Source organism: Terrapene carolina, unplaced genomic scaffold (assembly GCF_002925995.2).
Source record: "Terrapene carolina triunguis isolate 2854851 unplaced genomic scaffold, T_m_triunguis-2.0 Scaffold66, whole genome shotgun sequence".
NCBI classification, from domain to species: Eukaryota; Metazoa; Chordata; order Testudines; family Emydidae; genus Terrapene; species Terrapene triunguis.
Window position 1 is genome coordinate 53,597,019 of NW_020664417.1, and position 72,089 is coordinate 53,669,107.

Genomic DNA, 72,089 nt, shown 5'->3' on the forward strand with positions numbered 1-72,089 from the left:
CTCTCTCTATCAGTGTTATAGAGGGTGGACAATTTATGAGTTTACCCTGTATAAGGTTTATACAGAGTAAAATGGATTTATTTGGGGTTTGGATCCCATTGGGAGCCAGGTGTCTGGGTGCTGGAGACAGGAGTACTTACTGAGCTGTTTTCAGTTAAGTCTGCAGCTTCAGGGGCATGGTTCAGACCCTGGGTCTGTGTTGCAGCAGGCTAGTGTGTCTGGATCAACAAGACTGGGTTCTGGAGTCCCAAGCCATCAGAGAAAACGGGCTCAGAGGTAGTTTCAGAACATTAGTTTCAGAACAGTCCCAAGGGAGTCTCTGTGACTGAACCCGTCACACCCCTACTCACAGGTTTGAGAATATTATCCCAACTTGTTCAAAGCATATGAAGGCAGTTCTTGGGGGTGTTCAGATCCAGGATTTTGGTTCAGCACATTATAAGGTTAGGTGTCAGCAGTAAGTTTTGCAAATGAAATTCTGAACCACCAGGCAGCAAGAGTATTTGACTCCAGCCCTTTAATATTAGAAAAATACTAACATGATTGGAAAATAATGTTGGTAAATATTACAAGTTTTCTTAGATGCAATGGAAACTAATCTCAGCTGAGTTTGAGATTTTAGGCCCCAAGCCCCAGAGAGACTTAAGTGCTTAATTCTAAATTCCATTAACTTCAGAGAGACTACTCGGGTGCTTAACCTAAAGTCTGTGTAGTATCAGTGCTTGATATTTCAACATGAATTGCAATAACTAAAAATTAATAATGTTGCACCAGATTCTGGTATAAATATTGAGTGACTCCATTGACCTTGGTGGAGTTACTCCAGTTTCCTCTTGGTTAAGAGCAGAATTTGGTCATTTGTGTTATCTCTTTCAGAAGAGTACCTATCATAGTTTGAGTTGTATGGAAAATCATGGATACCATGTACAGATTCAAAATACTTCCCAACAAAGCATTTGGACATGAAGGACAATTTCTTGTCACTTACCTCCAAAATTTGTGAAGGCTCTCAGCTGCTTCAGAAGAATTCACTGTCTGAGGTGGTGCTGTGAACAAAACAAAACAGAGGAAAATATAGTGTGATCGTACTGATTTTTGTGTGATGCTTCCATCTTGTGGCCAATGAGAGAAGCTTCTCTTTTAGCATGGATTAAGAAATGCCTTAAAGATGAGGGATTTTTGTAAAGTTACACTACTGAACCAAATATGATATACTTGTGCTAGTGACTAAAATTAATAATAAATTTAAGAAGTTATTAGAACATTGAGAGTTTGTAAGCAGAGCAGTGTAGAAGAGTGGATTCACCACTGGAGTGCCCCATTGAGGCTGGGTATGGTGTAGTAGCTCTTTTCCCTACCAGTATAGGGTGACCAGATGTCCCGATTTTATAGGGACAGTCCCAATTTTTGGGTCTTTCTTATATAGGCTCCTATTACCCCCCACCCCCCGTCCCAATTTTTCACATTTGCTGTCTGGTCACCCTATGCCAGTACCCCCTGGCAACAGTCACTCCAGTCCTGTGGTGGTCTCTCTTCCAATGACTCAGCTCTCCAGCCAGGTCATACTTTAGTTCCACCCCTATTGGGGTAACAGAGTCCGACAAATATACACTCCAATGTCCTTACAACAGGCTTGACTCTGGGCCCCAAGGTCCTCACACCCTTTTGGCTCAGGGCTGCAAGTGTCCTTATCCCTTTATATCTGGGGGGTGCCAGGAAGGGGCTTCACACACTACCTTTTTCCAGCAGTGGATGAGGGAACCCATTACTGCTCTCTACTCTGGGTTCCAGTCCAGGGATCCTGTAGCAAGCAGGCAAGGTCTGTCTAGTCAAACCAAGCTTTGTGCTGCCTCTCTGGGCTTCTTTCCACTGTAGCCTTTTACTAGGCTGTCTCCACACTACCTCTCTAGGTTCACACTTCTTTTAGAGCTCCCAAGGTTCTCCCAAATCCCCCAGTAAATCTCAAACCCCAAAGGTACAACTTAACCCAGATTCAACCTTCTTCAAGCAAGACCTGTCACTATCCCTTTGGCTCACTCCCTGGAATGCCTCATCCTGCCCTCAGGGCTCACCACCTGTGGCTGCTCTATATCACTCCTGACAGACTTGCCCACCCCTGAGAGGATTTCAGGGCCAACTCTCCCACTAGCCTTCCTCCTTTATCCTGCCGGCTGCTCCACTCTCAAGTACTAAGACAGGGACTACACAGTTCATTCTTTGCAGCACCCTTCTGGTCCACACTTTGTGTTTAAACTAATCACCCAGTTCCTCTCCCACCTGGGACTCATCTTTAATTAAACCCAGCTGGCCAGCTCACTCTCCAGGTGCATTCAAGTAGCATAATTGGCCTCACAGAGACACATTAACCCCTTTAGAGCCTGTGTGGAGTACACATACCATCCAACAATTTTCCTTTAAAACTTGTTTTTGGGGTGGGGGGGAGTGGAAAATTATATTTTGAACTAAATGAAAATTTTCACTTTCCTTGAAATGTTTAATTTTTTTGTCAGAAAACCAAAAGTGTTTGTTTCAGTTTTTGGCAATATTTTGGGGTTTCAAATTTGTGGGTGTTTTCTCCCCAATAAAAAGCCAGATTTCTGTTGAAGAAACCCTCCATTTTCCAACTCCACATGGGGAAGAAGGATTTCTGGTGGAGCCCATTCAGGGGTTGGATCCCTGTAAGTTGTGACAGCCAGCTGTATCCACATGTGGAAGGAGTTGGGAACAGAGATAAAATAATCTGGTGGGGGTGGGAGTTGAGATAGGGCCAATGAATCTGCAGCCAATGACTCCCACAGAGGCAGGAGGTACATCAACATCAGGGATAACTGCAGCTTCCGGGCTCTGTTTCCAGTTGCCAACTCCAGGAGCCATCCAGTTCCCCAAAGGGCCTTTATTGTTCAAAAAGCATACACAAGCCAAGCAGCTTTTTTCATTTTTGCCCTGATGCAGTGGGTTGATGTTGCATCTGGCTAGGGCAGCTCAGCACACAGCTTCCATAGGCAAACAATTTCACCAGCATAAGGCCATTAGAAGGGTCATCTCACCCATCCTGTCACCAGGGTGCCAGGTCTCAGCTTCCCTCAGTCTCTCTGGCAGGTTGGACGAGTTAAGTGCTTTGGTCCTCTGGCTAGAGCTGGTGGGATAAACTTTGGTACCATGTTCCATCGGAATATGTGGTTCTGTCAAAAATCAAAATGCTGTGAAAAATCAGATTGTGCCAGAATTTTGTTCAAAAAAAGTTCCAACAATGTAAAAGCCTCCTGTTTGACATTATCAGAACAAATGGTTTCAATTCTGCATTTTTGAAGTGATATTTTTGTATCAATGTTTTTCTTGTGTATTATATTTTATATAGCATAATATCATACAACATTTTAAAAACTGAAATCAAAATGAAATATTGGATTTTAGTGGAACAATATGTTTTGAATGAACCAAAAAGAAATTTGGGACTTTTCAGAATTTTTAAGTGTCTGGTTTTAAGTGTGAATGAAGTCAAATTTTAAAATCTCAAAATCATTCACGAAACAGAACTTCCTTCCTCCACGCACAGTTCCACTTCTGGCCCACCCTAGCAGGGCAAATAAAAGTCCAGCTACATAGTAACAAACCTTTTTGCCTTCCTGTGCCATCACCCACTGCATATGGCACATATGACCATCAAGTCCTTCAACAGATTGCAGGGGGTTCCTTCTTTCCATATAGCAGGGGCTGACCACAGTACCCGTTGCTGAACTCAGAGCCAGTAGACCTTTTCCTTCTCAAGATGTACAATTCCTTTAATGCTCCCTAGGCTAAGTCCTTGCTCCTGGATCACAAGGGAATTTCATTACCACCTCCAGGTGGCACGATAGGGGAACCCTTGCCCTTAGATCCTATACTAAAAAAGAGCAGCCTGACCTCAGGTCTAACCTGTCCCACTTCCCAGTTCCCATAAGCACCTCATACTTCTGCTCGGTTCCTATCTCTCTCAGGCAGTGCTCCATCAAACTCTGCCTCAGTTGGTTGGGTTCATTCCCTGGCTCTATCTCCACAGGATACCAAAGCTGGTCACTCAGAAGTCTCTTCAGCAAGCTTCTGTCCTTCCACAGGTTTCTCTCCCCGCAGGGACCCACCATGTAGCATTCCCCAGTCACTGGAGAGTCATCCAGCATACTGCTGTGCCTGCCATCTCTCTTCCTTACTGAAAATAGGTCGCCTCCTATGTCCCAGCAAACCTAGTTCTCAGTCACCTAATGCCAAACTTTTTTTGAACTATTTAGGTCCGAAAGATGCAAATCAGCCCCAAGTAGGATTTTCAAAGGTCCCTAGGTTCCTTACTGCCTCTGGAATCATTAGGCACCTAAATACCTTTTAAAATCTGGCCAAAATCCCTGTCCCATGATTTAGGAGGAAAACCAGACACAGGTAGAAGTGGGCTTGACCTCCCCTTAAAGACCCAGTTCACCCTGTGTCAGCTGATAAAATATGACCAGCAGAAATGAATGGCAAAATTTCCACTCAAATTATGTAGATTCTGACCCTATATTTCAAAGTGAGCATAGAGGGCTTTGCACAGTGTTAGAAGGCATGTGTCAAAGACCAAAGAACTTTATCCCCCTCAGAAGCCCAATGAACCCTTAATAATATACTGCTCTGTATGGATTTTTGTTATGAATCAAATGTATACTTCTATATAAGAAGTCTGACTTGTGCATGTATAGTAGACAATATCCACGTAGGTATGAGTTTTCTCTTGTCTTTTGTTGGGTACAGTTTGAATGTTCAAGTATTTAAAGAAGATGTTGAGCGTACTCCTCCTGCAGGGCCTCAGAGGTAGATTGCATGCACCTGGAATGCCACTATGCACAAGTTCCTGCTTATCTTGCTTTGAAGAGTTGCGGTCACATCATGTTGTGACCAGAACGTGAGGTTGCTGCAGCTGGGCAGTCCTTGCACGTCAGCGTCTTTGTTATGCAAGTGTTCTGAGCACATTTTCAGGTTGGCATGAGGAGGAATGATGGAGCTTGAATTGGCCTGCAGCAGACTGAACACGAAGATGATCTCACCACACCAGTGGTGAGGCAGAGAAAAGACTGACAGCTGGAAAAGCTACATTTAAAGGTATTTCTTTGGGCGCTTACTGGACAGAGAGGAGAGCGATGAGTTCTGGCTAGCCCGAGTGGGGACAGTCTCTGGGTGGCCAGGGCTGGATAGTTCAAGTTTGTCTAGGTGAAAAGAAAGTCAAAGAGACTGTGGTGAAAGAAAAATCAGGGAAACTATGTGTGCTAGGAGCAAGAGTCTCAAAAAGGAGAAAGTGGTGCTGAGCTAAAGAAGGAAGGAATGTCTGTTGATGGGGAATGACTGGGAGACGGTGTATTTGGGGCTCCAAATTTTGGTGGATCTGGGTTATAGTTAGCTGTAGCCCACCCCCACATGCTGCAGAGGGGAATTATTAAGTCAATGATATAGTAAAGTAGCACTTCTCATAACAGGTTAGAGCTTTAATAAATAAATATCAATGACCACATACTAACCAGAGCAGGGAACAAGCTTGTATCCCACAACATGGAATATTATCTCATATCTCTGATACATTTATCATTATGTATTTAAACACCAAACTGAAGAGAGTACCATGATTAATCGCAGTTAACTCATGTGATTGATTTTTTTAATTGCAATTAACAAAAAAATTAATCATAATTAATCACAGTTTTAATCACACTGTTAAACAATAGAATCCCAATTGAAATGTATTAAATATTTTTGCATTCTTTTACATTTTCAAATATATTGACTTCAATTACAACACAGAATACAAAGTGTACTGTGCTTATTTTTATTACAAATATTTGCTTTGTAAAAATGATAAACAAAAGAAATAGTAGTTTTCAATTCACCTCATACAAGTACAGTAGTACAATCTCTTTATTGTGAAAGTGCAACTTACAAATGTAGATTTCTTTTGTTACATAACTGCACTCAAAAACAAAACAGTGTAAAACTTCAGAGCCTACAAGTCCACTCAGTCCTACTTCTTGTGCAGCCAATCGCTAAGAGAAACAAGTTTGTTTACATTTATGGGAAATAATGCTGCCCGCTTCTTATTTACAATGTCACTTGAAAGTGAGAACAGGCGTTCACATGGCACTTTGTAGCCGGCACTGTAAGGTATTTACGTGCCAGATATGCTAAACATTTGTCTGCCCCTTCATTTCTTCGACCACCATTCCAGAGGACATGCTTCCATGCTGACGACACTCGTTAAAAAAATGCATTAATTAAATTTGTGACTGAACTCCTTGGGGGATAATTGTATGCCTCCTGCTCTGTTTTACCCCATATATTTCATGTTATAGCAGTCTCGTATGATGACCTGGCACATGTTGTTCATTTTTAAGAACATTTTCACTGCAGATTTGACAAAATGCAAAGAAGGTACCAATGTGAGATTTCTAAAGATAGCTACAGCACTCGACCCAAAGTTTAAGAATCTGAAGTGTCTTCCAAAATCTGAGAGGGACGAGGTGTGGCGCATGCTTTCAGAAGTCTTAAAAGAGCAACACTCCAATGTGGAAACTGCAGAACCTGAACCACCAAAAAACAAAATCCATCTTCTGCTGGTGGCATCTGACTCAGATAATGATAATGAACATGCGTTGGTCCACACTGCTTTGAGTCGCTATCGAGCATGGACGCATTTCCTCTGGAATGATGGTTGAAGCATGATGGGACATATGAATCTGGCACGTAAATATCTTGCAATGCCGGCTATGACAGTACCATGAGAACGCCTGTTCTCACTTTCGGGTGACATTGTAAACAAGAAGTAGGCAGCATTATCTCCTGTAAATATAAACGAACTTGTTTGTCTGAGCGATTGTGTGAACAAGAAATAGGACTGAGTGAACTGTAGGCTCTAAAGTTTTACATTGTTTTATTTCTGAATGCAGGGGTTTTTGTACATAATTCTACATTTGTAATTTCAACTTTCATGAAAAAGAGATTGAACTACAGTACTTGTAATGGGGGAATTTAAAAATACTATTTCTTTTTTTTACAGTGCAAATATTTGTAATCAAAAATAAATTGAGCACTGTACATTGTGTTCTGTGTTGTAATTAAAATCAATATATTTGAAAATGTAGAAAACATCCAAAATATTTAAATAAATGGTATTCTATTATTGTTTAACAGCACGATTAATCGTGATTAATTTTTTTAATCGCTTGACAGCCCTAATAATTACTGAAGGAAAAGTCTATGGTACAACAATCAAATCACAATGCTTATGAGTGTCTGAAGTTGATTTATGCTGCGAAGTGTGGTCTGATTTTAAGCTTTAATTTTACGGGCTAGTGGCAACAGATATGTGTACTGTGCTTATTAAATCTAGAGCAAATAGTCTCTTATACTTATTTCTTTTTGGCAGTTGAGATGATTTTACTCTGATTAAGCATCAGTTTATACTCTTTAAAGCATAAATCCCTGCTACAAACTGAGAGCCTGACCGTGCAAAGCTTTACTCAAGTGAGTCATGAAACTCACATAAGGAAGTATTCAGGCTATGGCGCAGATCCCTTTCTGCCAACCGACTTACTGTGCAGTTCTAGCCAACTTTTACTGAAGTTCAAGAGGGAAGAAAATTCTGGTTTTTAATGTGTATTTGCTAAATTTCCAGAAAGGTGAAAATAGAACTGGAGGGGTAGCAGCAAAGACATAAATTGCAGGATGAATACATAGTGAACCCGTCTTCTTCACAGTTGGGCCCAAGCAGCATTCTGTTTAAGACAAGCCCCCTTGTGGCAAAAGCAAAGTAAGTGAGGCCCACTGCTGCTTGTACCATCAATTTAGGCCCTAGGGGATGCCTGAAACATTTTCGGGGATGTCTATGCACTGTTTGTAGCTAAATAAAGTGTTCTCTTGCTCTATGAGAATCTGATTCAATAGATAGTTGATATGGTACTCAGAGTTCATCTAATATGGGCAGAAGCAACAAACAGGAGGTTGCTAGTCTGAATTCCTGTAACTGATATTTTTCCACACCTGGGCCCTAGCTAGCTTCCATTGAAATCTATGGCAAACTGCAACAGACTTTACTGAAAGAAGGAGCAAATCTGACAGCTGTAATGCTGGAGTCTGGAGATTCCTCTCAAGAAACGCACACAATTATATCAGTTGTACTAAATTACGTTGTGTGGGACTATAGGCCCATGCGAGGCATTTGTTTGGTTCTAAATGAAACTGAACTTGAGACAAGCTCAAAAAGTTAGTCATCTTCAGAGAAAGTGCCAATACAGCCTTCTAAATGTAGTATCATCTAAACCCCCGTATTCATCAAGAATGCTAGTGGGAAACCTCCACCTTGCAGTTTTCAGTACTATATTTTTGTTGGTTTTTAAACTTGAGGTAAAATCTTTTCCTGTGTTGTGCAGCTGCCCTTGTGGAGAGAAGAGGAGAGCACAGGAAGCATCTTACCTTCTTCAGCAGCACACTCACAGATGAGCAGGCCAGGATCCCAATCTAGCATTCGCTTGGGACCTAAACTGGATGAGCAGCTACCATACTGGCCAGTGCTCCACAGCACCGCTTGGTGGAGATGTTTTACCAGCTTGGAAGAACAGCTTGGCCTCCACCTTTTTATCTGCATTCTGTAGTTGGCAGGCAGGTGCTGGAATAGAGCACCTGCCACATTTTAAAGGGGGAGCACTGCGTACTTCAAATGTCATGTGACACTCAAGCCCCTTGCCCTACACTCACCTGTGGGGCTCAAAATACTTTTTGTCCCTGCTGTTTCATGGCATGCAGAAAACTCAATTAAGGAAATGTCATTGACAAACTGAGCAAGTCTGATTCATTATCAAGTGATCATCTTTAAATAAGTGAGTATAGACCCCTACATAGCCTTAAATTATATATAATTTATTGAAATATAGAGATCTTAATTTACAGGATTTAAGACAAAATACGAACAGGGGCATATGTAATACATGTTGTACCTTCGGTCACGCATATCAGTTAGCCCTTCTTCAAACACTTCACAACACCACCACTTTGGAAACACTTACTTTTTTTTTATTATTCTAAAATATAATTTTTGGACATTCAAAAGTGCAACAGTTAACGTGCCTGTGGATTATATCACAGTTAAAAAAATATAAAGAAAGGCAGTGATACAGCTTGTCATAAATGTTTTGGCAGTATCCTAGAAGTCTATATAAAAATACATATATACATATTGATGTATAACATCACCATATCTTATGTCCTTCATCATATAATAGGACCATTTTGTACAAGTTGCACCCCAAATTTTAAGGATTTGATTGGCCATTCAAAATAAGAAATTGTGTTTCATAGGAAAGTTTTGATTGTCATTATACAGAAGGAACTGGGAATTTCTCTTCTGGTGGCTTCTCAAAATTAAGCCATAAAAGAAAAAAAATCTGCAATGCTGAAAACATAAAACAAAACAACTCCCCATTATACTACAATCCAAATAATTTTTTCCAGGCGAGTATCTCTGGCCCCAATCCTGCAATGAGCTGTGGTTGGACAGACCCCTTCACCGGCACTGAGCTCCGCTTTCTTCAATGGGGTTCTGCACAACAGGCTTCCATCTACATGCAACTCATCGCAGGACTGAGGGGCTTAAGATTGCAATGGGACTAGATAGCCAATAAATGTTTTGGTGCCGATTTAAAGCATAGGTCCAGTCCCAAGATGTGTTGTGAGATTCAGCATGAAACCAACAAGAGGAAGGGAGACAATATAAGAATGTTACGTGACCTATCTTTTGGTATCACTGAACCTACATGGCCTGATTTTCAAACACGATGAAACATGGGTCATATACAAAAATGCTTGCCTAATTTGAACATGAAGTTATGTGACAGTACACACAAATTTGTGGTCTCAATTGGCCAGTCCTTAATTTGTAATGAAAGAGGTGCTGGGGCTCCAGCAATTAGGTACCGGGGCTCAAGCATTGTTTTTTAACTTTCATAACTGACATAGCAAGCCCAGAGGTGCCCGTGCTCAGCCCTGGCACAAAATAAGAAGTGCAAATGACCCTTCAGCTATCTAATAGGCCATTTGTGTTTCATAGATTCAAAGAGTTTAAGGCAAGATGGGAAAATTAGGTCATCTAGTTTGACTTCCGGTATGTCCCAGGCTCTTAAATTTCATCCAGTTACCCCTGTGTTGAGCCCACTCACTTGTGTTTGACTAAAAAATAGTTTGAGTTTACTGCAAGCATATCTTCCAGAAAGACATCCAGACTTGATCTGAAGCCATCAAGAGCTTGAGAATCTATCACTTCCCTTCGTAGTTTTTTCCAGTGGTTAATCACCCTCCTTGGTAAAAATTTGTGCCTTACTTCCAATTTGAATTTATCTGGCTTTTGTTTGCAAATGCCTCATTTGCATTCATAACTGCATGCATGCATAGTTTGGCATGTAGCCTTAGCTATGTGAAATGCTGAAATTCAAACCTACACTGATTTATCTGTAATAATGGCAGTACTACATTTGGGACCAAATTTTGCTCTCCTCTGCTCACCCACAACTCTCCGTAATAAGTAAAGTCAAGAGGAGGTGCACAGCATTTCTGAGGGCTTAACTGGTCCTTCAAGTTTAGTTTTAATTTGTTATTCAGAATCCAATCACTTTGTTCTGTTTAGTCACTCACTGGTGGTCCCACTTCCACATGTAATAGGAAAAAAATTCCCACACAAGCTTTGAGTTTGGATCTCATTTGTGTTGATTGTGTCATCTCCGGTACTGAGCACTTTCTGTGAGGTGCTCAGTGCACTCAACTCCTACTGAGTTTAAAAGCTGAGCACCAAACAGGATTTGGCCCATAATTGGCATGTATCTTATTTTCATCTGTAAGACTTCCAAAGCATCACGTATCAATAACACATCATATAGTGACAGCAGCAATCATAGCACATTCTACAGACATATGATGTCAACAAACAAGTATTGCAGAACCAAGAGTGGATTAAATTTTTGTACTCCCTCTTTTCTAAGTAAAGGAGTCAGACCAAAATAACCAACACACTTGAAAGCAATGACTTGTCTTAGTTACGGTTGGTAAAGATAACAGAGCCAGCTTCCTCTGCGTCTATAGAAACCTGAAAACTAAGATAATAACATGTGTTGCAAAATGATGACTGCAAATTTAATCTGGAGTCTCAGGCTAAGAAACAAGGCTACCTTGTTTGCTTCCAGAACAGTTCAAATATCAAATCAGTTATTCACATTTGACCCCAAAATAAGCTCTCTTTTGAACAGATGCGCAAATTATTATTTAAACACTAACAATGATGTTGCTATTGATTAGTCATACTTCCCTTTTACAGTAACTTGGGAAACAATGTGTAAATTAATGAAAGGTTTAAAAATAGCTTTAAATGTAAAAAACCTCAGTAAATCAAAGGGTGATTAATTGTTTTTAGAACATCTTATTAGGAAAGCCACTCATCCGATGCTGGAAAACTAACTCTTCACGTTTTAGAAGACACAAAATTCTTTTCTACATGTGAAACTAGTTTTAGCTCACCAGAGCCATTATCATATTGTATACAGTCAAATACAACAATTGTTTCATATAAACATTTTGAATCTTAAATCTCTTTACCTATTTAAAGTTTTTAAAAACTGTGCTTTTGCTGAAGGACAATGAGTTATAAACTATACAGTTAGTGTTACTGACAGTACTAGTCGTATTATTAAAACAGCTATCTTCTATAAAGACTCACTAGGCTTCTAACACCTATTATAGAAGGCTTTTTAATTAATTAATTATTATTATTATTCCCTTTTATTTGCATTAACTGTAAAAAGTAAAATGTTATGTAGTTCCAGTACCTTTAAGTTTCAAAAGTGGTTTTTGCGTGTACTTCATTCACATGATAGTTCAGCAGCAGCTGATATTGAGATTAAGTGGCAAAGTACACAGAAATCTTGAGTGATCTCTTCTAAGTCCACAGAATATATTCAATGCACACCTCAAAAGATCCTTGAGCAGACAGTTATTTACATAATTACAATGATGACGTTTTGCTGCAGTGGAAATTCTATCCATCAGAGTCATGAATGCCCTTGAAACACAAAACTGGTCTGTTTATGGCCTTTGTCCTTCCACCTATTCAAACTGCAAAAACCACTGAGATGCTACTGAAGTACTACAAAAAGCAACACTGAAAAGCTGACTTCAGCATGTCTCACTCTTTCATATTCAGGATGACCTCTGTGCGCTGGAAACAAATCTCTGCTTTCCTTACATCCTTTGCATTGAAATAAAGTGGTTTTCTCTACAGAGTAAAAAGTCCTTAGATCACATGGCGAGCTTCTCTTGTGACATAGTTCAAAGATGTCCATTAATTCCATGTGAATTACAGGAAGCTGTCTTCAACCAGGTCTGAGGAATCTATTCCAATGTCATCCATCATGTCAATGTCCTCAATGGTCTCATCCTCTCGCTTGATAAAGGTAGAGCTGCTTGAACCAGTCTCAATGGCACTTTCTTCAGATGTCTGGGAACTGTAAGAGGCAAAGAAACTAGGAGCTATAATACATAGTGAAATAAACATGATATTTGAATTTCTACAGTTGAACCATTGACATGGAAGTGGATCTATGCACCGACCTTCTGGCACCTTGGGTTATCTTAGGTGATCTCTAACTACCTTTTTCTTAGAGTGATTGACATCTGGTATGAGGAAGTCACCAGAGGGTAATGAATAATTTTGGAATTCAAGAGAGCAAGTTGACCACACTTTTCTGAGAATGCCTCCTGCCAACTCATCCATACAGTATTCATGAGTGAAACATTAGACTTGAAAGAAGACCCCACCAACCAATATCGGATACTGCTATGGCAAATGGCTAATTAGAAAAATCTGGGAAAGAGAGGGAATGAGAAGCTTAAGGAAAAGATGGTACAACAGAGACCATAGGTGCTTAGATCAGGCCTGGAAACTCCTGCCCCATGGTTAAAAATGACCTCATTCTAGTTTCTCTTGATAATAGTCTAAAGATACAAAAACTTGTCTCCTAGGATTTTAACTTATAATAAACAGAGTATAAAATGAATGTAGCTGAAAACACTGCTAGCCACATTGTGCTAGATTCAGCTACCCTCATTCACACTAGGTATTTTATTTATGTATCTATTTATATTGATAAGAATCCATTGATAAGAATCCCATCCAAGGCTCTGTCACCAATTAAAAATCACAAAAAACCCCTCTGAAATAGCCTAACCCCATTACAAGAACCAGCAGTTCTGAAATAAAATAAATCAATCCCTCACATACCTCAAACCCTGTTCCAACTCGCTCATTCTCGGAAAAACAAAGGCCAGTCAATTTTGTTACGTTGGAGCAAGCTGGAAAGTTAATTCCAAAGGTGAGGGGCCTCAGGGGTAACATCCTGCCAGATCCCTTCTTCTCTATGGCAGTACAGTACAAGAAAAGAGGAGGTCTCTTGTGTAGGCGGTCCCAGGCCTTAATGAGTACTGGGCTCCATGGACTGCCCCATTGAAATCACTGGGGCTAGTCACAGAGAGCTGCACTCTATACCCTGACTCATAATGAATAGTACCTAACTCTACAAGTAGCCCCACTGAAGTCAGTGGGCTAGCTTTCTAGTAAGGTGCTTCTCAAGAAGAGTAAGAGTATCAGAATCTGGACCAGACTAAGGAGCTATAGAAGGGTAAGTGAGGATGGCAGAATCTGGCCCATAATGTACTGTAAGCAGCAACTACCTGTGCCTGTTCCTTTTGCCAAGTTCATCTTCGGAGACGGGATCAATGTCGGGCAGGGGGATGATGTAGCCACTGTCAGCGCTCAACCTCTGCTCATCAAATCCACTCTCCCTGTCCTTTAGCTTGTCTTCATTCTTGTAAGTGACACCGATGTAGGTGTTGTCACAGTCCACTCTCATGCGTGTGACCGCTGGGTGGTCGCTTTTCAGGAAGTCCAGATGAATCCTTTCATAGCTCTGAAAAGATTAATTTTAAAATGATCTTTGATGCTGTACAAGAAGGTGTCCGCTCCTCAGCAACCTGCTGCAACTAGCTGTGCTGCGTAACTAAACCAAACCAGTAGGCACTCTGTCTTGATGTGAGCTGGTGTGGCTCTATTGCCCTGAGCTGAGCTGTGCAGGCTTATTCGAGGTGTTTTACAAGGCTTCTTTGGAAAAGTGCCTCTGGCCTGATAATACACATAGGTACTAATATTTAAAAGATGGTTGGGTGGGTTTCATTTTAAAATAGTGCTTGTACACCTCTATGTGCACACCTTGGTGCACTAACATCTCTGCAGGCAAGTGATGGCATCTTTCAGATGCAACTCTGGATCCAAACAGGGAGTTGTTAGTTTAATTATTCAGTGGTGCATGTATGCCATGAGACTGGTTACCAATATTAGTGCTGGGGTTCAGTGGGGATCAGGGAGTACTGACACTGCATGATCTCTCTCCCTTCTATTTTCTGTGTGCAGAGCTCTTCCACTTGCTCTCCTTCCTCTAAGCTAATGAGGAGTGACAATGAAGATCCCCATGGGTTCCCTCCCCTCCCCTGGGCAGGGAGCAGGAGTAAATTCCTCTGGCTCCTGGCAGCTACCCTTCCCCTGAGTCTACTGACCAGATCTGGCACCTTCTCCAAGGAAGGAATGAGAGAATATTCCTGAAGGCGAGACGATGAATTCCTCTCCTCTCTTACTCATAGACTCATAGACTTTAAGGTCAGAAGGGACCAATATGATCATCTAGTCTGACCTCCCGCATGATGCAGGCCACAAAAGCTGACCCACCCACTCCTGGAATAATTCTCTCCCTTGACTCAGCTGTTGAAGTCCCCAAATCATGATTTGAAGACTTCAAGTCACAGAGAATCCTCCAGCCAGCGACCCCTGCCCCATGCTGCGGAGGAAGGCGAAAAACCTCCAGGGCCTTTGCCAATCTACCCTGGAGGAAAATTCCTTCCCGACCCCAAATATGGTGATCAGCAGAACCCCGAGCATGCGGGCAAGATTCTCCAGCCAGACCCGCATCGACCATTGATACTAATTACCTGCGATGGCACGTTATTGGGTGGGGCCCAGGAAGTGTGGTTGTATGCAAATGGGGCCAAAGATGGCATTTGTGTGTGTTGAGGAGGGGCAGAAATAATGAAGAGGTCTGTGAAGAGGAAGAATAGGGACTCAGCCATCCGTGAGTTTGCAGGGGCCCAGGAATGAGGGGCCGGGAGGTATACAGAGAAGCATGGATGATGTATGGGGTGGTAGAGGCCCAGCAATAAGGGATGAATGTTGTGGGGCAAGAGGCCCAGTAGTGAAAAATGAATGGGTAGAAGAAGTGAGGAGCAGAGGCACAGGAGTGAGGGTAAACAGCAGAAGCGAATGGAGGGGCAAGAGTGAGTGAGGGCTGGGGGGGAAGCAGGAGTATGTACATGTGGGGGAACCCACTAATAAATGATGGGTGCATGGAAGCAGGAGTGAGTGATAGGAGTGTGTGTGTGTGTGTGTGTGTGTGTGTGTGAAGAGGGGTCATTAGTGCCTGGGCATCAGGGTTCAAGCTGGAGGGAAGGGGTTGATGGAGGCTGGGGGAGATTATACACACAGGGGAATTGGTGCCTTTCTTAGGATTTTTACATTTTCTGAAAAAAGCCTATGCAAATATGTAGGACCAGCTCTATGATTAACAGAAGGATTAAGATGATAATGGGCCTACAGAAAATGGAAAGTGCTGTCCCTTATGTACAGCGGGGGGATAGCTCAGGGGTTTGAGCATTGGCCTGCTAAACCCAGGGTTGTGAGCTCAATCCTTGAGGGGCCCATTTAGGGTACTGAGGTAAATATCTGTCTGGGGATTGGTCCTGCTTTGAGCAGGGGGTTGGACTAGATGACCTCCTGAGGTCCCTTCCAACCCTGATATTCTATAATTTAAAAAAAAAAAAAATTGGTTCCCACCAGCAACCTTAGTTTTATAACCTTATAGTCTCTTATACACTGCAACAGCATATCTGAAGCATTTCATTCACATGGCTTAATGACATGCTTACTGCACAGATGATCTGAGCAGCTGAGTTACAACCCCTCTGGGAACAGATACAAAATGCAATGGAAATTCCAGAGAACAAACCTTCTTGTATTCGCCAGGCAACAGATTCTCCACAATTTCACTCAAATGGTAAAAAGAAGGTCTTTTCTCCGGTTCGCTGTTCCAACATTTCACCATAATCTCATACCTGCAAATAAGACAGAAACCAGTTTCATCAGCTGGAAGTTGAAAATCAACAGCCAGAGAGACAAAAACAAAATCAACTGGAGGTAGATTTTGGTATAGGAGAAACAAAAAAGAGCATACGTACACTTCACTGGTAGCATGGTCAGGTTTTGCCATTCGGTAGCCACTTTTTATCTTGTTGTAGAAAGAAGAATCAACCATCATGCCAGGGTATGGTGTGCCACCTTAATGGTAAAAAGGCAACAAAAGTGGCTCTTTTACATTGTTTGAATACTTCCAATGTTATAATAAACCACAACTAAATATATGAAAAACCAAACACCCAGCAGGCCCTCATTAAACCACAAATCTCTTCTGCTGGGTATTTGATGAGCTCAGGGGCGTCTCTATGTTTTTTGTCACCCCGAGCACGGCTTTCAGCAACGCGCCTGCGGGCGGTCCGCTGGACATGCAGATTCGGCGGCATGCCTGCGGGAGGTCCACAGGCCGCGCCTTCGGAGTCCCCGCCGCCGAATTGCCGCCGAAACCATGGGACCGGGGGACCTCCCGCAGGCATGCTGCCAAAGACAGCCTGACTGCTGCCCTCGCAGCGACCGGCAAATGGAGATTGGAGTCGGGGTTTAGGATGATGCTCAATTCATGTGTCTAGTTAATATTTTCTGCATTAGATGCTATCTGAAATTTTGGAAAGCGCTAAGAGTGTGAGCTAGATTTCGGGGGGGAGTTAAGCTGGCTTTTCTAAGTCTCTTTAATCAATGTACTGGATTTCTGTACTGGATGTTGTTCTTTTTAAATCTTGTGATATGTCAGGAGTTAGGGATTGATGCTCTAAATCTGAAAATTAAATAAAAAATAATCCATAATCTCTGCTGTCTCTCCATCTCTCAACAGAGATGTAATAGCAGGACACTGTAGTGAGGTTTCATTATTACTGTGATTATTGATTGCTTGTAATGCCCCAAGGCCCCAACTGAGATTAGAGTTCCATTTTGCCAGGTGCTGTAAAAACATATGTTAACGTACTGGGAAGGTTTTGTTATTTATACAGCATATGCTACAGTATATTTACTAGTACAATATCTATTTTTTTTATTGGCTTTTACTTGTCAGCGGATGTTTTATATGTTTTTTATTGTAATTGTATATGCTGGGCGAAAGCTCTACCTGTGAAAAAAATTGGATTAGTGTTGTTATGCTAGAAGTTATCAATATCAAGTGGGTGTTGGCCCTGAATATTGGTTTACCGCTCAGGCCCAAAAGGGGCTGTATTATGAAATGTTATCAGAATTAAAGCCAAACTACAGTTGACAAAATGAATGAACAAAGTACGTTTCATGATGCATTATCCTTGATTATTTTTATTTCATTTGTTCACTTTGGGCAATATTCTGCCACTTTTACTGACATTGAACAGCACATTACTCCAGGTGGAGTCCCATTGGAATCGATGGGCCAGTCAACAGCTCAGCACTCAATAGAAACCACTCCACGTGTGTTAGTCTGGCAGAAACTGGCCCTTTACAAAATTCAGTTATTCACAATGGCTCTCCTTAGGACTAGCGTGAGTTGTTGAGGTTCTAATGTACCTCTTTGGAACCTGTTCTTCCATAGAACCATAGCATGACTTTAATGCTCTGTGTTTGTACAGCACCTAGCACAAAGGGGGCCATGACTGAGGTTCCTAGGGGCTTCTGTAATACAAATAAATAAATACACATGCCAGAGCTCACATTACTGTCCTGCAGAAAGAGAGCTTAATATGGTCAACAGTTTTATGTGAAATGTCTTTTAGGAACAATTGTAACAGGCCCTACTTACAGAAAAATCAATCTGCAATATTTGTGAAGCTTATTATGCTAGAAGAGAGAAAAGAAAGACAGTGCAGTGGTCCAGGTACTAGCCTGGGGTTGGGTGGCCCAGGTTCACTTCCCTGTTCTGCCACAGACTTTCTGAGTGACTTTCGGCAAGTCTCTTAGGGCTTCTCTACACTGCCACACAGTTCAGACTATGGGGGTGTGAGTAGCACTGCACACCAAAGTGCTGCACTGTAACTCCCATGTGTGGATGCTGCAGGTGCAAACTAAAAAGTTCCTATTTCGTATGAATAATTAATGTAAGCACATATAGTGATGGTGCTTGGATACTATAGATATGGATGAGTTAGGACTACCTGAGAGAGAAATTATACTGCAATGATCTGATTGTGTTTGAACACCACTATCCTCAGAACTGCCCCACTATGTGTCTTAGGCCCTCCGCTGCAGGATTACATTAATGCAACCTAGGAACCTTTTAATTTGCACCTGCAGCATTCCTGTAGGGGGCTTACAGTGAAGCACTTTGGTACATTGCAGTGCAGTGTAGACATAGCATTAGTCTCCCTGGCCCAGATCAAAGGTATTTAGGGCCCTAGCTCCCACTGATTTAAAAAGAATTTAGGCACCTAAATACATTTGAGGATCAGGGCCTCAGTTGCCCATCTGCAAAATGGAGGTTATAATACATTCCTACCTCACAGCAGTGCTGGGAAATTTTAAAAGATTGTGAGAAGCTCAGGTACTAAGGTGCTGGGACTGTATAAACACAGTTGATAGATGTGCATCTGTTGCTGTTTTAAGAAGTATTTATGTGACAAGCCATTCTATAGCTTAACAGTCTCTGCTCATTTTAAGGGATATTGTCATGTGGTGAGCCTGGGGCTGTTTAATAGGGATTACACAGTTATAATCTGCTCTCATCATTGTAATCTCAGGCAGACTCACCTCATCCAGTCTCTTCCTACCAAACCGGAAGGGAGTCACTGGAATGCCTGGGGCAGCTGTGCTTTGTGCTACGCTGCCCCACCTAATGGCTTCTGCTGCTTGGAACTGCCAGTGCAAACAGCCAGCTCTAGTAGCCCTGCTGCCCAGAGCATGTTTGCTTTGAGCCTCCCTCAGCCTAGGAAAGTTTCCCAGAGCCCAGCATGCAGTCTGCCCTTCTCCGTTGGTCCAGTAAATGGAAGTAAATGAGACGAGGATGGCTTTCAGCTCACTAGCAGCCAACTCAAAAGTCAGCAGCAATCAACAGCACCAGCCTTCAACCTGCCCACCTTGTCATAAACCAGTATTGTCAGTTCTTTGGGACAGGGACTTTCTTTTTACTTCATGTCTGCATAGCACCTTACACAATTCACCCCTGTAGTTTGTTGTCACAATAATATTTACAGTTCTTATTTTAATGTACCATGAACTCAACCAGCTTAAGTACTGCATGTAAAGAAGTGCTCATAGTACATACCAAGAGAAAATATCTCCCACAGCAGAATGCCATAAGACCAGACATCACTTAATGTTGTGTACAGATTGTCAAAAATGCTTTCAGGTGCCATCCATTTCACTGGGAGAAAAGTCTGCAACAAAATAAACATATCAATCATTACAGAAATCCTGCTCAGTACAGCAGATGTATCATTTGACAGTAGGAAGAAGGTTTGCCTTAATAAATGCACATTTGATAAAGTAGTTAGTAATATTTTTTATTCAAGGAAATATGAAGAGGTTACAGGATTATGAGCAAAGCTTCTACTTACTCCTCAAAATAACGAATCCAGGAATACCTGAATTGCTAAATTATTAGCAAGTGACTCAGCTGATTTGTGGACAGGATATGGGAGGTACACCGGTGATATGCTTATGCAAATGTGTTATTGACTGCTATGTTATGCTACATCACAATGATATTCCTTTAGTAATTCATCCAGTCACAAAACTTGCCAGTTAAAATCTCACCCTGAAAAATACTAGTTCTGGCCAAGGACTTTTCATCTTTCAAACAGACTTTGTGAAGTCATGTGAATTAATTGAAAAAAAAATTGTTTCTCTTGTTTTCATCCAACTGTCCATTAGTGTAACCAAACACTGACCAGAAGAACCTTAACGACAGTATTATACTGACACTTATCATCTCAATTAAATACTGAAATAAAAAGATTAAGCAAGTACATACGCTGCCTTTGGAGACATAGTTGGAATCATGCATGATGTCCCTAGCCAGACCAAAGTCACAGATCTTCACAATTTTTCCTTGAGCCAGAAGGACATTACGAGCTGCCAAGTCACGGTGCACACACTGCATGGAGAGATCATAAGTCATTTAAAGAGATACCAATTCCCACGAAGGCCCATTTCCTTTGGAATGCACTATCGCCTCCCTGAAAAAACCCAAAATGTGTTGACCTTGCAGGCACAGTTAAAATTGGACCACCTATTGAGCCAGCATTCAAGAAGGGCAGTTGTGGGAGTGGGTGGGTCTTGTCAGCTGGGACAGCGTGGTGTGAGAAAGCTCTGCTTTGCAGACGATATTCTGACTGGTGGCTGACATGGTGTAGGGGAAGAAAAATGCTGCTGCTTTGGTTTTGTAATCACTTTTGTCTTGTGTTTCTAGTTAATGGAGAGGGTGCTTAGACCCCTAAAAGGACATTCTTTCATGTTGTGGTTTTTAAATCCAAAAAAGACTAGGCCATTTCTGTTTAGTTCCTCATGGCACTCACATTTTTAGAAGCCAAGAACTCCATCCCCCGTGCAACTTGGTACATGAAGCTTAGTAAATCCAGCAAACTGAGGCTGTCAGAATTGTCGTCAGAAAGCAGATTTTTGACTTCTGGTTCTGTTGAAAAAGGCGGAGGGAAAATATGTTTGTGTTATAAAAGTGTATTCAGGTCATGAAACCAGTGCCTAGTTCTTTCTACCTTCTATGCTTCCGAGGTGATGACTTTAGCAGAGGATCATGGCCCAAAACCATCTTTTCAGAATAAATAATCCCTTTGCATGTTTGCATCAATCACTAATACAGACTGCATTCCTTAAAAAAAGAAAAAAATATCCAATACTAAATATAGTTTTTGTTTGTCTTCTGTATATAGACTTTTTTTTTTTTTTACAGGGGATTGTAGAAAGCTAAGTTAGAAAGGGCCACCTACATTATGTGGGTTGTTCTTACTATTCGACATGTGGTTAGAAACAAGACATTGGTTTAGAGATGGTAACGCCATTAAAACTTTTGTACATTTTTGACCATTTCAGTTTTGCTGAGCACTGTTATGTTTCTCAGCAAGTATGCATTAGGACATGTCCAGTACTGTCACTGAAGGATCAGGAATTCTATGGCAATCATTCTTTTTTTAATACTAAAAAATAATGACAGCAAAGAGCAGACTGGGCTATTCATTTACCCCTGGTGGCCCTGAGCAAAGCAGCAGTGCACTCGTCTGCCAACTAACTCTGGGTCTGCAAATGATTCAGGACCTCAGGCCTACAGCCAGAAGTGAGCAAGCCTCTTTTGGAAGCAATGCTTTGAGTTTCTGAGAAAAGGGGGAAGGAATGGGATGCGTTGCCCTTCATCACCATCGTTACATAATCCAGAAAAGCATCTGGAATTTTTTTCGTTTTCATAAGTGTCGGTCAGTGAAAGTGGAAACAGAGAAAGAAAAATTATTAATTATTATTAATTATTACTGTCACATTGCTCAGAATCTTGCAAAACATACAAAAGTAACAATACCTTTGCCACTTAAGACTCTGAGGCTATGTCTACACTACCGTGGTAAGTCGACCTACAGTATGCAACTCCAGCTACGTCAATAAGGCCCGGCTTTACAAAGCCCTGGCTGGGATGATTTAGTTGGTGTTTGTCCTGCCTTGAGCAGGGGGTTGGACTAGATGACCTCCTGAGGTCTCTTCCAACCCTAATATTTTATGAACGTATCTTAGGTCGAGTTACCGTGGGGCGTTGACAGGAGAAACTCTCCCGTCAACTTCCCTTACTCTTCTTGTCGGGGTAGAGTACAGGGGTCAACTGGAGAGCGAACTGCTGTCGATTTGGAGGGTCTTCACTAGAACCGCTAAATCGACCACCGGTGGATTGATCTCACAGCGTCCATCCTGGCTGTAGTGTAGACCTGCCCTGAGTGTCACCATGCTATACATGGTGTAGCATGCTATACATGCTATACACCCTGGCTGCTGAGAACTTCACAGCAGAAGCAGCAAAGATAAAACTCCATTCTTCTTGCTCCACAAGCATAGGTGCCTATCACTTGAGCTAAAGGAGAATCTTTCTCCCTGGTAAGCTGTAGGAGGCTTGCCACAGATATTGGAGTAGTTCTAATTCCTTCCACTGGAGGGCAGAAGTAACACATGCATTTCTGAAAGAATGGTTTTTAACAACAATGAATGCAGTTACCTGACACAGATTTTTTCTTATATGAAGCAGGCCGATCATACATTGATCTCTGGATATCCGAATACTTAGAACCCTCCTTCCGTTCCAGCATTGGCACATACTGAGTCGTATCAGCTTGTTTCATGTCCATGTATTCGCCATTGTTTTCAAAGGATAAAATGACATAACTGAAATAATAAACAAAGACAATATTGCCCAGTGATTTGGTTCATATTTCACATGGCATCTTCATGGTTCTGCGTCTGGGTCATAATTCATTGTGATGTAGTTCATGTCACTCTGATGTACAGAAGTATAAAAAATTACTTCTCATGGTAATAAATAAAAACCATGCCCAACATTTTCAAAGCTGAGTGCCAAAATTAGGTGTCTGAATATGGATATAGGAGTCTAAATATAAGTTACCTGATTTCCTCAAATGCTGAGCACTCACACATCCCACTGAACTCAATGGGAGTTGCAGGAACTCAGCTAATATTACTTCCTGTGGCATTTATTTTAAATATTACAGTTGATCAAAGTATACCATTCATTCAGACAATTTTCATAGGGCCCAGTCCTGCCAAGAAAACCCATATAGTGAAGCCAATGGGGCTATTTGCCTAAATGAAGATTTTCATTGTAACATCATGCCCTTAATTGGCAAACTATAATCCTTTTTGTCCTTTCCCACCTTCTTGTGCTTTCATCAGCTGGGTTCATCCCAAAAATGTCCAAGTCCTTCTTTGGCTTTTCTGGATGTCGGCTCAGGAAATTATCCCTGTTTTTATGCAGGTAGTTTACCAAATCCCCATAAAAGCAGTATTCAGTAATGATGTAAATTGGACCTAATGAAAGAAGGCAAAATAATACCTTGATGATAAAAATATATATATCACTGAAAAGATAATGGAAAACCAAATATACAGGGGACCGAGTGTTAAGGATTATGCATGCCAGTATGTTGAACTGGGAGTATAACTACTAGCATGTATAGGCAGTTTTATCAGGCATCCATTTACTCACATTTATTTTAAAAAGCACTTGCTCAACATATAGACTATGTTAAATACTAAATTTTAGTTGCTTGGAACGCTCTAATTTGGGGTGGTTACAGGCTCGATTTTAGTTGCTTGGCAAACATTGATTTTGTGTTAGACAAACCTACCTGATTTAGTACAAGCTCCTAAGAGATTCACAATGTTCAAATGAGGCCCAAGATGTGTCATTATCTTCAGTTCAGACATTAGTGCCTGTTTTTCACTGGATCTAGCTGTGGCTGTCAGAAAAATAAATAGTTCAGTTAACAGTCAATGATCCTTGTTCTTGAAAATGTTAATATCGTTCAGTTAATACAAATATTGAATATGATATATTGCTTGGTTGGTTTAAACATTTACACAGAGGCCTCTTAAGGAAGCCTTTGCACTTTATCTGGTGATAGCATTTCTGAAAGTCTAATGAGAATTACTAGTCACTAATAAAGACTCAGTTCACTAGTGGGCCCAATCTATTTGCCCTTCTTTGTGGTACAAAGCAGTCATAATCCCAGGTTAGCTAACCCTTTGGGGATTCATCCATGGGTGGGCAAACCTCCAAGTGGCACAGAGACCAGTGCTTAATTTGTAATGAAAGAGGTGCCAGGCTCAAGCAATTAGGAGCTGGGGCTCAATAATGTTTTTTTTACTTTCATAACTGACATGGCAAGCCCAGAGGTGCCGGGGCTATGGACTACCAAGCCCAGAGATGCTGGGGCTCAGTCCTGGCAAGCCCTGACACAAATGAAGCACTGACAGAGCCTCTTTAGAAGCTCCCTACTGAGCATCCCTACTCCCTGACCGCACCCACTGGCTGGAATAGCCCTTAGAGGCATTGGGCAGCTGGAACAAAGTAGGGCAGTCCTGCGGCAAGTCTATTTTATGCAGGTTCAGATTGGCAGCCAGACAGCCCTAAAATCAGGGGCCCACAATCCTTTTGTCCAATCCCTCCAATCTTGCACCAATCAATCTGGCTTGTAAGATTTATATATGCAAGTGCTAACCACCAGATCACTGTGCTCATGTCAGAGCACCACTATGAGCAATACTTACAAAAATAGAGATATTAGATTCCAAAAGTTTATTGAGCTTTTTACCACTAATGTAGCTCTTTCCTGTGTGAAGGATGACCATTACCACGTTTATGCTGTAGACGTTAATTTTAAATTTCTTTTAAAGTCATTGGGTCAGCTCCTCAGCTAGCATAAGCTGATTTAGTTTCAGTGGAACTCAAGTGATCTACACTAGCTGAGAACCTGACTGATTCTACTTAGTTGCACCATGGTATCATTTTAATCTGTTCAAAAAGGTTATGATTATTTATCCTTTTCCAAACTTTCTGAGTTATCATGATGTCTAAGCCAATGCAATTAAGATATAACCTTCTAATATGTAGGGAGAAATTAAGACAATGCTAATAATCCTGCATCAGCTTGAACCAGCTAGCTTGGACACTGACACCATGAGGATCACTTACGTTTCAGCATTTTCACAGCTACCTTCATCACTGGTTGAGAGCGACTTAATCCATACGCAGTTCCTTCAACTACTTTCCCAAACGCGCCTGAACCAAGGATTCGACCTGCAGACAATAGAGTTTGTTATTCAATGAACAGTTGCTGATAGCTTATCTCAGTTTCTGCTGCCATTGCTCTTTATGTAATGCTGCTGGTATGTGTTCCTATTTATGCAGAATGAGCATACTTGTTCATCCAAAACTATTTATTATTATTACTGTCTACTCCTATCACCAATAAAAAAATCAGTTAAGCAGAAGAGGACAAGAAATGAAAAAGAATTGCTTGAATTAAATAATATTCCTAAAGAAAGACAAGTAAACAAGAGGACAAAAGCACATTATTAATCAGCTAGTAGGGCAGGAGGTGACATCACTGAGACTCCGTTTCATTCAGGGTTGTCCACTACCCTAATCCTTTGTCTGAACACTTTTAACTATAGAACACTGATTTCCTAATGTCTAATCTAAATTCTCTGTTCCAGATTCTGCTGTGGTGTAACTGACTTCAGTTGAGTTGTGCCTGCTTACCCCAGGACTGAATTTGACTCTCCATCACTAGTTTGATGCCATTACTGTCATTAGATACCATGTCATACAGAACTATCAATCTAAAGGATAATCCAGCAGAGTGCCTTAGACCCTTATGTCCACACTAACAATACGATAGCTTTGATGGTGGTACCAGCTTAGTTTAAGAATACAAAAGCAGGGACTAGCAACAATCTGAGAGAAGTTAAAATACATGTTGATTACACCTGAGGGAAAAGTCCTCTGAAGTTTAATATACAAATGTGTTTCATATGCAGGAATAGATTTTGTGGCAGTTTCCAAGTGCTGTATTAACACATCCCATGTTTAACCCACTTTATTCTGCCCACAGATCAGTTCAGACAAAAATTGTTGATTAGCACATTCTGTCTTCTGTTGTGGATTCAGTATGGGGAAGAATTGTGTATGGAACTGATATGAAGGCTTGAGGCAGACTTTCAATGAAATATGCAATATGCAAAAAATACACCCAAATTAGTACATTCCATGTATTTCATAAATTCCAGATGTCAGTATGTGATCACATTCCTGATGAACGTTTTTTTTTTTACTACCAGTACAAATAAAAGGTCATCCGGTTTCCGTTCTTGTCAGGAAATACAATATTGCAACTTTTAATGTTCATGCGATCTATACATATCTACCCTATATTGCACCTGCCCTCTCCTGCGCTTCTGGAGATGATGCTTCTGGAGAAGCTACTGTTTATCTTAACCATAATACACAGTACATGGCCTATCTATAATTAATAGACCAACTCCTATATGAAAATTCCAGCCAAAAAAAATGCATGTATCACCAAGATAGACAGGAAAGATGGGATTTTCAAAACTGGTCAGTGCTGGCCTAACTATATTCCTTCCTAAGGTCTCTCACAACTTGGTTACAAAACAATATGAGAATTTTTTTCTCTCAGCTTCTTGTGCACCAATAGGTTCCCTTACCAGTTAGGATGTGAGAACCTTCCTACAAAATTTCCACCATCCTGAGTGTGTAATTTAGCCATGGAACATTTTCAGATTGCAGATCTGTGAACCACATGGCAGGATGCAGCCCCTTAAAACATGTTGCTGATGTGGTTTCATCTTGTCATCTGCACTCTCCAATTCCGCCCACAATCGTATCGTAAAGTGAGCATGAGAAGTGCTTCCCCCTCATTGACATCTCAGCTAAATCTGGGGGTTTGTGGAGAATGGTGGGAGCACTTCCTGAATGTCAGGGACTCATTACTTCCCCTTTTCACCCCCTCTTCACATATTTTTTAAAGTCCTGCCCCCTATGTCTTTTACACTTGCATTTTGATATCAAGTGGGAATTAACTGCTTAGAGCTAGATGTTGCATCTGCCACAGAGCTCCTTATGCTATTGGTACAGAGACATTGACTGGCAGCCCCTCATTAGACTATACATTTTCTTTTATTTTTATTATAAAGGTGCCAGAGGAACAGCCCTAGAGAGTGAATTCTTCTATTTCTCTACATAGACAGACAGCAGGGATAACAAGCTTCTTCATACTGAAAGAGAGGGCCATATCCATGGATGAGAAAATGCCTCAGTTCAGCCTCGATCCCCATTCGCTCCTCCGCTTCTCTGGTGAGATTGCTGAAGAGAGGGGCCATTTTTTGGCAATTCTAGGCCAATTTCTGCTCTCAGGGGCACAAGTATAAATCTGGTAAGTTACTGAACTCAGCAGAGCTGCTCCAGACGTAGACCTGTGAAATGGAGACTATTCACTTCAGTCTGGATTGTGACAATTAATTCATTTCAAATCCAACCTCCAAATGGTAACACAGTCACTGGCATGAGATGCTAGTCTGTGATAGTGCCTAATAAGTGATAGACTCTGTAAGCCATATCCAGTCTTTTGAGCTATTTAGGGTCATTGATTTCAATGGAGTTTTGTGCATGAAGCAGCTACATAATTGAGATATTAGGTTGGTTTTTAAATAGGGCTGTCAATTAATCACAGTTAACTCACGTGATTAACTCAAAAAAATTAATTGCGATTAAAAATTAATCGCAATTAATTGCAGTTTTAATCGCACTTTAAACAATAGAATACCAACTGAAATTTATTAAATATTTTTGGATATTTTTCTACATTTTCAAATATATTGATTTCAATTACAACACAGAATATAGTGTACAGTGCTCACTTTATATTATTTCTTATTCAAAATATTTGCACTGTAAAAGTGATGAACAAAAGAAATTGCATTTTTCAATTCACCTCATACAAGTACTGTAGTGCAATCTCTTTATCATGAAAGTGCAACTTACAAATGTAGATTTTTTTGTTACATAACTGCACTCAAAAACAAAACACTGTAACACTTTAGAGCCTACAAGTCCACTCAGTCCTACTTCTTGTTCAGTCAATCACTAAGACAAACAAGTTTGTTTACATTTCCTGGAGATAATGCTGCCCGCTTTTTTATAATGTCACCTGAAAGTGAGAACAGACGTTCACATGGCACTTCTGTAGCAGTCATTGCATGGTATTTACGTGCCAGATATGCTAAACATTCGTATGCCCCTTCATGCTTCAACCACCTTTCCAGAGGACACTTCCATGCTGATGACACTCGTTAAAAAAAACATCATGCATTAATGAAATTTGTGACTGTACTCCTTCGGGAGAATGGTATGTCTCCTGCTCTGCTTTACCCTCATTCTGCCATATATTTCATGATTTAGCAGTCTCAGATGATGACCCAGCACATGTTATTCGTTTCAAGAACACTTTCACTGCAGATTTGACAAAACGCAAAGAAGGTACCAATGTCAGGTTTCTAAAAATAGCTACAGCACTTGACCCAAGGTTTAAGAATCTGAGGTGCCTTCCAAAATCTGAGAGGGACAAGGTGTGGAACATGCTTTCAGAAGTCTTAAAAGAGCAACACCTCCAATGCAGAAACTACAGAACCCGAACTACAAAAAAAAATCAACCTTCTACTGGTGGCATCTGACTCAGATGATGAAAATGAACATGTGTCGGTCCGCACTGCTTTGGATTGTTATCGAGCAGAACCCATCATCAGCATGGACACATGTCCACTGGAATGGTGGTTGAAGCATGAAGGGTCACATGAATCTTTAGTGCATCTGGCACATAAATATCTTGTGATACCAGCTACAACAATGAACGCCTGTTCTCTCTTTCAGGTGACAATGTAAACAAGAAGCAGGCAGCATTATCAGGCAGCCTTGTTTGTCTGAGCGATTGGCTGAACAAGAAGTAGGACTGAGTGGACTTGTAGGCTCTAAAGTTTTACATTGTTTTAATTTTGAGTGTAGTTTTTTTTTGTACATGATTCTACATTTGTAAGTTCAACTTGCATGATAAAGAGATTGCACTACAGTACTTGTATTAGATGAATTGAAAAATACTATTTCTTTTGTTTTTTAGAGTGCAAATATTTGTAATCAAAAATAAATATAAAATGAGCACTATGCACTTGTATTCTGTGTTGTAATTGAAATTAATATATTTTAAAATGTAGGAAAACATCCAAAAATATTTAAATAAATGGCATTCTATTAAGAGCACGATTAATTTTTTTAATCGCTTGACAGCCCTATTTTTAAATCTTGTTGGTAGTCTGGGAATGAGAGCAAATCCATTAATAATGTGTCTGTCTGGCTTCAGCAGTCAGAGTAGCACTGGATTTTTAATAAAACTATTGTGGCAAATCAGTGGCCATCTAGGAGATCATGGGTGTCACTATGTCACACACTGGCCATTCAGAAATCCACAGCAACAGCAGGGATAGAACTCAAATCCTGGTACTCAAAAACACTATTCCCTACCACTTCAGGGAAAGAAGAATGTCAGTTAGCTATTAGCAGTGGAAGGCCTATGACATATAGCAGGGCAGTTCTGATTATATCCAGCAGAGGGTAGTGGTGTTCAAACACATTGATCAGATCATTGCAATATAATTTCTCTCTCTCAGGTAGTCCTAATTCATCATGTTTATAGTATCTAAGCTACATCACTATATGTTATTTTCACAGGACAGGGTTCCCTCCCCTTGGATTTTTATTGCAAACAGTCCTCACACACACCAGTGGCAAATTCAACACCCAGTGCTTTATTTACAATGTGCTCTATAAATGTTTGTTCCCCACAACATAACTTCTCCCCAAGTCTTCATCTACTACCAAAGCACAGGGCAAGGGAGAGCGCTCATCTCTCTGAAATCTTAGGCTTCTTTGGCTTGAAGGCACAGCCTTCTACCTTGGGCTCTTCCTGCCTCTCTCTTTTAAGGGTAAATTCCAGTTGACGAGCTGAATCACCCAGCTAATAGTTAATCTCTGAGAATTTAAATTATTACCTCCTCAATTTACCCCAGGTGGAAATGCTTCCAAAGAGCACGGAGTGGTGAGTCAGCTTGGGCTACTCACACTCTGTCACTGTAATACATTGCGGGAACAAGAACAAAGCAAAATTGTCAGTGTGACCTCAATTTATTGAATTCCAGTCAACTGAAACTCCAGTAACCCAAAGCAGACTATGGTCACCTAACATGGTATTGCACTCCAGATACCACAAGCCTATAAAGCAGGTAGAAGGATGCTGGCTGGCTTACACAGCTAGAAGAGGAAGTATACACATTAAAGGAACAACACCAGTTAAGCCACATCCCCAAATTTTCCTAAAGGCTTTGGATAACCTTTAAGATCTTCAGTAACTTACTGCATTGCTATATAACTGATAGAATAGCAGAAATTCCATTTGGGGGGGGAGGGAGATCCCATCATACCAGTAAAGTCAAAGGGATTCACTGGCATAAATGAGGGCAGAATATGGCCCATATGATGAAACTGCCTCATAAGAAAGATATATATGATGAATGTATATTCAGCATGTCAAGAAAAATACTTGTGCTATCCAGATTGCTGTAAGAACAAGCAGTGCCATTTTCTAAAGTTAACCTTCCTGAATTTACTCATAAACAAGAATGCATTGAAGTAAACTGATGCTGATGAGTCAAAGAGAGACAAAAATTACTGTGGTGGACTGTTAACAACCCAATTCCGATAATTGTTTTATACACATAATTAAAGCCAGGGATGTAGTCAAATAATTCCCATAAGTATCCACCATGGTTTGGTCTGCAGTTAGCAGAGCAAATTTAATTAAGTGAATTTATTTCTGAATCAGAAATTCCTTGTGATACATTCACTTGAGAGTCAACAGAAATCCTCTCTCTGGCAAGAACTGCTTTTGATTATATTGACTCACACAACAGGAAATAGAAATAGAACATGATTTGTAAAGTGTATAAAAAAATACCTTTCATGGTTTTCTTCACTTGTTTGTGTATTATTTGGTGCATAGATACCTCCATAATGGGGATGTTAGAAATGCTTAAGATGCTATAGATAGATAGGAGAGAGAGAAAAAGAGGCAGGCAGGCAGGCAGACAGACAATTATTTATTATATCACGCTACCCAGAATTGTGCTGGGTATTTACAGGTCATCTATAATGGTATGAGAGCCTTGCCCTGAAGAGCTTATAATTGAATTCCACATGAGACATGACAAAGAGACAACAAAACAGTAAAGCAGGGGTGGAAAGAAGAAAAGCAGTGTTCACAGAAAGAAGTTTATGTGACAATGGCATTTGACATCATGGATTTATAGTTTTAAAATATTTTAATAAAACTGCATAACTACTTCCAGATTACATTGGGTCTCTACACATAGAACTATAAATGTCTTATAAAATGAAAATGTCATTGCTGACTCAATTCTTGTGGGCATCTCAGCAGAAGTGAATCGTAAGGCAGGAATTTAGGGAGGGAAGGAGAGGCTAATGGCCTGACAAACCTTTTGGGGAAGGCGCTATGTGTGAAGCAGTGTGGAAACAGGGTGGAAGAGGGATATAGGAGACACTAAAGTATGGGGCTCAAGGCAGACATCTCTGGTAGAGAAGAGTGGTCAATGGGTAGTGTGAGGAGAGAGACAGGCAGATAAGTAGGCAGGGACAGTTCCACAGACCCTTGAAGGCAAGGACAAGGAGCTTGAACTTGAGGCAGTGAAGCAGGGATAGCTAAAGGAAAGACTGAAAGAGACAGTGACAGTTTTGTAGGGTCTTGAGGGGAGCCATGTGGAGAGAAGGAAGGCCAGAGACAAAGAGGTTACAGTAATCAAGACAGGAGAGAGCTTTGCTGTCTGGAAAGAGAAAAATTTGGATCTCAGAAATATTATGGAATAAGCTTGGATGTGAAAGGTGAAGGAGAGGTAGAAGTCAAACATGGCCCCAGATTTCAAGCCTGGGTGTCAGGGAGGATGGTGATGTGACAGAAAAAGGAGAAAGAAGAGGATTTCGGAGGAAAGTCAAGGCGCTAAGATAGGTAGGTAGATAGATGTATTTTTGTTGTATTCAGAATAATTTTCCATGAAAAATCTGTTTGTTTGTTTGTTTGTTTGTTTGTTTGTTTGTTAATAATTTTGTAAAGATTCTGCAGCAGCACAGAACATAATAGTTATCAGCTATATTGCCAACCATGGCCAAAGAGATTCACAGTTGTCCTTGGACTTTCTGTTCCTAAATCCAAAGCTCCTACCAATGCCACTAAAGGAGAATTTCCATTAACTTTAGTAGTATTAGGGTTTATATGGTCTATGGTCCAGACACTAGAGGGTGACATAATCAAGCACACTTGGGCATGTCTGAGCTTCTGTCCAGTACAGGGCAGTGGTATTTATATAGTTGCCAGGGCATTCTGATTTCTAGATGTTTTGCAAGACTTTTCTGGTTTTGTTTATGTACCAGGTTAAGAATTCTATTAATATTGGATGGCATAGAATTGTCATGGTCTGATCATTCCATTTAGCAATATAGAAAGTTCTTTCTATATAAACAGACTTTATCTGCAACAGTTTGGCTCTTCACAGAGCTCACTCAAAGAGTGCAGGTCAAGAGCTCTGATTCCCCACATGCATTAAATCAATGTCTTATCTCTACAAAAGAAGAGGATCTCAAAGTTCTTACCAAGTACTAATCCATCTCTAGGAAACTCCCATCTTGAGTCATAGGGCAGTTGCATTGGGTCCACATAAATGTACTCATGGCCATCAGGGCTGATAGACTCAATTACTCTCCATCTTATCTCATACTTTGGTTTCTGCCGTACACAATAAATGAAACATAAATTGTCAGGCTCATGCCTGATTTAAGAATGGGTCAGATCACTAATTCAATTCAATATAGAAATTACATATTTTAAGTTACCTGTTTCCATATGATGACCAGGACAATCAGTGAAATAATCACAATCACTATTAACACTAGGACTGCTGCAGCCACAGTTAATTCTGATCGCAATGCTGTAGTAAAAGAAAAGGCCTCAGTTTAGATTTGCCTTCTGAATGCAGAGGGATGTGACAGAGGCCCGAATTTGTAGGTGACTGTAAGACTCCCACCTCCTTTGCCATCAAAGTTCTTGTGCACTGCAGATGTGAAAAGTGCAGTCTCCAGAGGCAGGGGGCATTAAGTCATTCACTGCCTATAATAACTCTGTCTTCCTATTTCAGGAACAACAGTGGTTGCCTGGAAGAGACTTCCATGGCCATTAGTAACTAAAATGAAGAGATGGATCATGGAACCACATAATATGGGAAAGATGGATTCAGAATTAAGACCTGGAGAATGGCTCTTGCTCAAATGTCTGGGGAAGAGCTGCCAAATCTGTTTTCATCATTATTTACTTTCAAAGATCTGGTGTTTTACCTATTAGACATTCACACTGCATAATAATTTCCAGATTTGATTGGGTTTATTTGAGGGGGAGTTTGAAATGGCTATTTAAATCTCTCAGGAGTGACAAAGTTAACTCACTAGGAGCCACAAGCTTCAGTTCCCGAGTAACGGCACCAAGAGTGTTCCTCGCCATGCACCGTACTACCAGGGTTTCTTCTACCTTTTGGAAGGTCACCTGGCTTTTCACCTGGTCCTTATCAACCCGATGAGCCTCCATGTGTATATTTGAGATGTTGTTAGTCAGAAGCATCCACGAGGTATCATTACTGCATCTGAAGAAATAGAATATCCATGAATATAGACATCAGATTTATGGATGGATGAGCAAGTGTAAACAAAATGAGGATCACCCTAACCACCCTTTCCCTACTCCCTTTCTCTGGCAAGAATTATTTTAAGGACCAAAGATGTTTAAGTATGTACCCACTTCCTAACAATCCTCTGGCTCCCCTCCTCCTAGAGCCAATGAATTTCTGATCCCTACCAGCACTACCACCTTTGAAGCGCTAGTAATGGAGCCCCGCAGGCCTGGCAGCTCACTGTTGCTTAGTCCAAACTTCGCATTGCTCTGGGGCTTTCTCATTACACCCCAGAATTCATGGCTGGCCTCTGAAGCTCCACAAATCTCTTTGGGACAGAAGAGAGGGGGAAATCCCATACAGTAGCATGAAATGTTTGTATAACGACAACAGAAAGTATCTGAGGTTACCAGGGCTGCTGGGCCCCACCAGGCTTGTTGTCTCTCTGTGCGATTGTCTCTAGAGGAGGGGGAGAAGGGGTGACCCCGAAACTAGATCAACAAATGTGAGGGGATTAATTAGTTAACATTTCTAAAGCACTTTGAATGTAAAAAATATTATTATCTGCGGTGGGCTCAGTTGCAGGAAGAAGGTGGATGGGGGAGTGTGAGAGGGTTATGGGATAGGTTAGTCTGCTGAGGAGATGGCAGGAAAGCCTCAAAAGATATGTGGATAAGCATCTGACTTGCTCATCTAAACTTCCCTGAGGTTCACTCATCACTAATTAGGTACCACATCTTAGAGAAATCTGTTAAATAGATACAGCATATGTGTTCTACAGGACAAAATCAGTAGGAATGATATTAAACCCCACCCCATCCATATGCTGATGAAGCATAAACAACTTGTCACTTTGGCAAGACAAACCAGAATCATAGTTTCCAGAGGACTGATAAGGCATGTGTGTCATGAGCTTAAATTATGTTGGTCAAGAAAAAACGTTCACATATGGAGATAAAGGCACATCTGTTTTTCTTACTTTTTAATGTCCTTGCAAATCAGCCATTCCACGTCAGGGAAAGGCGTCCCTTGTGCCAAGCATTGGACCGTCTGTCCCCCTCCAGAGCCGTGGTGATCCACCAGTTTTAGAATTGAAGCTGAAACTAGAAGTGAATTGAAAAGAGCATGTTAGAATTCCCCCCACTTTATTTGGCTTAGAATTACAAATGGAACAGGACAGACTTTAAAATTGCTGTCATTTGTCTGACCAGCAGCCTAGCAAAAGCATATTGCTCTGCTCCTCAGGGAATCCAAGTCTGGGTCCTAAGCTCTTGGCTTGCTCTCCGGAGTCTGATTTTCCCCTGAAGGATATGACTAACTCAGATTGACTTTGATGAAAGTTACTTATATCCTGTGGGGGAGAACGGGGCTCAGGCTACAGCACAGTCACAGAAGGGGGCACTGTGGAAGGGGTGTGCTTGGTCCTGGGGCACAGAGAGAGCATGAGAGCCTCACACTGCTCCTGAGAGACACCAGCTGGGTGGCAATTTGGATGTCTCTGACTGGATGCAGAGAAAGCCTTATCCTTCCCTACTCAGCCACATTTGAGAGCACAGGAAGAGTAAAGATGAAAAATACAGAGAAAACCAGAGGACACCCCCTCTCACCCACCTCCCAGAACTCAGCCATTTAGCAATATCCCTATTACTATTACTTATTTGTAACATGGGAGTGCCTGCAGGAAGCAGCCGGAGCTTGGCCCCTCAGGAGCCAAGAGGACTTTTCAGGTAGGGAGGGAAGAGAGGGAGCAGCGGATCCATTTTCACAGGAGGAGGGAGCAGAAAGCACCCAGCACCTCAGTGTGGCTCTGCTCCTTTCTCCCTTCCCTCCTTGTGAAAATTGGGTCAGGCTACTCTCTGGTCCTTCCCCTCAACATCCATGCAACACCCAGCCTAGACAGGGGAAGAGGGTGGGGTAAAAAAACCTCTGGAGCTGTAAAAGGAGCAGGTGAGGCTTGGGAAACAGCAAGTGTTGGGTTGGGGGAGACAGAATTGATGTGGGAGCTGGGTAAGGGGCAGAACTGATGTGGTGGCTGGGAGGTAATTAATTGCTGGGCTGACGGATGGGCAGATATGGGGCTGATGTAATTAGTTAGAATTTTGCGGTCTGGCGAGAAGCTGGAAGCTCCACACCATCAGGCAGCCAGTGAGAACTCCTGCAGAGGGGACCAAAGTCACCTCACTTTATAAATTTGGGAGAGTTGGCGACACTGTAACTGTCACACACACACTGGCATGGAAGGGCGAGTTCAAAAATCAAAAGGTAGACCAAAAAAGCCACAAGTATACTCATGATTTTGGCGGATCTGAATCATTATTTTGAACTTTTGGGACTGGCAATACTGGAAATATTGTTTCCACAATGTGATTCTTCTGCAGAGGATGATAAACTGTATAAGTGTGGAGTGGCAAAAGGTGAACTGTTGTTCCTAAGGGTCTTACCTGAGTGACCAGTCAGTACAATTGACATACCGGTAGGAACTACTCTTGGAAAACACCAATCCAGCTCCAGCCAATCAGCTAGTATTGTGCTAGTAAGCGACATGGCAGGGAAGCAGCCAAACTAATTTGCTGCTGAAATCATAACACTTAGCACTCTTCGTCTTCAAAGCAATCCCTTGTGAAGTAGCTTAACAAATGTCCTCTCCATTTTGCAGATGGAGTAACTCAGGATAGGCAGGGAGATAAAACTACTCGCACAAGGCCACTGAAGAAGTCACAGTCAGGATTAGAACACAACCATTCCTGGCTTCCAGGCCTTTCATTCTAGTAGATCTGTAGGTTAGCAGGACACCTGGTGCTTAAATGGACTTAAGTCTTTGCTGTCTACGGCTACCTCTGCCCAGTCCAATAGGGTTCTTGATATTCTTACCTTGTATTAGCAATGAGAAAGTATAGCTTTTAGTCTCTTCTCCATTTTCAGCAACCAAAGTATAATCTCCACTGTCTTCTTCCTTGGCCCGAATCAGTTTTAATATACTCTGGACCCTATAGAAACAAGAGATTTTACAAAACATAAGAATAAATTAATCCAAATAATTTAAAAAATCAAGCAATTTTTAGTAAAAAATCTATATATTTAATGTAGGTATATGGTGACTATAATGTAGTGATACTTTGCATTTCTATAGTGCTCTTCCTGTCAAAGTGCTGTTTAAATGTTAATTAATTCTCTCGTATGAGAAACACGCAAGCATTATTATACCCAACAGGGATTTAGCAAGGGCATTGATGTGATCAAAATGATGACCAAGAGATTATTTTGGGAGCAGCATTTTGGAAAGACTGGAGAGGGGCCAGGATAGTATCCAGAAGACCGGACTGTGATAAGGTTGGAGAAGGTTGCAGTAGTCAAGGTGGCAGATGATCACAAGTTGGACAAGTGAATTAGCTCATAGGATGGAAAACGATATATTTGATATATTTGGCTGCTGCTGGAATGAAGTGTCTAGTTCTGGTACAAACAATTCAAGAGGGACATTGATAAATTGCAGAGGGTTCAGAGAAAAGCTTCAAGAATGATTAAAAGATTAGAAAACACACCTTATAGTAACAGAGGGTCCTGTGGCACCTTTAAGACTAACAGAAGTATAGGGAGCATAAGCTTTCGTGGGTAAGAACCTCACTTCTTCAGATGCAAGTCATTACCTTATAGTAATAGACTCAAAGAGTTCAATCTATTGAGCTTAACAAAGAGAAAGTTAAGGGGTGACTTTATGATAGTCTATAAATATCTACATGTGGAACAAATATTTAATAGCGGGCTCTTTAATCTAGCAAAGAAAAGTATAACATGATCCAATGGTTGGAAATTAAAGCTAGACAAATTCAGACTGGAAATAAGGTGTAAATGTTCAACGATGAGAGTAATTAACCACTGGGACAATTTACCAAGGGTCATGGTGGATTCGCCGTTACTGACAATTTTTAAATTAAGATTGGATGTTTTTCTAAAAGATCTGCTCTAGGAATTATTTTGGGGAAGTTCTATGGCTTGTGTTATACAGGAGGTCAGACGAAATGAACACAATGGTCCTTTCTGGCTTTTGAATCTATGAATGCTGTGTAGGAAGCAGCAGTAGAATGCGGAAGGAAAGAGGAAGAAGGAATCAAAGATGCTGCCCAGGTTACGTTTGTAGGTGACAGAAAATGATAACATTGTCAACAGCAATGGAAAATGAAATAAGGGCACAATGTGTGAAGGAAAAAATATGAGCTTGGTTTGGTTTGATAATCTTGAGTTGACTGCAAGCCATCCAAGCTGAGCTATCAGAGACACAGTGAGAGATATGAGAATGAACTATAACAGGAGAAGTATATCTGAGAATTGCCACCAGAGAGATGATAGTTAAAATTATGTAAGAGAGTGAGGCTACCCAAGTATAGGGTATAAAGGAGAAGAGGATGGGTGAAAAGAAAGAGCCTTGACAGACTCCAATAAAGAGGAGGAGTGGGAATGCAATGCCCCCAAAGGAGACATTTAAAGAACAGTAAGTAAGGCAGGAAGAGAATCAAGAGGGGACAGTGACATGGAAGTCCACAGAGGACAGGATGTCAAAGAGGAGGTGATGATGAAAGGCTATAGCAAGGCAAGAAAGATGAGGTTGTATATAATGTCTTGATTTTTCTCAACAAATTCTAGTCATAGATTTGATAAAATGAAATCACAAGGTTTCTGGAAGAGAAATTCAGATTGTCACCTTGGCAAAACCTTTCTTTACCTTGTCTCATTGATCTTGTTTGAACTGGTAACAATCTCTGTAAGATTCTCAGTCAGAGTCACATTGTCCTTTAGCCAGAACATTTTTGGAGCTGGGTACGCCTGCACATCCACTACAAAATTTTTGACCTCATGTAAATTGACAGCTTCCAAAGGGCTAAATTGGGGGTCCAGATGAATGAATCCTTTATCTGTAAATGATACAGATTCACATAAATAATGCTACTCACTTTATTTCAAACATGGTATTTGCCAGCATGCTAACAATTTTTGGACACTAGAATTAGACTGTACCATGAACTGTAATGACTACTCTCTTATTTTCTTTAACCTCCTTGGTTGCATGTCGGGCCGTACATTCATAATCCCCGGTATCTTTCACTGAAGCCTCAGGAATGGTCAAAGTGTAAACCAGCTTCTGGGAGGGAACTTTAATGTCATCAACTTTTATCACACCTTTTTCTTTCTGTGTTTTGGAGAGAAAAAAAATCTTTTTTAAACAACCCAGCTGCAGGAAATAAATACATTATAAAAGAATTAAGATTCCATTTGAAGGAGAGCAATGAAAGAGTTACTGCTATATGGTCCAAATTCCATATTCAAAAGGAATGGCTTAATCAGTTAGGGACAAATTTTCAGACATGGATGCAGCAGGTGTGCCCATAAGAATATACAATTTTGGAGCCAACTGCCAAAGGGTGAGTAGGTTAAAAACTGCATATGTTGTGCATTTGGAGTAAAGTATCATCTAAAAATTAGGTGGAGAGCCTAAAAGAGCATTTTAGTGCTAAAGTATGCTAAGGGAGTGTATCCTTTGACTCTGGTGATGATGCTGTTGATTTTGGTTCTGAATATTCTTTGATCAGTTCCCACAAGGTGAGGATTCTTAATATCTTTTTCCTGACAGATCATACCCATTTCCTAGTTTCTACATTCAGTGTGTGCTAATTCTGAGAATAATTCATTGGCAAGGGCAGGGGGTGAGGGGGGGTGTTCAGTTGAGAATAAAAATGTTCCAAAGGGAAGACAGCACGTGCATATTGAGGGATGGGAACCAAAAATATGTTGGGGATTGTGTGAAACTAGAATGATTGGCAGGAGACTGAAGTTATGAATTGTAAAACTGAAATAAAATGAAACCGTCCTATATGAAGTAATTTTTTTTTCAGGCTCTTAAATTTTTTTAAATGAAAGCTGCATTTCTAGGTCACAATTATTCTTCAACTTTACAATAACCTACAATTATCAGACCTTTTACACAGCAGCACACCTGCACTTTATGTGGAACACTGACTATAAATGGGATTTCACTGAAGAGAAACCTTCACTTCAGAACACACGTTATGAGAATTTGGGACTGATTCTCCTCTCACAACAGGTTTTCATTAGTGTAACTCCACTGACTTTAACTGAGTTACTCCTCATTTGCACCAATGTAACTGAGAAAAATCAGCCCATCTGAGACTATGACTTGAAGGGAGTCATTTTTAGAGTCAGATTCACTTCACCACCAGTGTTGTATGCAGACATTTTGACATATTTCCAGAACATTCCATTTTTGTTCCACCAGGCTTTCTAGAGCACAAATTCACAGAGATTTTATTCCTTCAACGCTAGAATCCCACTCCCTGATAACTTCTTATGCTCCTAGTCACCCCTCATCTCCCTTGAATGCTTTGCATACTTACTAACATGAATTCTAACACCTGATACTGATTTTCTATAGTGATAAGCTAAAAATAAAAGAAATGGTTCTGTTTTCTCTCTTCCTCTGTCCTCATTCTAACAGTGAAGAGCTGACCCCTTCACATCCCCATATTCCTCACCAACTGATAATTACAATTATGCAGAAACAAAACGAGATATTTACCACTTTCCCTGGATAATTCCACTGTAAATTAACCACCTCGTTGTCAAAGACCACACAAGTTACAACAATCGTTTCGCCTGTTTTATATACAGTTTTAAGGGCCTCAATCTCAACTGGCAGCTCTGAAGTAGCTGAGGGAAAAAGAAAGAGAGTGTACCAAGTTTAAAAACCATGTGCAGTATATGAATGGTGGACTTCAAGGACTAGATTCCAATTTTGTTTACGCAATTATGGTATAAGCAAGAAGAGAATCAGGCTCAATATTTTTACTCTCCTTTAAAAACTGAAAAAGAGTACCTTTCAAAATGTAGATGAAAAACTGATCTGACTTGAACTCCACTTCTTTAACAGTTGTTTGGCATGTGTATGAGCCTGCAGGAAAATTTCCTAGGAAGCCTTGTTTGCTGTCATAATAGGCATATACGACCTTGGCTTCACTGTTAACTAAAGCTACTTGAGCATTAGGGTCACTTGTACGACAAGGGATAATGGTGGAATCACCATCTTCTACTAGGATGAATTGATCCTCTGGTAGTAGAGGAACGAAGGGTATATCTGGATCTGTAAAAAAGATATGTATTTTTACATTATATCATTTTTAATGTGTCCATAGTACAAGAATGGAGACATCAGCAGATAATTATGCACCTTGATAGAAATGAATATATTTTGTTTCTTTACTTTTCCAGCAATTTCCTTTATCATATGTAAAACCACAACTATGTTAAAGTCACACACAGAGTCGACACACTCTCACCATAATGACATTTGCCATCTGATGAGACATGTAAGAAGACATCTCAGTAGTCCAACTAGTAGTCAGGATCCTATGTAACAGAAATGTACCAGACTGGGAAGTTTAAGGCCTCCAGGAAAAAGAGAAGTGTTATTATTTCCTTTAGATGTGGATCTAGTGGAGTTTTCCTACAATGCTATTCACAGGCAAAAGGCAAAAAGCCAGAAAACCACTAATGTTTAGGTGTGAAAATTGTTGCCCATTCCTGCGGGATAAAATAAAAATGAAGGGCTGAACTCTGCCTTTTGTTATGCAACCCCACTAACAACAATTTCCAGCAAAACCTTCAGGGTAGAAGTCCCATTTTCCAGCTCAGGGGCCTTGATTTATATTTTGGATCTACATTAACTGACACACACAAAAAGGATATTAGGCTGCTTAGAATAAATGTCCTGGCTTTCACTGGTGTAAATCACTGTGATAGAGCATGAATAGCCCAAGGACATATCTACATCACCACTTTTGTTGGTATAACTTAATTTGCTCAGGGGTGTGAAAAAACACCCCCATGATGGAAGCACCGGTGTGGACAAGCTCTCCTGTCCGCAGAGAGCAGCTACACAAGCTGACTCACCACTCTGTGCACTTTGTAAGAGTCCCCACATGGGGCAAATTGATGAGACAATAGATTAAGTGCCAGGTGATTAACCAGTTAACAAGGTGATTCAGCTTATCAACTGAGGACAGTGAAGAAAGAGACAGGAAGAGTATGAAAGGTCTAGAGAAGTCCATGATATCAGGGAGGTAAGAGCTCTCCCCCCCTCACATCCTGTGTCTGGAGAGGAGGTAAAAGCCTTAAGCTATGGGGAACAAGTGTTTGTATAGCACATTGTAAATAAAGCACATGATGTTGAACTTGCCACAGGCGTGTGTGATTGTAGAGAGGAATCCAAGGTGAGGGAACCCCAGTCTCCCCATTCCAGTCACCCATCATTTCCTTCTTTTATTCTAATTCCTTTTCAACTGTAATCTTAGAGCCCCTGTAATCAACGGTAAGAGTTCCTGAAACATTCATTTTATAAAAACCACTTTTTAATGTTCCTCTCCCTCCTTCTCTTCTGCCTCCCCCCCCCCCAAATAAAAAGTATTAGAAACCAAAGACATTGATTGGATTGGTTTTCAGCTAAATTAGTTAGATTGTTATTTTAAAATATTTCTATCTACATAGCTGATTCTATGTATTTCTATGTGTCCATCACCATGGTACCTAGGTGTCATTAACTATGGTTGTTCCACGTGGTTTCTCCAATTATGAGACACAACCATAAAAAAGCAAACAAATCCCCAATATTTTTTAAAACCAACACAATGTACCCCAGTTCCAATAGCCATCCAATCCAAATTCGGTTTAAAATCTAATTGCAAAACATACCCAACTTTAAAACAGCGGCTCTGAAAATGATCATAATCTGCCACTTCTAAACACACAAATAACTGCTGCAAACCTAAGAGCTTGTGAGCCAAGGTTCATCATCAATTTTAATAATGGGAGTATAACACACTGGCAGGCTCCTTGTAACAACAACCCAAACACAGCACTATAGAACTCATATCCACCCAACTCGGTACATTTGCTTTCCAAATGTAATTAAAAACAGAAAGAGGCTTCACCTAGGTTTTTTTCCTGCTTGTATGGCTATTACATCCTTATGTAACAGTCATAAAGCATCCTGGTTTTAAGAAAGAAATTTGCTTTCCCCCACAGCCCTCGTAATTTATTGTAGGGAAAGGAATTGCTTTGCACAAAACAAAAGACAAAAAAAGTTCATGGTGGAAACAGAAATTTTCCTGAAAATTCTAAAATTAGGTGAAAAAAGATTAACTTTTGCAACAGTGTCAGCTGGCTCTTTAGTGAGGGGGGAAAACTACACGATGCCTATGCCTTGCAGATCTGGTAGGTCAGGTCTAGGGGACTGTGACAGAATGTACGCCTGTGTCCACACCCTACCCACTGTTGTAATAATCTTTGTACAAAGTATGCCTTGCAAGGTATCATCTGCAAACTCATTTGCTAGTCAATATTCTCCTGATAAAATATGTGTGACAACACTGTAGGTGAAGTTATAAGATTCCACTGTATGGTGATCTTAACACATGTTCCAAACTGAGGTTGGCAAACTTGTCTGTCTCAGGTTTCAGAGTAGCAGCCGTGTTAGTCTGTATCCGCAAGAAGAACAGGAGTACTTGTGGCACCTTAGAGACTAACAAATTTATTAGAGCATAAGCTTTCGTGGGCTACAACCCACTTCTTCGGATGCATATTGAGTGAAACATATCGAGGAGATATATATACACACATACAGAGAGCATGAACAGGTGGGAGTTGTCTTACCAACTCTGAGAGGCCAATTAAGTAAGAGAAAAAAAACTTTTGAAGTGATAATCAAGGTAGCCAAGTACAGACAGTTTGATAAGAAGCAAGTGTGAGAATACTTACAAGGGGAGATAGATTCAATGTTTGTAATGGCTCAGCCATTCCCAATCCCTATTTAGCCCTGAGTTGATTGTGTTTAGTTTGCATATCAATTCCAGCTCAGCAGTCTCTCGTTGGAGTCTGTTTTTGAAGTTTTTCTGTTTTAAGATAGCCACCCGCAGGTCTGTCATAGAATGGCCAGACAGGTTAAAGTGTTCTCCCACTGGTTTTTGAGTATTATGATTCCTGATGTCAGATTTGTGTCCATTAATTCTTTTGCGTAGAGACTGTCCGGTTTGGCCAATGTACATGGCAGAGGGGCATTGCTGGCACATGATGGCATATATCACATTGGTAGATGTGCAGGTGAACGAGCCCCTGATGGTATGGCTGATGTGATTAGGCCCTATGATGGTGTCACTTGAATAGATATGTGGACAGAGTTGGCATCGGGCTTTGTTACAAGGATAGGTTCCTGGGTCAGTGTTTTTGTTCAGTGATGTGTGGTTGCTGGTAAGTATTTGCTTTAGGTTGGGGGGTTGTCTGTAAGCAAGGACAGGTCTGTCTCCCAAGATCTGTGAGAGTAAAGGATCATCTTTCAGGATAGGTTGTAGATCTCTAATGATGCGCTGGAGAGGTTTTAGTTGGGGGCTGAAGGTGACAGCTAGTAGTGTTCTGTTATTTTCTTTGTTGGCCCTGTCTTGTAGGAGGTGACTTCTGGGTACTCGTCTGGCTCTGTCAATCTGTTTTTTCACTTCAGCAGGTGGGTATTGTAGTTTTAAGAATGCTTGATAGAGATCTTGTAGGTGCTTGTCTCTATCTGAGGGATTGGAGCAAAACACTACTGTGCTAATAAGCGATGGTCACATAAATACAACCCTGTACCGGAAACCTACTGACCGCTACACTTACCTACATGCCTCCAGCTTCCATCCAGGACACACCACACGATCCATTGTCTACAGCCAAGCTCTAAGATATAACCGCATTTGCTCCAATCCCTCAGATAGAGACAAGCACCTACAAGATCTCTATCAAGCATTCTTAAAACTACAATACCCACCTGCTGAAGTGAAAAAACAGATTGACAGAGCCAGACGAGTACCCAGAAGTCACCTCCTACAAGACAGGGCCAACAAAGAAAATAACAGAACACTACTAGCTGTCACCTTCAGCCCCCAACTAAAACCTCTCCAGCGCATCATTAGAGATCTACAACCTATCCTGAAAGATGATCCTTTACTCTCACAGATCTTGGGAGACAGACCTGTCCTTGCTTACAGACAACCCCCCAACCTAAAGCAAATACTTACCAGCAACCACACATCACTGAACAAAAACACTGACCCAGGAACCTATCCTTGTAACAAAGCCCGATGCCAACTCTGTCCACATATCTATTCAAGTGACACCATCATAGGGCCTAATCACATCAGCCATACCATCAGGGGCTCGTTCACCTGCACATCTACCAATGTGATATATGCCATCATGTGCCAGCAATGCCCCTCTGCCATGTACATTGGCCAAACCGGACAGTCTCTACGCAAAAGAATTAATGGACACAAATCTGACATCAGGAATCATAATACTCAAAAACCAGTGGGAGAACACTTTAACCTGTCTGGCCATTCTATGACAGACCTGCGGGTGGCTATCTTAAAACAGAAAAACTTCAAAAACAGACTCCAACGAGAGACTGCTGAGCTGGAATTGATATGCAAACTAGACACAATCAACTCAGGGCTAAATAGGGATTGGGAATGGCTGAGCCATTACAAACATTGAATCTATCTCCCCTTGTAAGTATTCTCACACTTGCTTCTTATCAAACTGTCTGTACTTGGCTACCTTGATTATCACTTCAAAAGTTTTTTTTCTCTTACTTAATTGGCCTCTCAGAGTTGGTAAGACAACTCCCACCTGTTCATGCTCTCTGTATGTGTGTATATATATCTCCTCGATATGTTTCACTCAATATGCATCCGAAGAAGTGGGTTGTAGCCCACGAAAGCTTATGCTCTAATAAATTTGTTAGTCTCTAAGGTGCCACAAGTACTCCTGTTCTTCTTGTCTGTCTCAAACAAAGGAATGTGCGCTCTGCTTACTTTGCATTTAAGCAATAAACAAGTCACTGCTTACTTTGCATTTAAGCAATAAACAAGTCATCAAGCAGGAAGGGTAGACAAAGAAACCTCAAACAGGTAAGAAAAAACAGCAGGGAACATCCTTCTCCATAGATTTTTTGTCTCCAGAATCTCAGCTGGAAATGTTTTCCAGGAGGGGGACTAACACTATAAAAAGAGACAAACACCCCAAAGGAATCCCTCCTCTCTTCCTCTCTCTCTCTGTTCATTGCTTAACTACACCAGAAGGGACACAGGAAGCAGCCATTGAACTGGCGAAGGGATCCTGGCCTAAAAAGTTTGGTCAGTAAGACTTCTGAGAGCATGTGGTGAGAAAAACATTGCTTTGAATTTAACATAGTTTAAGTTAGGCCCCAGCTGCATCTTATCTTTTCCTTATAACCATTTCTGACTTGCATTCACTTAAAATCTATCTCTTTGTAGTTAATAAACTTGTTTTATCTAACCCAGTGTGTTTAAATTGATGTGTCTGTGAAATTCCATTTGAGGTCACAAGGTGTATGCATATTATTTCTATTAAAGGAATACAGACTTTGTATGAATTTGTATTGTCTAGGAGGGGGCTGGACAATACAAGACATACATTTCTGGGGGGAAATCTAAGACTGGGTGTGTGCTGAGGTCACTCTGCAGTATAACCAAGGCTGCTGAGGCCAAGGAGTGGCCGGCTGGCTGCAGCACACACACATACATAGCTGGGAGTGACTTGCATGCTGGAGGCTGTTTGTGAGCAGTCCAAGCTGGAGGCTACAGCAGCAAAGCAGTGTAAAGGGCACCACAGGTTAGAGGGCAGGGGTGACACAACTACTCATTAGTTTGGATTGCACCCTGGTACATCACAGGAACATAAAAAAAAACCTTCTTGAAGGAGTCTTCTGATATCTGTCTTCATCGTCCTTGTCCTCGAGCTAATAGTGAGCTATTGCACTATCCAGCAGCATCATTTTTGTAGTGGGCCACTTAGAACTGACTTGATACTGAGGTATAAAGCCCACAGGCTCTGCCCACGCTTCAATAACTGTCTTAAGAACAAGTGTTGGTGCTGCAAGTTTTTCAAGGGAAATGTAGAGGGAAATCATGGAAGAGTCATGGTAACATTGCATGTTATGGTCTATAGAAAACCCAAATGCCATTGCAAAACAGACTTCAAAGTTTTAGGGCACTTCACAAAATCTCTGATACTGCCTCTTTCCCCTTACATAATCTTTTTGTAGTCCAGGCATCCTTTTTTTTCCCTTCACAAACATGTTAAAGTTTTACAGGGTGACTTGCAACCTCTTTTCTTTTCCCTTGTTTTCCTGTACTGCTCTTGCAGGCTAACACTCAGAATGCTCACTGCCAGTCTACCAGTCTGGTACTTTGTGTCCCTGCAGTGCTGTCTCTAATCCCCTGTTTCCCAATAGAGCCCCAGGCAGTCCTGTATAATGCTTTACAAAGGCTCTCAATAAAGTTTGTAAAGCCATTTATCTTCACATCCACCCACTTGCTCCCCCATCCACCCATTCACCCTCCCCTGTCCCACACCAAAATCCCCAGATGTCAAATGTTATAGTCTCTTCCTTTTTAAAGACGTTGGCGCTCATGGATTCATGTGACAGTCAGTCATAACTCAGCCAGTGACTCCTATTACAGCCATGACAAATAGGTTTAATAGACTTTTGACTCCAACCTCAGAGAATTGGCAGACAGAAGGACATTCTGTGACATCCCTACCCCCCAGAGTGTGTGGGGGAGGAGGGGGCGAGGTGGGCACTTCTAAAAGGGAATGGGAAGATTACCAGGTGGGGTGATGTTCCCTGAGATCCCTGTTGGGTGGTGTTCTTATTAATAATAATATAATACCTAACTCGGTAGATTCAAAGTGCTTTATGAAGGAGGTCAGTATCATTATCCCATTTTACAGATGGGGGAAACTGAGACACAGAAGGGACGTGGCTTGCCCAGGGTCACCCAGAGGGCAAGAGGCAGAGCTGGGAATGAAACCCAGATCTCCTGGGTCACAGTCATGTGCTCTATCCACTAGACAACACTGCCTCATTGTTTTTGCCATTGTCATTTCTTTGGGTCCAATAGATTTTTCCACTGTGCATGAGAGGAAGTTTGGGGGCAGAAAAGGCAGGTCTTGCTGTGAAAATTGTGGCAAATGATGCATGAAAACACCACATTATTTTGCCAGACTGGCACTCACTGCCATTTCTTGTTTCCACTTCTCTCGTGACAGGCGTTCCAATACATCTACATCTTACTAATCACCTTTGAGTCCACCCTGTTATTATGTGAGCATCCTCCTGCACAGCAGTTCAAGTTTTCTATCAACTAATACATTTCCACACTTCAGATATTTGAAAGTAGCAATATATAGCCTCTGAGCTATCAGTTCAAACCCAATTTAGGTCAATAGAGACCAAGAGCCATTGCCATTCATTGACTATATAGTGGTATTCATGAAGTTAGTTGGTCTCAGTACAGTTCCAAAGAACACATTACACAAGCCACCACCAAATAGTTGGCATTAGTGTTCCCCTGGTTGGAAGCCTTAGCAAAGAAGCCAATGGGCATGGAGACATCAACGTGCAATGTGCACCCACAGAGCTGGTCTCCATGTCTGAGTCGAGGTATCCACTCGGGGAGCACTGCCTTTTTCCTGCGCTTTGTGGAGAGAAAGCTTCAGCCTCCAAGACTGTCAATTCATTACCTTTCATGAGAACTAATTCACACCAAACAAAATCAATGTGAAGAGGAGCATGCCCAGCCCAGATCAAGAGGTTGCTCTCCATTTAAATGCTTAATAGGATCCTTGATATTCCTGCACAGCAACCCAGGCAAACCTTTCTGCTGTAACACAGCATAACCCACTCACCAGGCACATAGATGTAGATATCCTTCCCCTCCACCTCCCCGTCCTCCTCTTGAGTATGATTGTAGTAACAAGTGTATAATCCGGTATGAGCAGCTGAGGCATTCCCCACTTCCAGCAAAGTCACAAAGAGACCACTGTTGTTCTCTTCATTTCTAATGTCTATTCTGTGGCTTCCTTCAGCCATTGGGTATTGCCAGGTCACTTCGCTGTCTCCAGAGCATTTCAGAGTAAACGAGGCATTCAGTTGCACGACCATTTCATCTCTATTCGGAAGAACAGTCGGCAATGGAAGCTGGCAGAAAGTTAGCCATGGTCCTGTCAAAGGAAATGAATAAGTAACCAGTTACTAAGCAGAGCATGCTCACCACATAGATGTGAGAAAGGATGAGTGATTTATCTATAAAACAGCCATGTTTATGGACAAACCAGACACACTAATCTCCCTGTAAATGTGCTCTTTTGAAAGCAGTCACAGCATTTCCCTATGGAGGGCAAAATAATTCCTCTTTGAACCTCTCAGACAAAATGCTGTTCATTTCAGTTCAGTCCGACTTGCATCGAGAAATGAAAGACAAAGAGTTGAAATTAACGATGGCTCTCAACCAAAACCCCAGATCCAAACAGCCCCAGACTTTGGGAGCATTTCATGCTAGATCAACACCTGTATCTGAATATTACAGCTGACCTCTATTTCTGCAATGGGCTACAGAAGTAGCCTGGATCCAAACTTTGGTTATGTCTCCACTGCAAAAAAAAACCAAAAACCTGCGGCAGCAAGTCTCAGAGCTTGGCTCTACAAATTTGGACTGCGCTATGGTGCTAAAAATAGCCATGCAGACATTCCAGCTTGGGTTTTTAAGCCCACCTCAAAGCCCAAGCTCCAGATCAAGCCAGAATGTCTATGTGGCTATATTTAGTGCCATACTGTCAGTCTTGCAAGCCCAAGTCTGTAGACCGAAGCTCTGAGATTCACTACTGTGAGTTTGGGGCTTGAGGGGGGAGCAGTTGCAGTGTAGACATACCCTAAGTGGCTCAGGCCCACCTCTAGTTGAAATGTAGGGAAGACCAGTAATCAAATATAACCATAACTCATTGAACAGGATATTGTAATGGAGTGCTTTTAATGTGCAATCTGGATTTACAAGGCCAGGTTCTCAGGTTTGGGCAAGTTGTACTTTGGCTGGCCAAAGGCTGGCTCAGTCCCCACCCTAAGTGAGAATCCCACCCAGCACCACAGCCCCCGAGGCCCCCGAGAAATCATCAGGGAGGTAGATAAACGGTTTGTATGCCAGAGGACCAGCACAAAGCAGGTTTAGTGGAACCAAGGACTGGGCCCATCATGGTCTCTGTTCTGCTTCTCAAGCCATTGCAAGTATTTTACCTATATTAGCTAGTAATGCTGGCCTTTTTTATATTTGGCACTTTGAGGCAAAGCCTGCCCTGCCCCCCCATTTCCTTCTGCTGATATGGAAGGCCTGCTCGCCAGTGCAGTTATGTGGCACAGAGTAGGAGGATGCAAGGATCCCACCCAGGCAGCCTGCACTCTGCTGCACATCATGGAGCTCTGCTCCCATGTGCTGCTGAAGAAACCATGGCTGGTGCATCAGCAGTGACACAGATCCACTGGCCAAACCTCTTCCCTCCGGAGAGGGAGAAGCAGCTGCAGAGGTTACTATAGCCCTGAGGCTGCAATAGTACCTTCACAGTGGATTCCATTCCCCTCCACCAGGGAACTCCCTTGTATCATATCCATTTCATTGGGCTGCTCACAGGCACCAAGCTGTGATCCTTAATCAGTAACAAAAGATGGACTGTCCATAAAAATATGAATATTTTCAGTAGATTTAATCACAGGCTTGGGACTGTGTTCCCGGCAGCTTTTATTATAATTAATGTCAGAAAAAAAGAATTTACAGCCGCTTGACTGATCATCTGTGCTGTAATTCATGATCACTGATCACACTGAAAACAAATCTATCTGAAACATTGACTGTAGAGCATTGATTTAAGCCCAGACTTACAAAGGAGAACGAATGAAGCGACACAGGGAATTTAGGAATGTTACCTGTCAGGAGACATCCCAGGAGCAGGAATGTCTTTGGGGAAGTACCCATCACTGCGGACAACTGAAACAGAAAAATAGAAAAGCAGGAAAAAGTAAAGTTAGTGAACAGATTGATAAAGGCAACGAGCTATTTGCAGTGCTTCTGACTCCATCGCCAGTTTAGGAGTACATACTGCATACTGCATACAGAGCTCTCTCCGGGAAAGGATATGGACACTTGGGGCCAAATTCTGCACTCGTGGCCCAATCGTGCTGAGCACCTTCTGCCCACAATCCCTACAGCACCTTGCAGAACTGGGCCCATAATTACATTGCTCTATGCATGGAGTAACTCCACAGAAGTGAGTGAAGTTGCAATGGAATTACATCGGTGTAACTGATGGCAAGATCTGGCCTTTGGACTGCTTACAAAATGGGATGGTAGCAATTCTGAGAGAAAGAGTATATTTAAAACCACTTTCTATACTGCAAAGTACCATCATCTGCTAAAGTTCTATTTTACCACTGTATCTACTCTTTAGCTTGTTCAATAAATGCATTTGTTTCATTTAATACGAATTCTCTTGATCAAGAGACCTTCTATTTAAAACACACACTGAAGCTCTCTAGTAAAACACAAGAGGGAGCATAAGACTGCAGTTGTGTTTCTACAGTACCTCTTTTCCCAAGCAGCATGAAGAATAATGGATTATTTGGAGTTTTCTGGCCTTCTAAGCTATACAGAGTAAATAGCCATAAGACAGCAGGCAGTGTTCCAGGGGTAATTGCAACAAATAACTGTCTATCTACACTATATCCACAGGATCTCCTTTGTCCGCATGCTTATTGACCCCCTCAAAGAATTCTAGTAGATTGGTGAGGCATGATTTCCCTTTACAAAAACCATGTTGACTATTTCCCAACAAATTATGTTCATCTATGTATCTGACAATTTTGTTCTTTACGATAGTTTCAACCAATTTGCCCAGTACTGAAGTGAGGCTTACTGGCCTGTAGTTGCCAGAGTCACCTCTAGAGTCTGTTTTAAAACTTGGCATCACATTAGCAATCCTCCAATCATTTGGTACAGAAACTGATTTAAATGATAGGTTACAGATGACACTTAGTAGTCCTGCAATTTCACATTTGAGTTCCTTCAGAACTCTTGGGTGAATTCCATCAGGTCCTGGAGACTTATTACTGTTTAGTTTATCAATTTGTTCCAAAACCTCCTCTAATGACACCTCAATTTGGGACAGTTCCTCAGATATGTCACCCAAAAAGAATGGCTCAGATTTGGGAATCTCTCTCATATCCTCAACAGTGAAGACGGTCTTTCCTACCTCTTGCCACATGTGGAACAAACATATAAAGCAGTGTTGCAAACCAAAATGTGTTTCACACATTGTGAAGGACTTGAGCAGTGTGGTGGCAACATAAAGATTTACAAACTACACCTCTACCCCCATACAACGCTGTCCTTGGGAGCCAAAAAATCTTACCACATTATAGGTGAAACCGCGTTATATTGAACTTGCGGAGTGTGCTGCCCCGCCCCCCTCCCTCCCCGGAGCACTGCTTTACCGCGTTATATCCGAATTCGTGTTATATCGGGTCGCGTTATATCGGGGTAGAGGTGTACCAGCTAAAGGAACATATGCAACAGCTTCAGAAATTCAACAGACAGCATTCCAGCAAAGACAAGCCATTCAGCCTGATTTTGCAATTAACAATAATGGCCATGTGTTTATGTATCTGCCTCCCACTGATAACAGACTCTGGGACATCAAAGAAGTCCTCTGGTTTCAGCCTCTTTTCTCACTTTTATCACATTTATATCCTGTATTTCTTTAGATAAAGTAACCCACTGTACATCTTTAAAGAATTCCCATACTCTGCCTTATTGATCTGACTGCTAACAGCTCACATTCCCCAAGACAGTGTTACCCATACTGTCTGCCAGGTTTCCTTTTGCCTTTACAGATAGAAGGATCTCTTACCACAATATATTGCTTTTATGGACTATTCATTGAAAACAATGCAGTCTATAAAAAAATAATGTGGATCTGATTCTCCTCTTACCCTGATGCAAATCTGGAGTAACTTCAATTGAAGTCAATGAAGCAAGTGATGCTGGTATAAAAGCAGTATAAGTACATGGAGAATCAGGCCTATAATACCCAGTGTAACTATGGGTGATGACACTATGCTGTGACATAGTCAAACAACTTAGCTACCATGCAAGCCAATGGGACCTAAGTGCCTGAATCCAATGCAGCAATGTAGGGATTTACTAGATGTTCATTGACAGACTGGTTGCTCTTTGAGATCTTATTCCTTTGATACCTTCCATCAATGACATATTAACCTATGGGACAAGGTCCAGAGGAACCTACAGCAACTGAGAAAGAGAGAATAGGGATACACATATGATTCTTCATCATGATTCCAGTTTGAATGGAATTGCACATTGTCATGCATCTAAAGAACAATGCCATGCCAATGGGTTCTTGCATATGCTTGCTTTGCCTGCTTGCCTAACTCAGTGCCAATACTTTAGGCAAACTATTGGTGGGAGTAAGTATATTTAGCTCCAGCCTCTAAGTGGGCAAAAAAAATTGTCTCATCCCAGGCAAGAGAAAGAGTTAGTCCATCCCAGCCCTCCATGCTCTTTATTTTAACTATTTTCATTTAGTCAGCTTCAGTAAACACCCCAGGTTCAGTTCAGAACGCCCCATGAACCTAATCCTTATCTGATGTAAATTGAGTCAATAGAGCTACACTAGCTGAGGATCTGGGCCAAGGTCATAAGCACATGTGCAGTGTATGCATACTTATGGTGTGATTCTTCATTCCTTGTACACCCTAGGACACCCACTGATTATAATGGGAATAGGGAGGCATGCAAAGAATGTTAGATCTGGCTCAAATTTCCAAATTAGTCTGCCAATATATATAAAGCAGAGTGTATAGAGTAAAGCAGTAATTGTGTTTATTTAGATTTTTTTAAGTGATCTACATTAAATGTTAATATTTCAGTTACTTATTTAGATGATACTAAATCATGAAAGGAATATAATCAAAATCTTTGTTTATAAGGACCTGGTATGCCAAACGGTTGCTATCAAGTACAATGCTTACCACCATGAGTAGTTCCATTGACTGTGGTGTGTAATTCAAAACAAAATTTGGTAAAATTTGTATCCAGAATTTTGTGAACCTTGATGGAAAAATCCATATAGAAAATAATGAGAGACCCAGTCAGTCATTCTGCACATGCTAGAGGGAAAGCACCAGCACTATGGGGAGGAAAGAATGATATTAATCGTTCATACTGTCATAAATTAGGCAAAGAGCTTCACCAGGAAAGTAAAATTGTATATCCATCATTAAATTACAGAAAATAGCCTCATTTCCCATTTGGTACCAGTCACCTGCATTTAATCCAATTGGCCACGTGATGGCAGTGTTGATCCACACTAATGCAGCCAAACTGCATTTCTTTGGCAGAAAGGAGCGTCAGTCTCAGAGGTGGTAGATGGAATTTGAACGTCTCCATGGATCAACTTGAAACTGTCATTTTATACGGAAATTATTTTAACTTCATATGAGCAATAGTCTTGGTAAAAAGACTTGATCCTGCAACGTTTACTCACACCTGCAGTACTAGTGGAGACTGTTGCAGAAGCAGGTTGAAATACTATTATCTCTTCAGGTTTTGGAAACATAATGATGAGATTATCTTAATTTGGGAATGATTTTGATGCATTTAGTGCAGGTTCTCCCTAAAACTGGCTTCTCTGGGGAAGCTCTGAGCTTTTCCAGGAAAGGCTGGATCAAGGTAAGAAAAAGGAAAACATTGGATGAAAATGGTGTGCTTTACTAGGTTGATGTAAACATGTGGACACTGCCCCCTGTAACTTTTCTTAGTCATTGGCTCCTTTCCTTATAAGACTCCCCCAAAAGCAAGACCCTCTGTACAGTGAACACAGGGCCAGCTCCAGGGTTTTGGCCACCCCAAGCAGCCAAACAAACAAAACAAAAAAGCCGCGATCGCGATCTGCGGCGGCAATTCGGCGGAAGGTCCTTGCTCCGAGCAGGAGTGAGGGACCGTCCGCCGAATTGCCGCCGAACAGCTGGACCTGCCGCCCCTCTCCGAAGTGGCCACCCCAAGCACCTGCTTGGTAAGCTGGTGACTGGAGCCGGCCCTGAGTGAACAATAGCAAGTTCTGAAGATTTCCGTGTGTGCTAAGAGGAAAGGACAACGCAAACCAAAACCAAAAACACTTCTGTGTCTGTCCACTTAAAATACACTAGCAAAGTGCAGTTTAAAATTAAATATTTTTTCTTAAAGAGAGGGTTGCTCCACTGCTCCTTTCAAAATATTTACATTCAGGGTGGCCTGAATATCTCTCCTGTACCACAGCAAAGTAACAGTTATTAAATATCAATTCTAACTCTGTATTAAGTTCTTACAGTGTGTCCAGCACTATACAGGACACACAGGCAGCAATATCTGTCCCAAAGAGCTTACAATCTCAGACCCTAATCCTGCAGTCTGATCAATGGAGCAAACCCCATGTTTAGCCCCTTTGACTTCATAGAGAGAAATAAAGCTTTCTCCTTGCAGATCAAATTGCAGGATCAGGGTCTAAAATTTAAAAAAGAGAAGAGAGTTTAAAGTGGGAAACCCAAAGGAAAGTTTAACTTGAAAGCCTGGGGGTGGGGGCAGGAGATTCTGTCTGTTTGCATTTTAAGCTATTAGCACTTTTTGGGGGGCGCAGTGAGGCAGTCTTCAGAAAACCCTGCTCTTTGAAACAGCTGAAACAAACCTCTTTGGCTCAAGGCCATCAGAGTATGATATGCATCCAAACCCTAGTTTTGACCCAGAGTACAATACAAAGAAAATGAGGTTGAAAATGCACCTTACTACATCCTGCTTTCCTTGGTACCAAAATCTGTATAAACCACCCTGCTATATAAAGATCTCTTTGTAGCCTACACATCTGGTGACAAATAATAGCAAATATGGCCCCAATCCTACAGTCAGAGCCACGCTGGCAGAGTCCTGTGCGTCCCCTCCCCGCACACACTGATGTAATTGCAGAAACAGAGCCATCATTTAAAAGTAAGATGACCAGGGGAACCTGGTGTTTGGGGATTCTGAAATTCCCTTGAACTTTTTACATATACTTTCATGCTTCTTGACACTTTATCAAGTTTTTGGACATATTTCTCTTCATTCAAATCATTGCTTAGCCAGGGACATTTCTAAAAAAAAAAAAAACTGAATAGAAGCTAAGAATGAAGATGCTTGTTTGAAGATCATACTTCCCTGATTCTAGGGCATTTTTTTTAAAAAGCCAGATCTCCATTGTTCAAATTTTGCTTGAGCCAAATGGAAGGTGAACCTCAAAATCTTCGATTTCTGTCCTATTGTTTTTGTCTGATCCTGTCTCTGAATCCACTGACACAGCCCCTGAGTCTGGCTGGAGTGACATTGACTTCAAGAGGATTCTGGGTTGGTGCAGGGAACTGCACTAGTAGATCCCATGCCAGGATCGGCCCCTGAGATTGGAAATTCTTGCGGTCAAGAACCATAGGCCTGATTCCTCAGTGTGTTGCTCCCGCTTTACAGCAGTGTAACCCCACTGAAATCAAGCAGTGGGACTAACCTAAGGGGACGGTACTACTCAGACACAGTCTAGAATCTGGCCAATATGCCGTAAACATTGTAGGGCTCAGGCGGTAACCATAAGAATGACTGCTAGGGGGCAGTACAACACTGCAAACGGCTTTTGCAGAGCCCAGCCTGCCCCAGATTGGATAATCTACTCCTGCCTCTTCCCATGGGAAACATTGTCTGGCATCATCCAGCCTATCCACCACCTCACACCACACAGGCACCAGCCCTGCTCTCCGGCGCTAGCCGTTTAGCTAACGCCTCGTCCCCCACTCCCTCCCCAGAGCGCTGCTTTGGGGCTGCCGAAAGCAACCTCAGCACTTCTGTTAAACCAGGCAGGCTTTGTTTGCGGGGGAAAGTTTCTCTGGCTGCCTTTTTTAACTGTCGATGCTAACAAATGGTGAACGGTTAGGTATGTTCTCGCCACCTACATCCCGCCCCCAGCTTTATGGGAGGAGGCTGAGATGTTTCCCTTATGCACACACCGAAACGTATGGCACTAATTGCTGGCAGGGAAAAAACTGCAGAATCAACATTCCTATAGAATATATATATATACACACACACAGCTGAAGGACGGAGCTCTGTAATTCTTCCCTTCCCCTCCTCCCAGACCTGACTACTAATTTCCTTCTCTCCCTATGGGGCGCAACCAATTCTCCTCTGCGAGAAACCAAGGTTTGAGATTTCAACCTGGAGGAAACTGTGTCAGATCCATCAAACCATTCTTCTCCCCAACTCCGCTCTCACTAGGTCAGGTTAAAATTTCAGTGTGGGTTCAAAACCCAAGTACACACACTCACACATATGGAAAATTCCTGGAGAACTTAATAGAGATGAAACCAGTAAAGTCCATGGAAATTGAATAGGGTGCTATGAAAACTACTCTAAAACCCCTATACATTTCAATAAAAAATGATGTCATTTATGTGAACCAAAATCCTATGGCGGGGAATATAATTCTCAATTACATTCAAAAAACCAACCGTGTGACCCCTTTCTGTTAAAGTCTACAGGACTTTGGCATTATGGCTTGCATGCACACACACATACATACACAGGACTCAACCGGGAAGCCCAGTCAGTCTCCATTGCCAGAGAACAACTGGACATTGTAAAGACTGCCTTGATGTTATCAGTTTGTTTAGTTTGGGGGGGCGCGGGGAATGTTTACATTCACACTTTCAAACCCCCTGTTCTGTTTTTTAAACGTCTGGCCAACGCTTGCCACTTATTGACTGACTCCGAGATAGTGAAGGCCAAATGATACTAGGGTACCCCGAAGCGAAGAAAGTCAACACATTTTAGGGAATACTTATCTATAATGTTTACCATATTGGAAAAAGCCGAGGGAGCTGAGAGTTAGCGAGAAAGGATTAACCTAAAGAGCCCAAGAACAATGAGAGACGCCAGCAGTGACGTCAAATTTCAGCCACTTCGCTATTTTCATAGGAAACAATAGCAAGAGCTTTGCCAAGCTGAAGCAACGACCTTTAGGCGAGCCAGACAGAAACGAAACAAGAGGTGGGGAAGAGCACCACAAAATCGGTCTTCACTGGGGTGAATCAAATGTTTTCCAAGCGCCACATTTCCTTGATCTGTCGCGCTTGTTCAGAACTTCTTTTTCAATCCCCTCCCCAAGCCTTAGAGGCCCACTTCAGACACGAATCCTAGGCCACACTATTCCATGTGCCAACAGATCTCCACAGCGGCTGTGGGGAGTCTGCAGGGTCCCCCAAAGCCGCTTTTCCTGGGGGCTTGAAGAGGTTAGGGATTCACTCTGTGTATGCAGGATGCCCGGTCTTCTGGGAGATCCGAGGCTGAGGACTCCCCTGCGCAGATAAAGGCGTCCACTAGGGATAGAGGGAAAGAGTTTCTCTCTCTGCCTGACCTCAAACCTTCTCAACCCGGGAACGCTCCATGGCTGACACACGACGCAGTTACAGCTGGACGCGCTCGGTGGGGCGAGCGCAATCCGCATTCCGCGGACCACCCGTCTGATGAATGGGCACGGAGAGAGAGGTGTGCACGCCAGACGTGTCACTCCCAAATCTGCTCCCGGGGATGCAATTGTTTGCAAGGCGCTCTTCGCAGGGATTATTGGACATCTGGGTGGGACGTCGCCAAAGCAATTGGAGAATTTGCATGTGGTGGGGTTGAAAACTCCGGACAGAAAATAGCCCTGTAATCCAGGCAGCAGCGCAGTTAAAGTGATGTTTGTCATAAATTTGTTAGTCTCTAAGGTGCCACAAGTACTCCTGTTCTTTTTGTCATTGTAATTACCTCACAGGAACTAAAGGCAGCACGCTCTCCTCTGGGATTTACCCCAGTCTCTGTTCCCAGACGTGTTGCTGAGTCTTGAGGGCCGGTGCTGCCTCCTTAGATCCATCCATCTTGCTCCAAAACACGGTCCAGCCCTGTTCTTAGGAGTGTCTACTCGCTTCTGGGTCCCAGTCCAAAAATGTTGAGCAATGCAGCAAAGAGCCAAGAAGCCATTTCCTAGTCCTCTCGGGACTTTTCCAGGGGGACTCCAGCCTGGCAGGGTCAGCAAGTTTCAACCTCAGCGCCCGACAAAATCCAACCAAACACCTCACAAACACCGCACAAGGGCTGATGGTCCCTTACACTCCCTGGGCACAACCCAAAGGGCTCGTCCGTCTGGGCTGCCAGGGACGGGGCAGACAGCTAGGGGATGCTGGCAGCTCTGTGGCTCTGGCATCGCACGAGGAGCGCAGCTGGGTGTGTGTGAACTGGGACACCGCCAGGTAACAGCCCAGAGCGCAGAGTTCAGCTTCCCCGCTTGCAGGGAGAACGGAGAGCGAGGTGTAAAAACCGCCGGGCTCAGGGATCGGGATGGGGGATGATTTGCCCCTGCAGACAGTCCCCCGCCAGGGGAGGGGGCTCGGGAGGGGCAGGAAAAGACGAGGGAGGGACAATGGAAGAGAGGAACGGCAGATCGGACCTGATGGAGGGAAGGAGGGCTAGATAAAAGCCAAGGGGGGATTGGGACCACGGCGACCAAGTGAGGGTCCGAGAAAGACCCTCCTCTTACCTCCGCCAAGCCCTCTCAGCTCCCCGCGTACGCTGCCCCGAGAGCTGATCCGAGCTCCTCGGCAAACTCTCCGCTTCCCTTCCCGTTACGGGATTCCTCCGCCGATCCCTGTCTTCACACAAAGGGCTTCACTCCAGATTGGCGATAGGGGGGCGCGGAATCGCTCCCAGCCCGTCGGCAGGAATGCGGCGCGGTGGCCCCTCCGCCCCAGCCCAAATGTGTTTGTCATTAGCGCAGCCTTTCCGCCAGCGGGGCAGCCTCCTCCAGACAGGGGCCCCGCGTCCCCCGAAGGGTGGTCCCCGGCTGCCGCCCCCCAGTCCAGACTGTCGGGGGCCCCTAGCCCCGCCACTCCCGGGCGATCGCTGCTCTCTCCCCTGCCCCCAGGCCGCTGGAGCTCCTGTTCCATCCATCTCCGGAGCCGAAGGGGACCGGTGATACGTGTCCATCCGTCGCTCCTCGACCAGTGCCCTCGCTGCCTTTCTCGGGGTCCAGCGAGTGCCCCGACCTCGCCCGCCCCCCGTCTCCATCCAACCCCCCCATCGCCCCTCTCCACAGCCCTCTCCAACAAAGCGCGCTGCCTCCATTCAGAGCGTTCTCACTGGAGGGGGAACGCGTCACCTTCCCGGGACAAACCACCTTCCCAGCCCTAGCAACTCTCCGTGCGAGCCCCCCAAGGAGGGAGCTGCCCGCCGAGGAGCGAAAGTCTCCAGCGCCCTTTGAGTCTCAGGCGCAAACTTCCAGAGTTAGGGTTCCCAGCGAGGATCCCCTGAGGTGAGCCGCCCCCGTGCCCTGGCTCTCCAGTCCACACAGGGGCTGATCCCCAGCAACCTTCCATTCCTTGGATCCGGATCGGCAACGTCCCCTGGAACGAGCATAAAAAGTGGAAACCCCCCCCCCTTACCTTCCCGTTCACACGTTAATCCGCAATGAAAAGTCTAGAGAAAGAGTCAAAAATATGTCCACGTCCTCTCTGACTTTTCCTCCTCCTCCTCCTCCTCCTCCCTCGTTCCCTCCAGTTCAGACTGCAGTGCTCTCAGAGACCGCGTCTTGTAATTGATTCGATGTTAGAGTCCATCCTTCCAAAACTAATCATTTGCTTTAAGTAAATAGCTGTCAGGAAATGAGCCCCCCTCGCCCCTTCAGAATAAGAGCCGCCCTGGTCCGGTCCGCGCCTGAAGCCCAGCCTCCAGCGGCTCTTACGCAGGCAGGGGGGCCAGTCAACCTCCAGCCGCGGAGAGGAGGGGCGGCAAGTGGAGCCATATGGCCGGGAAATGGGGGGCGAATTTGAGAGTTTTGCACTGCAGGGGGAAAAAGTTTCCTGAAAACCCACCGTGTTCCCAATGGCACGAATGAGCTTCCCTCCACACACGCTCTGGGCAGGTGGGGCGGCTGCTTAGGCTGGGGTCCCTCTCCCAGTGTCAGGGCATGGATGAAGAAGCTGAGATGGAAATGAATTGGTAGCTTAGTGATGTCTTTGATGCCCGACTGAGCTGGGGCTTGCTGTAGAAAGGAGGATGGATGGATGGCTGTGAAGCTCCTGGCACTCACAGATAGAGGCGAGCTCCTGGTATTTATGAATGAAAGGAACAACGAAAGAGAACGCTGTCCGAACCCTGCTGTTTCACACGGGAGGACCATGTGCTCTAGCCCTCTCTTCCTAGACTTGCTCTACTTCCAAAGCCACCGCAGAGCATTAAGGAGCTTGGACAGACATTGCAGTCGAAGCCTTTGGGGTTTGAATGGCTCGGTTTAGAATAGTCTCCGGCCAGAGCTTTGATCCCCAGCCGGGAGATACACGTATCTCGTCGGGCTCGATTGTTGCTATTTGCTGGAGATAAGTTTGTGTGGAGAGAGAGAGAGAGAGATGTAATCGTGGGAGTCAGATGGGGCTGCTCTTCGTTTTCTGGCTAGCTCCTACCAAACGAGGCACAGCGAGCACAGCTTCGTGCCACTGGAGTTATTCAGCTGTTGGGTGCGAGGGGGCACTGCAGCCCCAGGAATGGGAGCTGAGGTGCGTTTTACATCCCCTTCTCCAGGGCAGAACTTGGGGTGGGCAGGGGTGCGTGCTGCCGGGGAGGGTGTCCTAGAGGAATTTATGTTAAAATTGCTTCCTCGTTTTTTTTCTGCACAGCTTTCCCTTTCTCCCGCCTTGCCTTTATAGGCGCTCGTCCTTCGTTCGTTACTAAACAAAAGAAGTTTGTTCTCAAAGTCAAGCAATAGACTCTGGTGGTTTTCTCCCTCCCAAACGAAGGAGAATTGGTCTCTGAAGCGCAAATCCCCCAAAGGGACTGGGCAGCGAGAGCTGTGAAAGGCAGGGAGTGTAATCCTGTTCAAGCTGAGAGCCCTCTGGCTGCGTTTGCAGGGTCCCCCCTCACTGGGTTGTTTGGTGCTCCCAGTGCCTGCAGCCTTTTGCGTGTTCTCCACCAAGGCATCTTCGGCTTGGGTGAGTGCACAACCTCACTATTGCTTCCACATGTTCCTTCAGGAAATCATTGGAGGCAGATATATGAACAGCCCCTTGTTCGGAATGCTAACAGGATACCGTAATGCTTGTAAATAAATACCAGGCTCCAATCGATCAGCAAGCAAGGAAAAATATATGCAGCTTGGAATTATTTTAGCTACAAGGTTACAAATGGCCTTGCTCTTTTAGCTGGTGATGGAGAGAGGAAAAACAAAGCCTCTAAAGAAAATGATCAACCCTGCATGGTTACAAGGGTTTAAATAAAAGTGAGATTCGGAATTTTAAAACAAGGCTCACATCAATCACAACGGGCTCCAGGATCGCAAAGAACTCTTTAGTAGCTTTGCAAAGTAGCTTTGTTTCGGTTGGGATTTATTTGCGTGAATATCGCCTGGGTATTAAATCCCTAAAACGATAAAGGGGACATCTGATGCTGTAGTGTCCGGACCAGATGTGAAGAGAGAGCCACTCTTGCAAAGAGAGAAAGAGAACAGAGAGAAAGAAAAGAAAGGAATGTTCCTTCTGGTTGTAATTACCTGTCTAATTTGAATAATGCTTTTGTTATGATCATTAACAAACATTCGCTAACTGCTTCCATGTGGGATCCCACAGGGTTTAGAGAAAAAGTAAAGGCACCTTAGCAGTACAGTTCTTTGGAGGACAATCTGGTATTTCGGGACCTAGCGTCTTAATTACTGGCTCTATCAGCCATCTATAACATGAAATATGTATCTAGCGCCTCTCCTCCCTCAGGGTAAATACAACGTGGCTAGTTACAAGCCATAGGCCCTGTCCTGCTCTCACGGAAATCAGTGGCCAAACTCCCTTTGCCTCCAGCTGAGGTTAGGATCGGACCCAACGTGTACACGCCTCCGAAGCAGGAAATACCGCTAATAATCCAGTTTGTATTGACTCTGTTTCTGGCCTGTTGCAGGGATCGGTGCCTGAAGTTCGACATTTTCAGCCGTTTATCTCAGTCCCTAAGTCACCCCATTCATTACCCAGGCGAGCTGACTCCAGCCCCCTCTGTGTCACTCGCCCTGCATGGCTTACACCGGGAAGAGCGAGACGCCCTTTCCATTCTGTTGTTCTAAGATCCTACAAGATTGTTGTACAGAGCAAAGCAGGGGGCCATGTGTGGTCCCCAGCTTAGGAACAGGGCGAGAAACCTTCCCATTTACAAGGCTGGGTGTTTATTATTTTTTTCTTATCTAGGTATCTGGCTGATAGAAAGCAGTGGAGATGCACACCATATGTGTGCCCTTGGCTGGAGGGCTCCGTTCTGCCCCTGTTACTATCCCGGCTGCCTCCGGGCCATTTGCTGGGGGAGAGAGAGAGAGAGAGAGACCCCACTGTGCTCCTGTCCCACCCCCCTCCGCTCCTCCACTTGTGCTGAGAAACAGGCTTGGGAAATGCAGGGATCCTGTCCTGATCACTGAGCCGTGCGGGGCGTGCAAAAACATTGATGAGGTGGCACTCCAGTGTCACATGTAGCCCACTTTTGCAAGCAACGGTGAGGAATGGACGTGAAGCACTAGCTTGGGGGGAGGGGTTGAGGTTAGTGGAGGGAGAGAAGGAACCTGGATGGTTAAGAAACCAGTTTCAAATATAATTCAGCATCTGGATATTTTCAAACACCCCCCCCAGCACTGTGGTTCCCCATGGCTTTGCCAGAATCAGCCTGTTTAAGGGCGATGTATTGAAACAAACCGTCGGTCCTCCTAAACAAGCCCTCTCCCCCCAAACACGACTTAAGCCGTTCACATTCCTTCCCCGTTCGGCTTCTGTGACAAATTTTCTTATACTTCGAATTCCATCCAAGAGCAGCTGAATTCGGATTCATTTCGCAGGGCAAAGAGAAAGCGTTCGGCTGCTTTCCTTCGCTGCGCATCGAGCAAATAGGTGTTAACCCCTCCTGAAAGGGGTGGTATGGGGGGGGGGCTTTTGGCCCTACCCCACGTGGTTCAAATGCCCCCCTTTCTGTTACAAACGCTTCCAACGACTTAATGGCAAGGGCAGTTCAGCCTGAAACCGAGGGCATTGTGCTTTCGGGGGGACTTTCTTTCCCAGACTGTTTATGTGGCAGACAGATGGGAGCTTCGCGTCTTAAACAAAACATTGGGAGCCCAGCTGACAGGGCTGTTGCCTCAAAGTACATGTTTACACTTCAAACCTATACTTCAGCGTGTGTATACACAGCAGCGCTGGCCCAGCCAGCAAGGCAATGGTAGCTCTTATCCACAGATCAGCCCGCCAGTGCTTCAAAGCCCAGATCTCGTGGTGGGTCCAAAAGCGGAGGGGAGGAATCCACATGGAAAAGGGGGTAGCCGGGGAGTGAGGTTGAAACGAGCAGCGGTTCCTTGTCCAGAGCTGCTCATGTGGTCTGTTTATTGCGCTGGGAGCCTTCAAGCTGCCTCTCTGGCCCCCGCAGCGCTATTGGTCCCCAGGAGAAGAAACAATTTGCTGTAAATAATGACCCTTTCCTGCGCGTCCCTCTGGCCCAGGGGCGAGATGGGTTGAGTTTAACTAGCTGAGCTATTAGGCAGGCTAATGGTTTGTTAATTTGGATCCCTGTCCTCTACTGTAGCGGGACAGAGCTCGCTGGGCTCCCTGGCTTTTGTATGTGCCTTCATGCCGCCCTCCAAACCTGGCAGCATCGGATCGGGCACTGTTTTTAACGGGCTTCATTTGTACATGGGGTCGGGATCAGATGGAGCGGGGATGGAGTCCTTTGTCTCAGCTCGAGGAGGTCTGGTTTTAATTATCCTTACCCATGTTTAAGCATTTACAGCATGGACTTTGAAGCACTGTGCTGGCCGATTTCATCTAAACTCCTCCTCTTGCCCGCCCTACCTTTGTGACTATCTCCTTGAAGCTGACACTCTTTAAGGTCAGGGACACGCATCTCTTGTACTTTTCCAGCTAACTTTGCTTATTTCCCGATACGCTCTAAGGTGGCGAGCTACAAGGAATGAACTAATCAATCCCTTGTTTTGACCTGGCTCCTAAATAAACGACCGCTATATCTGGATCCATTAAACTGAATCTCCCAAATCGGATCTGTGACTTGTCTGCACAGAGCCTGGCCAAACCTTGCTAAGCACGACACTCAGGTTGGCACGTCTGGTGCACTCCCAGCTGTAACCACAGTTACCTGCGGCCGAGTAGCATTCAGAAAGGTGAGAACTTCTTCCCTACTGTAGAAAACATCAAAGAAATGACTTTCCAGCCCGATCCTTAAATCCGAATGCACCCGTGAGCAGCATGTGCATCAGCGGCCACAGGAAATGGCTTTTGGGAAATCATTTTTGATCCCCGGCCAAATGAGCCCTACAAGCGAGAAACACTGAAACCAAATTCCCTCGCGTCTCGGGACGTTTTCATAAGCAGCCTGATTTCCACGCGTCTCCAGCTTTTGCTCTGGAATCGTTAAACCACTTAGCATCAGAGGTTATTCGAGTCACTTCAGGACGATTTCTTAAAGGGCTGCTTGAAAGGCTAGGAGAAACAACTGCGTTTGGGTTGGGTTGGTGTATTGCCCCCCCCCACCCCCACCCCCCGCGATGTCACCTTTAGTTTCAAAGCACAAATCTTGTTTCAAGCGTTGAACTTGGAGAAGCGCCCCACCAAACCCCCGAGAAGGGGGCTTCTCAACGCCTCCGCTTGTCGCCACATTTTGGGGGGGGGGCACAGCAAGAGGGTTGTTATCCCTGCCAGACTAAACAACTAGCCGAGCAAGTAAATCAAGCTTCCCAGAGATACTACACTGGCCGCTGTGAAGACAAAAGCAGAGAGGAGAAAAAGAAATCCAGTCGTCACCTCGATTGAGTCTGACAAGGCTAGCCAGGCCCTCTGCTGACGTGCACACATTTACAGTCTCCCTGTGATTTTTTTCTTCTTCCCCAACACCAGTTCCACTCAGTCTGTTTGTTCAACATAATTTGGCTTTGAATAGCAGGGATCCAGTGACACTGCAGGGGAGCTGAGCCAGACAAAAGAAGTTAACGGTTAGTTCCCCCCCCCCCTTCCTCCTACCTTTATTTTTATTCATAACATTGTTGGCTAAGGTAGTTGTGCCCAAAGTTTTTCTACTGAGGCTGCTGCAGCAACGTGGAGATGTTTTACTCATTGTTGCATTTGGCTTTTAACATTAAAGGATGTCCCCCTCCGCACTCTCCCCAAAAAGGCTGAAAGCTTTATTCTCTGAAAACAAGCTTTGTTTTCCTTCGGCTCCTGCCCTGGGTGTTGACTGTGGCAGAATAAACAGGCTGCTCTGGGCCTGAAGCAGCCCTAACCCAGTTTAGGGGTGAGGTCATCCAGCCCAGAGAGGCAAGGAAAAACTGACTCTTTGGTATGCTCGCTGGAGCAGTAGGGGGATCAGTCAGTATTTCCATAGGTCCCCCGTGCCACTTTTCACCACTTTCTGCCATTAGTTCCTAAATGAAATTGCTTTCCTCAGCCTTCTTAAGAGACAGACAAACGCATATCCTCATATTAGTATTTATATTACAATACTTAGAAGCCCCACCCAGGATTGGTGCACCAACTGCGGTAGGCTTTGTGTATCTACACCCGCATAGCAAGAGACAGTCCCTGCCTGGGAAGAGTTAACAATCTAATTAGCCCAGGCAGGCAAAGGATGGGAGGAAAGAAGCATATTATTCCCATTTTATACCTGGGGGACTGAGGCACAGAGAGATTTGCCCAGGAAGGTTGTGGCAGAGCTAGAAATTGGTACAGAGTTAAATGTACCGTTGGTAGATCAGATAGATGGATAGGGTAGGACACAGGTATGAAAAAGTCAACGAATGTCCTCAAAAGCAGGGGAGGGGGACATTGAACATAAAAGCCTCCAGATGGCATGAGGATGAGCATTAAATCCTAACGATCTGGGGTGTGTTGTTAGTCAACGAAAGGATTATTAATCTGCGTGCTATGCGACTTTCAAAATATCAGGGCATGAACATCTGTTAGATGGTTGGGAAAAAAACGTCTGCAGACTGCTGCGGCAGTAGTATTGCACAATGTGGGCTGGGGCTTGTTGTTGCAAGGGACGCTTTCAAGCAATTTGGAGGAGGTGTCTGCACTATTCTTAAAATCATAGTAACTCCCTCGTGCCTTCATAGGGCTGGACAGTTAGAGAAGAGTAAATCTTGGAAGAAATGTGTAATCTGTGAAACACTGAAACATTTCCTGGTGGCTACAGTTAAAACCACTAGAGGGCACTCCAGTCCAACAGAGAACTCAACCTCTTTCAAGGCGCCTGGCAACAGACCAAAGTGACATTGGTGAAATTCTGCATCGACAATTCAAATTTTACCTCTGTATATAGCATTGCCCCCGTCTCGCTGAAACCAACTGCTGCCTCTATTCACTACAACAAAGACAAATACGACTCCTGCTCAGGAATCTCCATCATGAATTCTTCTCATTTGCAGCCAATTTTATTTTATGAAGATTTTCTGCTTACTGTTGCAAAGGATGCTGGTGGTTTCAAACAGCCTATATAATGTAGGTGTGAATGTGAGCGCTTTGCTGGGAGACGACCCAATGCAAAGCCGTTGTCTGAAGGTATTCATATGTCCTGCTACACTTTAGAACTGTTTTTTTGCCTCTAAAAAATATTCATTTTGGAATGAACTGTTAAATATTCATAATGCCCCAAGACAGTTCATTCCTAAATGATTGATGAACAGAATCAGATCCGTTTGGTCTACCAGTCCTTTCTGCAACTGATCATGAAAGGAACCTACCTTTGTTCTTAGTATTGTATACATACTCTGCAGTGCTAATCTGAGGCTGGTCAGATTCACTGCATGTATGACATTCCGCTGATAGCTCCCCCAGGGAAGTGGCAGCAGGGATGAAGGTGGCCCAATGAAGCAGAGGTTAAGGCCCAGATCCTCCACTGGGGTAGATCCGCACTGATCCACCCCAGCTGACAATCCCCCTTAGTTGCCATATTTAATTATGGACAGAATTCTCTTAGGCTTTGTCCTTTTAAAAGTCTCCAGTCTGTTCTATTTGAAATGTTTTCAGTCTACAACAATTAATGGATTACAACAGCAAATCAATGTTGCCAAATTCAGACAACGTTGTTTATGCAGTTATTGACTATCAGTACCATTCCCCTTTACAGCCTTTGATACTGTGAGATCTGACAACGCCTTGCCAGCTCAGTTCCTAGATAGGAAACCTGAAAGGAACATCCAGCTGCTACAAGAAGTGTTTTTAACCCAAATTATATTTTGAAAACTAAGCACTATATGCATTGGGCCAGATTCTGTTCCCTTGTTTAAATCTGGTGTAACTTCATTTAGCTCGGTGGAAATATTCCAGATTTAAACTGGTATAACAGATAAGAATGTGGCTGCCCTACATGTCTTTTCTTTGGCAATAAAACCAGAGATGTACTGCAAAGACAAGTAATTCAAACCAGAACATCATTTGGGAGCCCTTTTATTTAACATATGCTATAAAGGTTTTAAAGACATTTATTCTCCATGGTAGCAGCATTTTAAATGTTCAGTTTGGTTCCAGTAACCAAGTTAACCCTTGAGAGCAGAGTATGTTTCAAGTAACTGTGTGCACATAAATATATCATTCTGCAGGAAGATCAAATAATGTAGAAGTAATTATTTAACTAAATTCATTAAAAAGAATATCAAGGATGCAATTTTATTTTAGCACAAGAACAGGTCACATTATGATTGGCTGGGGGTTGTCATGTGATAAAGCAGCACATTTCCTTCTTCTAGCTAGGAGTTATGTGCAGGTCACACTAGTCCAGAATATTTGGCCTACATTATCAGAGGTGGCTAGTAATTTTGGGTGCCCAGCTTGACACATTTGGAAAGAGCCTGATTTTCAGAGGGCATTTGCTCAGTAACTGTGAAAAGCAAGCACCTCTACGGTGTCTCAAGTTGGAGCTCAAAAACTGAAGCACCCTAAATCACTAGTAGCTTTTGAAAATGTAGGCCTGCCTACATAACGCCCCATGCGTCAGGATAGCAGTATATCTTTTAATGGCCACCCTATCTGATATCAATGTATTTGTTTAGCTTATATCACTGATATAAAATCAGCTTATCATAAATTTTTGCAACCCCAAGATGTCTCTGGGCTTGATTTATGTAGCTGAGTGATGTGTTCCAGGCAGGATTTAAATTCTCAGAGATTATTTCCCAGAGCTCCCCATGCCTCACCCCCATTTGGGGCTCCAGGCTTCAGCTAGGGGTGTGTGTCTCGGGGCTTGAGGATTGCTGGGACTGGGGGCTTTAGCCCCACAGGGGGAGGGAGGAGAGCAGGGGCTCCTGCACGTTTGAAAGTATTTACTGGAGCAACAATTCAGATAGCTCCATCTGAATTTAAGCCCCGGTTCCAGGACTAAAGTGTTGGTCTCACTGAAGTCAATAGGATATTTGCCGATGACAAGAATGGGGCCAGGATCTCACCCCAGGTTAATAGGAGTGTCTTAAAAGTGGGCTGCAGCAGGAAAGGGGAGGATTAGGTTTGTGCCCTTAGTTGTTCTTTATGATCTATAAAGGAGGCCTGAAAGATTTGTTTTAGGGGGGTTTTAAGTGGCAGGAGGAGAAGAGACATTTTGTTTGTTTTTTTAGCAGAAACATCAGGACTATTAAGTCTCTTCATTCCTCTTTTTGATGCAGAACTCCTTGTGGCACCAGAGAACTGAAATGGGTGTATTCTCAGTGATCAGTTAAAGTTGAACTTTTCACAAAGTAATCATTTACCCCAGCTGTTTGCTGTACCTTTGAGTTATAACGCTTAACCAAACAAACTGCCAAGGGATTTCTTATAGTCTGAGAGAGGAAGAGATTTCTCATCAATTGCTCAGGCTTCCCTCTTGTTATTGTGATATCAAAATCCCACTAGTTAACAACTCATCCATAGTCTTCTACAAAAAACAGGGTAGACAAGACCTGGATGTCTAATGTAAAAAACAAACCTAAAGAAAGGTAGTGTCTTGGTTCCCTTTGAGGGGAGATTACCAGTCTGAGTGAGAAGCTGCAACAGAATACAGCACCTGTCAACTTTTCAGAATTAAAACAGGGACAATGTATTATACAGCATCCAACTGGAATGAGGTCAGACAAATGGAGGCAGAATGGCTCAAAGGACTAGAGAGAAAAGTGTTCTGCAGTGCTCTGGTACCAAAAAGGAAACGTGTTGGCAACATTCACAAAGCAGGTTCTAGGGGGTACCCCATATTGTATGATCACAGCCTCTGGCAGCTGTGGGGCACAGGCCCCATACCTACTGCTGTAGTTAGCAGCCTAAGTCTATCTATTGGTCCCTCCTCCTGTTTTCCTGTGTGGGCATCTTGGGAGTGAGAAAAAAGACTCCAGCCCCCCTCTTATTCTGCTAGCATATTCATGCAAGAAAAGTAATACATCTAGCCCTATAGGTATCAATGAAAATGAAAGACACTGGAAATTGGGCCCGTTATGTATTCAAGAGGCATTTCCAATGTCTTTCAGTAGAGGCAAATACAGGGCTTTCTTGCTGCTATTCATTTTTATGGAAAGAAACTGGAAACAGGTATAAAAACACAACGAGCACAATTTCTTTCAGCAAAGCTGAATATAGAGCCATTCTGATTTGACAGTGTTTTACACACTTGCACTGGGATATAAGACTGTGCATGGTGCTAAGTGTTCTGTTCCAAGTTTGTACTACCTCAAATACCAAAAAAAGGATGTTACTAAAGCTCATAATATAGATGTGAAAAATTGTTAGAAGCTGCACATAGACATATTTAATAGCAGGTGTTATATTAAAATCATAATTCGCCTTCATGGGGCTGGTGCCCCAAATGAGTTTATGATGCCCAGTATCACGAGTTTCAAAATGGAGGTAGCATTCAGTCAGCCTAACAAACGGAAAGATTTAGGGAATTGCTTTACTCCAAAGAAAATATGTCAGTAGCTGAACATATAGGATTGGTTGGCAGTATGATCCTAGAGTTCCAGCTTCAGGATCAGACCTGCGTTTGTTATTAATGTCACCAGTGTAAACACTGGAAGTCAGAGCCATGAAATTTTGCTTGTGTGTGGTTAAACTATATAGGTAGTTACACAGTTTCAATGGACAAACCCATTGTAAATATGTAAGAAACAGAGTGACTTCTTTTTCTGGGAGACAAATGGTCCCACAGCACACTTGCACCTGTCAGTGCCCCTTAATTGCCCTTTGCCCTGTGCAGTCGCTTGTTCAGAGTGCTTCTAAAGAACGCCCTGGTTCTAACTTCTTTTCCGTATGTTGGTGGTTTTTTTTCATTGCAGCCTATCCCAATATTGACTTAGGAAAGAGGAAAGTTAAAAGTAACTTGCTCTGTTATGGTCTACAGCCCACTGCACAGCTTTGCTTTAGGATCTTGAATGGCAAACATTAGCTTAAACCATTATTAGCATCTGAATAGAGATAAAGGTCACAGGAGGAAAACTGGGTGAGGCAGTCACCTTGTGTACATACCACTCCATCAATTATTTTGAAACAGAGAGTAGAAGCCGGATGACGCTGGATGCCTTTTAAGTCTCTCTCCGCAACGTAGGTTATTCTGCGTGAGGGATGCGGCAAACTCACTTTTCGCAAATGTGTCAGGTCTCAGGGGTACTGTAGCTGTAATCACTGGATACCAAATATCAGGGGGTAGCCGTGTTAGTCTGTATCCACAAAAACAACAAGGAGTCCAATAAAAAGCCCACTTCTTCAGACCCACGAAAGCTTATGCCCAAATAAATCTGTTAGTCTTTAAGGTGCCACCAGACTCCTTGTTGGATACCAAATAGGGATGCTGATGCTAGGGCTAGTCCAGCTCTCTTCCCTTCCTCTGACACCCATTATGCCATCCTCACCCCCCACAGCTGCCCACCCTGGTCCACAAGTCCCTGAGCAAGAGGTAGCATATGGGGAATATCAGGGCGTTGGAGATGGTAGTGGGAAGGAGCCAATATGTAAATGGGAGGGAAAGGGGCTAGCTGCGGTGGGTGACACAATTCTGAAGGTCAGTAAACTTGGGCTTTGTCAGACCACCAGAGAGAGAGTGTTTCACAGCTGGAAGCACTCAAACAAGGAGCCCTCCACTAAGAATATCCTATCTCTAACCTCCAAGAGTGCACATCTGGAACTGTCAGCAACGGCATCTCAGACTAGCTCGTTATTACAAAGTTGCATAAGGCCAGAGCCAGATGGGAAGAGTTGTTCCAAGCCATGCTGGCATACAGAAATTAAACCAACTGCTTGATTTGGACCCAGAAGCAGATGGGAAACCAGTCAAGCACATGGAGCATAGGTATAATGTGCTCGTGGTAACCCACTCTACTGAGCTCACCAGTTTGTACTCTCTAGAGCTTCTGAGTTGTCTTCAGGGGTAGCACCAAGATATACTGCAGTAGTCAGGCCCAG

General features: G+C 42.9%; 1 protein-coding gene across 1 annotated transcript; it reads right to left on the reverse strand.

The window, feature by feature from the left end:
• Positions 1 to 9,038: 9,038 nt before the first annotated feature.
• Positions 9,039 to 60,262, reverse strand: PDGFRA (platelet derived growth factor receptor alpha). Its single transcript, XM_024216113.1, has 23 exons — positions 60,102 to 60,262; positions 50,487 to 50,547; positions 48,422 to 48,736; positions 40,503 to 40,766; positions 40,206 to 40,336; positions 38,630 to 38,801; positions 38,337 to 38,526; positions 36,488 to 36,603; positions 34,596 to 34,719; positions 33,396 to 33,589; positions 32,790 to 32,884; positions 32,550 to 32,682; positions 24,954 to 25,058; positions 23,608 to 23,718; positions 23,134 to 23,287; positions 22,461 to 22,627; positions 20,770 to 20,885; positions 20,226 to 20,348; positions 19,518 to 19,629; positions 16,366 to 16,465; positions 16,137 to 16,242; positions 13,759 to 13,994; positions 9,039 to 12,533 (listed from the first exon to the last, which is right to left on the reverse strand). The coding sequence occupies exons 2-23, from the start codon at positions 50,533 to 50,535 to the stop codon at positions 12,386 to 12,388; spliced, it is 3,261 nt and encodes a 1,086-aa protein (XP_024071881.1). The 5' UTR covers positions 50,536 to 50,547; positions 60,102 to 60,262; the 3' UTR covers positions 9,039 to 12,385.
• Positions 60,263 to 72,089: the final 11,827 nt, after the last annotated feature.

Coding starts and splice junctions, on each gene's coding strand:
- PDGFRA (XM_024216113.1), bottom strand. CDS start 50,535: ATGGGTACTTCCCCAAAGACATTCCTGCTCCTGGGATGTCTCCTGACA. Junction 40,767..48,421: donor TATCTACATCTATGTGCCTG/GTGAGTGGGTTA, acceptor TCTTTTTTACAG/ATCCAGATATACCCTTCGTT. Junction 16,243..16,365: donor GACCATGCTACCAGTGAAGT/GTACGTATGCTC, acceptor TCTTATTTGCAG/GTATGAGATTATGGTGAAAT.